Source organism: Lactuca serriola, chromosome 7 (assembly GCF_051521515.1).
Source record: "Lactuca serriola cultivar US96UC23 chromosome 7, Lser_US96UC23_V15, whole genome shotgun sequence".
In the NCBI taxonomy this organism is placed as follows: domain Eukaryota; kingdom Viridiplantae; phylum Streptophyta; class Magnoliopsida; order Asterales; family Asteraceae; genus Lactuca; species Lactuca serriola.
Genome location: NC_136414.1, coordinates 8,939,519 through 9,011,607, shown reverse-complemented (window position 1 = coordinate 9,011,607; position 72,089 = coordinate 8,939,519). Strand labels below are relative to the sequence as shown.

Below are 72,089 nucleotides of genomic sequence, written 5' to 3'. Positions count from 1 at the left end.
ATAATTTATATAATAAGTATTCACATATGAATACAATGAGAATAACAACACGATTGACCAGGGGAGCCCCCCAAAAAAGAGTTAGATGAGACACGATTCATCAACACACTGAAGAGATATGTATAGATCTATATGAGATTGATACTCCTACATGTGGTTGATAGATACAACTTGACGACAATTCAAAGCAAGCATAGCTTTCTAAACACATTTGCAACGTCCGATGAAATGTCGTGGTTTTCGGGATCAACAATCATAGCTTGATTATAGGAAATCATCTTAACTTTGTTAAACTAAAACTAGCTATCATAAGTAGCGATAGTACACTCAGACTTGAGGAAACGAGTCAATTTTACCTATATTAAATTTATCCTCAACTCTTTAAGAAACATCTCTAAGAGAGACATAATAAACACAACACGATAAAGGAATACTAGGATAATGTTACCCTAGTACCAATAATGGATTTTTAGAGATATTATCAAGAATAAAGAAGTAATATAATACACCTTCCTATCCAAAAAGCCGTGATCAAATCTAGTTACTAAACTATCTGAAACCCACTACTAGAATATTAAGTAATAGTTTGATACATACTAACATAGACTAAGAACACAAAAAGAGCTGACTTAATAAACTCGACAAAGTATTTTCAAGTATACAAAACATGTGGACTCACCAACATTATTTTGACCTTTCAAAACTCACATGTATTCCTAGCTCACCAATGGAGATAGATGACCTTTCAGCAAAAGGTCATGAACAACTCATAGTCTACCGAAGAGTATGGTGGTCAAAGACAAAACTCAATGTGAGAACCATACCTATGACCCAACATCCTAACGTCGTGGTGCTCGGTGTTTCTGCCACCAGGCCGAGGGTGTGACAGATTGGTATTAGAGCATAAATGTTATAATGAATTAGTATTTCTTTAGGAAACACAACTATAACCTAGGGGCATATACTCTATAAAGATTTATCCTCAGATCTACAACTAAAAGTATTATAAAATTAGACTACCGATAAACTACTTACAGGAGAGGTGACTAGTTTGAACTATTACTTGTGTTGTTGGATTTCAGAACGACTATAGGGTAAATTGGTACTGCCGGTTGATCCTTATTTGATATTCGTGAAGTACAAAACCAAAAATTATAAAACACACATTGATATTTTCTTGAATTCAAGATTTTATATCATATACCTTAAATAAGTTTTATAGTACATTGGTCAAGCCAAGACTACACATAGAACTTATTAGCTATGTTTTAATTTGGATAGGTCTAATGCACTACTAAACCTAAATATGGTAATTAATAGGCTAAAAGCCTTAGAATTATAGAAAGCATAAAACAGATACAAGGGTAAGTGAAACCAACCAAGAAATAATATCTATAAGTGGCCAATATTTACAGTATTAAAAGTAATCTATCATAAGGTAGACTGCAAAAGGGGTATCTACTCCCATACAACATAGCTAACATATAGAAAAGATAAAGAATATCAAAAGTAATCTACATGCCTAAGAGTAACAACAAAGAAAAAAAACTAAATATCCCTACCATAGTACTCCTCATCATTGTCATCATCATCACCATTACCATCACTATCTTCATCGTCATCATCATAACATGGACACATCCCAAATATGCTCGGTCCATCCCTTGGGTGAGGATGAGGAAGATAAACTATCTCCCACTCTGCAAGTAACTCCCCCATAACACTCGTCATCCATAAATGATCTCGGCGAACCTCCGACCTGAAATCATAAAACTCTCTATGCAGCTCACCCATACATCTAGAGAGATCGGATATGCCCATATTAGGTTGCAGACCCTATTGAGAAACTGGGGGAGCACGTTGAACCCGCTGCTGAAGACGATCCTGCTCAAACTCATGCTCTACCCTACACTCTAGATCTACCTGACGAATAACGACGACAACATCATTAGGAGGGATCCTCAAAATCTAATCTCACACGTAACCACTTGTATCCTCCTTAGAGCCATCTCGCTTAGGTCCTGGAGGGGATAATGAGTCATCACATGAGTGTCAACCCCACAGGAGCAAGCCAAGCGACTAATAAAATGGCCACCAAAAATCTTCCTATGTGGCTGAGGCGCCCAAAGCTAGATTGGAGGAAACGAAGGAGGCAATGGTGTAAGGAATATATAGGTGGATATCGGTGAGAAGCAGGCACCAGATAGGAAAAAGATCACGTAGGAACGTAATCATGCTCCTCACAATAATGAATCGTTGACGCGATCAGACGATGTATAAACCTATCCAAAGGAGATCCGAAGCTACTCTCTTTTGCCGACCTCGATACATACTCCCCATTGGCCAAGGCCTGGGCATCCAGGTGGTTGTACTCCTTCGGCTCGGAGAGAATAAAATTGTCTAGATATGACTCCAGAAAAGGATGATCGACATCCTCAGCGGGATAGATGCCTAATCGCTACCCCAACTTTATCAGACTGCACGAATGAGAAATCCCTCCCATCATGAAAGAATAGGCTGAACCGTATGACCAAATCCTGGACTCTCGATTGAAACAGATAGTAGAAAGAAATTCTATGTAGAGCTCCCTAAAAATGACCTCCTGAAAGCCCAAAACATGACACCATGCTTGACTAAAAAAAGTCATGAGACCCACCTCATCATAAAATAACCGCATGAGGAATGGCTTTAACAACACAGTCAACCTACATTTCACGCTACCTACCAATCCAAACACTGTGGAATGGTAATCTGCTAGGTCAATAGCCCCAAACCCCTCCTAATGTAAGACGACTGGTCATGAAGGGTAGCCGGAAACGACAAGAATGGATGTGTCGTCCAATCATGAGGAAACAGACCGGCCGCGTGCATCTTCATATGAGTTGCGTGTGCCAAGAACATGTTGGCAACAGATCGATCATTAGGCCCGAATCCATTCAAATTTCAACCTAAGAAGCATTAGGGTTCAATATTCGGTACATTTATAGGCCTCTTACATCACCAATTTGGTTTAAAACACAACAGAAAATGTGGGTTTGAACAAAACACTAAAATTTTCCCCATAATCTTAAATACATCAATTAGGGGTAAGTTAAAAAAATATAGCAACCATCAACTATAAGACTATGATAATCGGTCAATATACTAGTTGTTTAACCAATCAATTTCACTTTTCCAACCAAAAATCATAAAATCCCAAAATCCCCAAAAACCTAAAAATGGGTAATTAAGATCCATTATCAGGGGAAATATGTTAAGGATTAGGACACATGTACATGTGTAACATCCCAAATTTCGAGGCCAAAAATTTCATTTTATAATTTAACATGTAATAAAGCGTGTTACTAAAACATTGTCAAGTTACATTAATTATAAAACATAAGGTTATGTCTCAAAACAATATCTTCGGAAACAAGAAAATCAGAGTATGATCCCAGAAAAATCCAGTGCGGAAATCATGTGTGTGATGCGCCGCTACGCCGCCGGCTCTTTCCCCTTTGACGAAGAGGTACCTGAAACCACAACTAAAACTGTAAGCACGAAGCTTAGTGAGTTCCCCCATCATACCACATAACATATAATACCATCAGTATCTTTAAACTGGTAACAACCATCGGTGTCTTTCAACCGGTAACAACCATCGGTATCTTTCAACCGGTACTCATCATCGGTATCTTTCAACCGGTAGGCCTCATCGGTATCTTTCAACCGGTACTGGGGTTTATCTCACCCCCTATCACTAGCATACAATAACGAGATGTGAACATACAGTCAGGCATAACTGGGTACTGACCTACCCTACGGTCTTAGAGACCGATGTCTGAGAAAACTAACTCCTACTACACACAGCATATTATACAGGCATATATCGTGACCAAAGCACATAACCAAGCCAAGATAATTATCACAAAGACAGCATATCATATAGGCATATCTCGTAACCAAAGCACATAACCAAGCCAAGATAATTATCACGAAGACAGTCATCTACTAAATACTCCTTTTTGGTGGGCCGGCATTGTGGCCTTAGACCCACCCCTACTGGAAGGTAACTCACCTCGAAAGGCTGGCTGCTGAAAAGCTGATTCGCAAATGTTTGACTGCTGCTCCGGTGATCCCCCAACTATATTTCCATAAAACACTTAATCAGACATTGATACTATTCCCAGGGTAAAATGACTATTTTACCCCTGGCCGATTCCAAACCAAAATCAAGTCAAAGTCAAAGTCAACTTCCAGTTGACCCGGCTCGCCGAGATGGCTTGCCAACTCGTCGAGTCCATATCCAGTCGATCGTCCTTACTACCGTTTCTACTCGTCGAGTTAGGCATTGACTTGTCGAGTTCTCTTTCTAACTGATACTCAATGGTCCTTCATTCGACTCGCCGAGTTGTATGAACAACTCGTCGAGTTGATCTTCATCTGAAGAACACTCTAGGCTATGACTCGTCGAGTTGTATGAACAACTTGTCGAGTCTGTTCTTGAGGCAAAAAGATTGCCTTGGACCCACCGAGTCAGGGCATTGACTCGCCGAGTCCCTCCATTGTTGAGTCTGGCTTCCGACTCACTGAGTCCACATATGGCTCACTGCTCTACTCACATACTCGAAAAGGGGAAAAATCGGGACTCGCGACTCGACTCGCCGAGTCCGAAGAACAACTCGCCGAGTCGCATACATGCAATCTCTATACACTCGATTCTTCTTGAATCTAATGCATTCCATTCATAGATCTGGGTTCCTAGGGCTTGATTAACACATAATGTTTCCAACTTTACGTGTATATAATCATCCATGGGGATTTTAACGCTCAAAACACACTAAAAGGGGTAGATCTAGGGATTTCATGCAATATGGCCCTATAAAGGTATTAGATCTAGGCTTCTGGAACTCGAACATAGCCAGATCTAGTAGCTATCAAGCTTGGAAATGGTTCAAAGATAGCTTTAATGGTGTTCTAATAGGGATTTGATCATAGAAACAGAGTAGATCCGAATTGTACCTCAATGAACTCTGGATTAGGTCCTAGATCCTTGCTCTTCACCTTCTCTTTTGCTCTTTCCTTCCTTCTCTTCTTCAATCTTCAAGGAACAAGCACAAAAACACTTCCAACCAAAAGGTGAGGGTTAGGGTTCGGTATAGGATGCTCTGAGGGTGAAGGAGACTAACTGAGAGGCGTATAAAGGGGTTTAAATAGGGTACAAACCCCTAAAATTAGGGTTTCTTCCAGACTGGTGGACTCGCCGAGTCGCCAACTTAAACGTGCTCAAAATCCTGTCCCTACTCGGCGAGTCAGGCCTACGACTCACCGAGTCCAAGGCTAAAATGTGAAATACTTAGATAAATCATACATACCAGGAACCAGGTGCTACAACATGGGAAGAAGAGAGATCGAATGGAAGATAATGACAAAATCCGGAAAGCACGACATGCAAGTCATACGTAGGGCCTAGAAATCGCGAAAAATAGAAGTAAAACGGGAGTACACGTTGACAGGGGGACCAATGCAAGCCTTTGGAATTCCATGTGGAGGATAAGGTTAGGTTAAAGGTCTCCCTTTTGAAGGGTATGATCCGGTTTGGAAAGAGGGTTAAATTAATTCCACGATTAATAAGCCCTTTGAAATTCTTGACAAATTGGTCCATTTCGGGTTGCATATCACCATGACAATTTGGTAGGATGGATATTAGAGTAAGAGATTATTTATGATTTATTAATATATTATAAGTATAATATATTAATTGAGGTAATCTGCTAACTTAGTTTTGTGATTTATATGTCAATTTGTATGCTAGTTGTAGACTTAATGCTTTGGAAAATTTGTTGCATGTATAACTAGATAAAACTTAGATCCAAAGCTATTAGGATTGTATGTGCACCATAGGAGTGTTATAATATATAAAACCCAACAGTGGTATCAGTGACATGGGTGTTGCTTGGTTAATTGTTCAAAGCTGAAAATAATTGAAAAACTGTTGTCTGAACAGGGAACTCGACGAGTCAAGCAAAAATCAAGCTAGCTCGACGAGTTAGATAGGTTGTTTGCAGTTTTTCTGTTTTTTTGGCCTAAATTGGACTAGGATCACTACCACAATCTATTTTATATCATAAAATCTGTTTTTTTATATGGTAGTAATTATCCTCACCCAATTAAAAGATAATTGTCAAAATTTAAGATATTTGTTAGTTTAATGATAAGCTAAATACTTGTAAATTGTTGACTTGATATTATCTTGCCTTATGAGTTTAGTTAGATCAATGATATATTATATGATAATTTTGCTAGTTAAAATTGATCTAAATGTTTTTTTGAAGAGTTCCATAACTTGTCCTAAAGTTATGGAACATGAAAAGTCTCATTCATAAAATTAACATTTTAACTCATAAGTTATGGAAACCAAAAGTTTTCAAGAGTTACAAAACTTTCCCTCAAGTTTTGATATTTGAAAAGTCTCAAATTATGAATCATTTAATTCTAAAACTCTTGTAATTAAAAGGTGCAACTCTTAGGTTCATAACTTAAAAATTAATTAAATAGTTTTAATTTTGAATTTTTTACATTTAGAACCTTGATGTCTTTTTGAAGATTTCAAATTGCCTCTTATGGATTGTATTAAATTAATTAAAGTGTTTAAATTAAAGAGAAGATTAATAAATCCATAATAATAACATGGTTTAAATTTAATTAAATTAAGAGTATAATTTATTAATTAAACCATTAAGTATTTGAAAAGTGTAATATACACCCTTATACTATATAAAATTAAAAGCTAAATATATTATATATGTATAAGTAAAAGGTCAGTCTTACTGTTAGTAGGCCTAATTCACGAAGCCGATCTATAAGGGGGTATAAGAATACTGCCTATAAAATGGTGGTTTAATGGGTGTTCACTCTCACCCACCGCTTCCTTGATTGGTGGAGGGTCGTTAGCCGAACGGGTGGGATATGACACAAACTCTCATTAAAAGTATAATGAAAATACCAAGTAACTAAATGTTTTATAAATTCCTAATCTTGGGTACTTAAGAAAAATGTGAATTTGATGCTAACCCATGAAATTGTAAACTACACCTTATTGGTCAGTTAGTATAGCGTGTGTGGTTAACCGGCACCCTAATATGGAGTAATGAAGGATGGAAATGGGTAGCTTGTAGTTTGTCATAGATCAATGGAGTGTGTGTGGTTAACCGGCACATTGATTAGGTGATAAATGACTTCGAGTGTACCAAGCTAATTTGCATGGTTATTCACACCTTGTTTTTGATCCTTGGTATCCCAGTCACAAACATGAAGGGCATAATTAAGATTAAACATGCCATTGAAAAGTTCAATGAATCTCAAAAGATCTAGGAGTTTCATTTAAAACTTAATTCATTTAAAATTTTGTTTTCGTGGTGGAATTGGTAAATCATCATTTACCTACCGACAAATAGTTAACAATTGGATTACGACATCCCTCTTCCGAATTGTAAACTATTGTTTGGGTCCTAGCCTTCATATTTCATTTGGGTGTTATATTAAGGACTTAAATCAACTAAACTTGAATTTCTCCCTTGTAGATGTCTAGTTCAGACAACTATGGTCTTTCCGAAACTTTTGGAAAAAGCGTTCCTCATGAAGATGATGTCCCACGATTGGATCGTAGAAATGGAAATCATACTTCACTTCCTCCACCTCTTCCAATAGTTCTCCCTGACCCACATGTTTGAAGTCTTGAAAAGTTCAAGGTCACTCAAGCCCTATTGGCAAGAAAACATGAAGATGGAAAGTCTGTATGTGCTCACGTCTTGGACATGAAGCTGCATATTGACAGCCCGAGAATGTTGGGTGTCGTGTTCCCAAGGAAGCTTGCTGTTGACTTGGTTCTTCATTCACTTCCTAAGTCATATAGTGAGTTTGTTAAAGACTACTATGTGACGGATCACGACGTGACCCTTATCGATCTTACCTATTTTCTTATTGTTGCTGAATCAACAATGATTTGGCACATTGGTAAAGCAAACCTGATTGGAAGATCTATTTCCCAAGCTACCATGGACATAGGCAGTGACATGGATATTCCAGAACTGATTCCTTCTACTAAAGGAAAGGAATTAGCCATGGTAAGAAGTTTTGATCATAAGAGAAAAGCGAGTTCTGAGATATTTCCATGTGCAAATGCCAAAGAGTCCACTTGTTTCTACTGCCATTTGAAGGGACATTGGAAACGAAGCTGTCCTGACTACCTGAGAGATCTAAGAGAGGGTCAAATCAAATTGTATGGTTCTACTTCAGGTAAGCCCACTATCTAACTCTATTAAGTTCCTATTTGGAGATTCTTAATACATGATGTAATGTAATTACATTTTGATGTTTTGTAGGATCAAAGAAAAGAAAGGAAGCTTAAGGAAGAGTAAGCCGAATCTGATCGTGAAGAGATGGATTTCGATCACATGTTTGATGATCAGATTTTTGAGCTGTTGCTTATGAGTTATGACAGATTGCTTAGAAAATGTAGTAACACAGTTTTCATTTGTAATTTCATTGTAAGGATTTTTTTTTGATTTTATCTTATTTTATATTTCCTTGCAACGACATTTGTGAAAATTGATGTTTGTGTGTTTCTATTTTTAGCAAATAGATTTGATTCTTTCGTTTATAGTAGTGTCAAAATTTACCAATAAGGAAAGATTCTCATCACCCAAGTTTCAATTGGACAAAAACTTGGAATCATGCAACTTGTATTGTATGATGAATGAGAACTTTCATCTTTGGGAAATTAAGACTAATTCCTTGTTCACATGTATATGTGAGTCAAGTGAAGGACTAAAGGATCTAGTACACATTGTTGTGCACTGGTCAGGTCCACCACAAAGAACGATAAGACTATTCATCATGATTTACTAAAGTTAGTAAACATGGTTATATTTACAAGATTAAGTGTAATTCTGAATCATTGAAAAAGTTTCAATGTGTAGCAGAGCGAATAAGAAGAATAAAATTAGGTAGAAAGATAAAAGTTTCTCCAATCTGAAAGGAAAGGAGAGTACTTTAGTATCATGTTTTATGATTATCTTAATGATTATGATAACCATATCACAACTGATCCTCTAAGGACACCTTAGTGCATTTGTATGACTAAGAAGAGGAATCAGTAATTGTTGAAATGGTTAAATCAATTAAGGCGAGTCATACTTTGTTCCAAAATCGAGTCTTAGAGTTATTCTCCAACACTCGCGACCACTTTTCCCTTCTACGCTAGGCGTACCCTAGCTTACATTGGGCGTACTCTTATGATGGCCTTCTTGCATGCATGGTCCTTTCTTGCCATCTTTCTTCATTAAGGACCAATATTGCCAATAACTTCAAAATGCTATAATTCCTTCATTCTAAGTCTGTTTCTGACGAACTTTATATGCACGAAAAGGTGGCGAGAATCCCTACGCTCCTAAAGACCAAATTGTTTATACCCTGGGCCTCCAAAACCACAACTGATTACTTTTCAAAACGGGGTGTTACATCATGTTGTAGCAACATGCTTTTGTCTTCTTCACTTCGTTTACTGTTTTGCCCTTCTTCACTTCATTTACTGTTTTGCCCGCTTTCACTTCATTTACAAAAATGGTCCCTTTAATTGTTACATATATATTGATTGTTTTTTTTTGTATCTAATTTTTAAAGGAGTTCAAAAGAAGGTTAGGCTTCATACCGTAAAACTTGCGACATGCCGACCCGGAAGATGAATAGTGATTCAAAAATAGTAGTGACATTTAATAAGTTTGGGAACGCAGTTGGAGAAGAAGGAAATGGACCAACACAATTTCTTGGGGGCACTTGTAACGATGGCTAACCTTGTTTGAATACAATATGAAGACTGGAGAAAGCTTTCTATGCTCATAATTTAGAAATATTAAGCGTTTTTAAGACGGTTGTGTTATAAACATATTGAGAATATTGTTTTTAGACAAGTTTAAATTGATGTAATGATATTTTGTTTTCGTTTATTATCTTAATTGTCCTATTATTATTTTTATATTCCATTTAAAAAAATCAGACCTAATTTATTAATATTTTTTTGTAATAAAAAGGTGGCACTGAAAGTATGAAAATAATACTTATTTTTGTGGTTAAATAGTGTCATCAAAATAGTGCCACTAAAACCTACAAGTGCTTTAGTGGCATAATGAAAAAGTGTCACTAAAACCCAATTAAGCTGCAATGGCACAACAAAAAAGTGCAACTAAAGCTCTTTAGTGACAGCTCTTTTAGTGTCCTTTTTTTGTGCCACTGATTGCCTGAGACGTTTTTAATGGCACTTTTTCGGTTTTTAGTGACACTTTTTTGTGCCACTAAATGTCATTTTATTTGTAGTGGAACCAGAATCGGTTGGAACCAAATAGTGGTATTCGGTCCGGTTTTTGGTTATTAGTTTGACAAAATGATTCCATATATTGATTGTATAAAGTCTTGTTTAAAAATAAAATTATACGTTACATATATTCACATATGATTTAATACATGGGAAAATATATTAAATAGAAAACCTGAAAGCTAATCTTTTCTATATAAATCATATATGATCGGACACATATAATCACATATGACTAACTACATGAGCACAATTATTAAATCAAGAAAGAAAAATTGAATCTTGTCCACAAAACTCATACGTAATTAGATACAAAAAATCATATGTGATTATATGGATTTTTTTCACATATTTATATGGACAATCTTCATTTTTGCATTTTCAATTCAGTAGTTTGTCTTGTTTATTTAATCATATGTGATTATATGTATACAATCACATGTAATTTATATGGAAAGTATTTGTTTTCACGTTCGTGATTCAATTGTTGTTTTCATATAAATAGTCACATGTTATTATATGTATTTAATCAACATATAATTAAGATGGAAAATATTTTTTTCATTTTTATTCAATACTTATTTTGATGTATTTAGTCAAATTTGATTGTATGTATTTAATAATATGTGATCAAATACATACAATCACATGTGATCAAATACATGAGAAAAGTGGATGAATGGAGAATGCAAAAACAAACTTAGTCTACATAAATCATATGTGATTATATACACATAATCATATGTGATTAGTAACACACATAGAGAAAATAAGGAAATATGTACATAAGTTTTATAAGAGTAATACAACAAAGCACAAGCTAAATAATGTTATAATTGTTGTGTGGATACTTGGAAAGGAAAGGATCCATCTAGCTCACGATAGTTAATTTTCACGTTCAAGGAGGTGAGTTACACTAACTCTCTTATTATGTAGGCATTACTTATGTTATTGTTCACGAATACCCTAATCTGGTAGATTGAACAAGGAAAAGAAAAATGTAGTTTGTTCTCTAGTGAGACAAGCCGACAATATTCATTTTCCACGTTCTCGGTTTTTTAGTTGTTCTCATGTATTAAATCATGTGTGATTATATGATTTAATCACATATAACCAATATGCACAAGATTCGTTTTGTATTTTCGATTCAATAGTTTTTTGTTTTTCCACATTAATCATATGTGATTAAATATATACAATCATATATGAGTAAATACATGTGAAAAAAATATCAAAAATGTGAAAACGTAGATGATTAATATAAATCATATGTGATTTGACACATATAATCATATGTGATTAAATACATGAGCACAACTACTGAATCAAGAGAAAAATAATGAATCTTGTCCAAATAAATCATATGTGATTAGGTACGTATAATCACATGGGATTATATGTATTTAATCACATATCATTTATATGAAACGATTTGTTTTCATGTTCTTGATTCAATAGGTGTTCTTGTGTATATAGTCACATATGATTAATACGGATAAGATTCGTTTTCGTGTTTTTTGTTCAATAGTCACTCTCATATAGTGAATCACATGTGATTATATGTATTTAACCACATATGATTATTGCACACAAGATTCATTTACTTGCCTATATAAATCATATGTTATTACATACATATAAGAACATGGTGGATTGTAGGTGGTGACGGGTTATAGGGTTGGGGTAGGTGGGTGGTGGTGGTGGTAGGTTGTGGTGGAAAAAGAAAAACTATTGACTTTATCTAATCACATATGATTTATCTGGATAAAATTCATTTTCGTTTTCTCGAATCAACAATTATTCTCGTATATGTAATCACATATGATTATATGTATCTAATCACATGTGATTATATGCATGTAATCACATATGAGTTATATGTACAATAATGATTTTTTTCCATATAAATCATATGTGATGGTGTGTGTGTGTGTATATATATATATATATATATATATATATATAATCACATGTAATTATATACACGAGAACAACTATTGAATCAAGAACATTAAAACAAATATGTGTCCACATTAATTATATGTGATTAAATACCTATAATTACATATGATTAAATATATGTGAAATTTTATTGAAACGAAAAGTCAAAATGTATATTGTTCATATAAATCATATGTGATTGGATACATATAATCACATGTGGTTATATGTATCAAATCACATATGATTAAAGTTGACAAACAAGAAAAACAATTATTGAATCTAGAACACGATAATGAAATATGTAATTAAATATATCTAATCACATATGATTTATATGGACAAAAAATATTATCCTTATAAATTATATGTGACTAGATACACATAATCACATGTGATTATATACACATAACCAAGGGTGGTGGTGGTATGTAGTGATGTGTGGTGGTGGTAGGTGGTAGTGGTGGTGAAGGGTGGTGGGGGTAACATGTGGAGTTGATGTGTGTAAAACAACTTAGTTTTAAACCTACTTTTTGACTATAAAATGAACACACAAAGGCAGTGGACCTATCAATTGTGGTAAAGCTAAATAAGTAGGGTATCGAACACAGGGAACAGTAAATTAAAACTAAAGACTAATTTTATCTAAACTAATTAATAAGTTGGGGTTTTCTCTAGTTTTACAAGACTAGAAAACTTACTAACTATCACTTAAACTAAAAACTAGAAAAGCAAAGATTTAACTGAATTCAATAATGGGAAGGACTTCTGTTTAGTTCAACTCAATTGATCCTATGGTTGATATTATGGTAATAGTGCAATGGATTAATTCTTCTATTGGTTACCGATTCAAGTGATTAGATTCACATTCGCTGCACTACTCCTTAGAGAACAAACTAACTCAAACAGTGATCAGTTGTCTAATTTAATTCAATTCACTAGATTATTTATTCGGGTTAATTTAGACTTGTAATAGCTAACTAATTTGGTCTTTTAGTTAACTTCTTGTTGATGGTCATCACACAAGCTCATACATGAATTTACCTATTTTTCTTATCAATTCTAGTTTCATGTTTATTAATCCTAGACATATGACAAAGTGGTCACATAAACATATGAGGTTGACAATTAAAAGATGTTCATACTATTTAATTATCTTCCTATTAACAGAAAAATAGTTATTATTCACACACAAGGTTCTTTAACAAGCTAAAATCAACAAAATCAACAACATTGAATTAATCCTACCATAAATCAAACCATAGTATCAATATTGTATCCCCAAACAGAAGTTTAAGGGTTTTAGCTCATGATTGAGGTAATTAACAGCAAATAAACGGATTTTGATTGTCTAGCCATAATGGAAAACAAAAGATTAAGTAGAATGATGAGAATTTGCCTCAAATATCCTTCGGAATTGGATTCTAGGTTGTATCTTCGTTCTCTAGGGTTCTTCTGGCTCTTCAATCGCATCTATTCTCTCCAGAAGGGTTCCAGAATGTCGAATGTCGATCTGAGAAGTTATCTTTATAGATGCAAAATGACTCGTCGAGTCCATTGCCGACTCGCCGAGTCCATCTCTTAATTCCCGTACACGATAAGTCTCTGAGTCTTTATCTGTGACACCCAATTTTTTTTGCAAAAATTTTAAACTTTTAAAGCCCATCTTAAATTAAATTAAAACAACTGAAATAGTCATAACATAATCCATCAACTTAATAATCATATAAAATAAGTGCGGAAGTAATAATAATAATAAGGTCCCAACAAAATAACTAGTAGCAATGTCCCGATGCTCCATGTCAAGCCTTAGCCTCTTTAATCTTGGCACCTGAAAAGTTATAAGGGAAAAACGTAAGCACGAAGCTTAGTGAATTCAAACACAGACATTGTACTAACATTCATATTTACTAGCCCTAATCCATTTTCCAATTATAATGATAAAGGCAAAGAACGAATCAATGTCTATATTACGAGAAGGACTTGTAGGTTTGAACCGCACCGGGAAGATCCCGTATCATTTGGCCCTAATCACCGCACCTCACGAAGAGTATTACGTTGGTGATCTTACCTACCCACCGCACCGGTAAATCCGTATCCTTTGGTGGTGTCCCCATATCCATAATTAGTTACATACAGTGCACATGTACGAATTAAAACAATACTTATATAGCATGCTTTTATAATAAATTCAAATAATCACACACGAGCTAACTAGCAAACACAATCATCAATACAACGGTGTGAGAGAACTCACCTTGAGTGAGTATTAAGGATGGCTAACAATCAAATAATGCTACCAAGCTTGAGCAAACTTCAAAACCTCACCTAAGAAGGACTAAAGGTTAGAAAGGAGAAGTAACGAAGCTTTGAGTTGAGAAAAGAGTAATCACAGCAAGGTCTCTAAAACAGACCTGCTGTTCAAAACGGATTTACTCCAAAATCTAAAACAAAAACATAGCTTTAACTAAATTTTATAGGAAACTATGATTGCTCTGGATTCCACAACTATAAAGAACTCATTCTAACTCCAAAAGATGAATTAAATATGAATTTTACAAAATGGTGTATCACTTCTGTCTCCAACAATACAGTCAAGTGATGTTGGCCAATTCTACCCAACTTGTGAGTAGAATTAGTCCGAAAGAAAATTAAGAGAAGTAAAGGACATAAAAGTGAAAGTCTCAGAGTTGGAATTGAATGAAAAACATCTCTCAAACTCCAGATATAAAATTCACATTGTGGACAATCACAGCACTAGCAAAAGCTGGTGACTGCCCACTGACCTGGAGTGTGGATCCATTATAACCAATTTATAATTGGAAATAACACCCCATATTCTCCAGATCTTAAATTCATAATATAAGGAACATATAGAAACTTGGAATCACTCTGGATCCTTTTCCAAGCCTTAGAAATGATGAAAACAAAATGACATATCAGAACAGACCCGGATCAGACCTAACAGCAAAGATGTCATTCTTTAACATAGATAAAGCCCTTATCAGTGAGGTTGGCCTTCTTAAGAAAGTTAGACAACTCAATTTGTGAGATTTTGGAACTGGTTTGGGGTCCGTTTGAGTTCTAGATCTCCAGATATGATTTTTAAAAAATGACTACAGATCTGATGGAAAACAGAATCGTAGCCACTCGTGATTCCTTTTTGGCTTATCCATCCTTCTCCTTTTGAAACACATTTTAAGATGTGTTCATCATCCCAATTCAGTCCCCATGATAATGGTGGTACTAAAAAGGGTTAGGGATCATTAGGATTTCATTTAGCCACAAGGATGTAATAATAATCAACATGACAATAAACATAAGCACATAAAATCATCATTCTCCCTTTTAGGGTTTCCATGATCTTTTGCCACATGTAATCCCCTAGATCCATCATCCACCATATATGGGGTGAAGATAGGATCTTGAGATGATGTATAACATACAATTACAATAAAATAAGAAGGAGAAGAGGTGAAGATGAAATCATAAAACTAGAACAAGGTTATGAATCAAGTCGTAAGAAAGGATAAGGAGGTTCATACCAATACGAATCAAGGCTGGAAATGAACAAGAATTAAGCTCCAAACAGCCCCTTGGCTGCTCTTGATCCCAAAGAGAGAGAGAGAGAGGGACGATTTTTGAGAGAGAGGGAGGGTTTAGAGTGTTTTCCTTGTGTGTGTTCCAAATGATTCAATTTACACATTAAGTACTATTAACTAGATGGACTTTGCAAATAGGCCCATAGCCCATGGACTTCAATAAAAGGAGTTTACAAGATGATCAAAAGATTCCAATAACATAAGAAATTAGACATTGGTTAAATAAATTAACCCAAGGTTACAAGGATAATTAAATTAAAATAACCAAACGTACCGAGAAAACCCGGGGCGTTACATTATCTTCTCGAATCTTCGATCGGACTCGCCGAGTAGTCGACCCTACTCGCCGAGTAGGTGTTGTTTTTGGTTGTTTTCTTCCTTGTTCAATTCCCAAGCTTCCAACCGCTTCCCCCGTCTCCTTTTGCTTCCGAGCTTCACTTTTGGACTGAAAACACAATTCAAGCATCATTAAGTACCTTTTGTCCATGATATGCGATAAATTAGCTTATAAATGATAAAAATCTATACTTATTATGAGGCTAAATATGCAAATATCAAAATACCCCACACTTGACTTTTGCTTGCCCCCAAGCAAAACTGAATTTTAGCATATTAGAATTACATATGACAACTCCAATCTAACCCAACCATTAAAAATTCATTCCACCCCACACTTAGTCCATACACACTCTCAAGCAGTCATGTCTGATGATTTAGAAGACGATAATAAAATCCTAAAAACGAAAATCAAACCAAAACAAGAAAGATAAAAGAAAGCAAACTCTAATAACGGGTTGCCTCCCGCCAAGCGCTTCTTTTTAATGAGTCGTTAGCTGGACTCCTTCCCCTCTACGTTTCTTCATTTTCCTACATCAAGAATGCACGCCTAATCTTTTGCGGTTTATACTTTGTCTTGTAAGCGTGTATCTTCTTCTTGTAAGCCCGTCTTAATTCTCCTATCTTTTTCCTTATAGCATCATCCTCAGCTGCATGAATTTCCCTTCTCCTCATCTTCCTCTTCTTTACTCCATTCTTTTGCACCTTCTCTTGCACTCCTCCTTCTTTAAACTTCATTACTTCATATTTGGTGAAGGCTCGGGCTCGAGGCTTGGTAATGAATGGGTGATCAACATCATCTCTCCTAACCCTTGCATTTCCTCCTCTCCATAGCTTTCCTCCTCTTCAAGTGGATTGTCTTCATCATCTTGCATTATTGTATCGAGGCATGCTACATGAACATGTTGAAGATCACCATCCATTCCTCCTTCTGCTGCTTGATCTTCTAAAGAATTAGGAAAAATCTTCATGTCCAGAACATGCAGGGAGCTGGTAACAAGCAGATCAAAATTGTCCAAGTTGCTGAGATTTTCAAATGGACATGTCGAGTCCATGAAAGCGACTCGGCGAGTTGGATCGTTTTCCTCACATCCCACTGTGTTTTTTGAATTGATTCCCTTCAGTAGCATCTCTATCTCCTCCAAGTCTTTGTCAACATCATCAATTACTCCAGAAGAAAGCAAAAACTTAGTTGGATCTTCTTCTTGCAAGAGTGCAAGTTCTTTTTGTAGTATCTCATCATCCAAATTAATGAATGAGACTTCTTCTTTTCTTCCTTCTTCTTGCTTAATCTCTGGTAGAGCTTTAAACACCGCTGACTCATCTCCTACCCTCAATGTTAGTGTGGAATCGCATACATCTATCAATGCGCATGCGGTATTCAAAAATGATCTCCCCAAAATAATTGGAATTTCGGGGTCTTCTTCCATATCAAGTACCACAAAGTCCACGGGGAATATAAATTTATCGACCTTAATGAGGAGATCTTCACAAACACCTCTTGGACGAATAGTCGTCTTATCCGCCAAATGGATCTTCATATTTACATGCCTTGGCTCCGGTAACTTCAGCTTTTTGAAGAAAGAAAAAGGCATTAAGTTAATACTTGCACCCGAATCGGTCAACGCTTGAGTAGCAAGTACATTTCCAAATTGGCAAGGAATTATGATGCTTCCTGGATCGCCCTTCTTTTCTGGTAGCTCACTCAATACTATCTCCGCGACTTCAGCTAAATCTTTTCTAGCAGCAAAGAGACCCTTTAGCAAGTTAAAATACTTGGGAGTTTGAAGCATTGTTTCTACAAATGGAACGTTTACTTGAAGGGCTCTAACATGCTCCATGAAAGCTCTGTATGCTTTAACCTTTTCAGCAGGTATGGTTCTAATTGGGAATGGCAAAGGAGGGTTGTAAGGCCTTAAGGAAACAATAGATTTGTCATCAGGGCATGGACTCGTCGAGTCCATTAGAGGGACTCGGCGAGTCTGGTCGGGTTTAGCTGGACCTGACTCTTCTGCCTTTTCTGTATGCAACTTGGAGATCTTCTGTGTAGGTGTGAAAATTTCTTCATAGATGGAAGTCACAACGTTCACATTCTCCATTCTCGGATTATTCTCGGTTTTACTTGGAAGTTAACCCGGTCTTCTCTCGTTCACTTGATGTGCAAGTTGTCCTACCTGTTTCTCAATGTTGAGAATAGAAACTTGCTGATTCCTTAGCATATTTCTGGTCTCTTGTATTGCAGCATCATGATCATTGTGTCTTTTTTCGGACGTGGCTATAAATCTAGTGAACATTTCTTCTAAATCGGATTTCTTTTCCATAACCGGTTCTTCCTTTTGATAAAATCCCCTCTTTTTCTGCTTGTATTTCTCCTCCTTCGCCTTCTTGTATTCTTCATAAGGGAGCCATTCCTTCTTCGGTTTTTGCCAATTCTCGTCGTATCGATCGCCGCTTGAGTAGATGTAACGCCCACAAATCCGGGCTAGTCAATTTAGAGGCAATAAGGGTCGAAAACGACTTTTCGACAAAAGATTATTTAGAATAAATAATCTTAACCAAGTTGTAGTATATGTCACGAGGTTTCCGTACATATAAAGAACGCCGAAATCCGAGTTATAACGAAGAAGTTATGGCCCGTCGAAGTTTTACGGCAAAACCGACACGACACCGGGAAGCGTAAATAGTGAATTTACGATAGAGCAAGATTTAGCCTTAGCAATCTAAACAAAAGTCGTAGAATATGTTAAACTAAGAACATCGATAAAAAGAACGCCCAAATCTGACTTCGTATGAAGAAGTTATGATTTTTCGAAGTTTCGGACTAGCAGTGTACAGCCCGAAATTCGAATATTTGATCGAGCGGTTTTTAGCCGACACGACCTAAACGAGAATCGAAGATCTCGTTGAGAGTAGCGTAACGAGAAAAAGATGGGCGAAAACGGATGTCGGATGAAGAAGTTATGAGGATTTAACGGACCAATCGTGTCCCGGCCCGTTGATAATATAAAATTTGAAATCGAGCCAAAATTAGCCGACGAAGTCTAAACGAAAGTTGTAGAGTACGTTCCCACCTTCGCGTGGATATAAAGAACGTCGAAAACGGAGGTCGTACGCGAAAGTTATGAATTTTTAAAGATGAGCATGCAATTTGCGAAATCTGATGCGAGACTGGTGACGTGGCGCGTTGTGGGCCGTCCGATGAAGTCTCAGATCTCGCTTCGGATCATGCCACGAAGCCTCGCCTTACGCCCCGCGTCCGAGTTTGGTACGCCCAGCGTACCCTTCGGTCTTATCCGGGTCCGTCCGAGTGCGAGCCAGCTAGAACGCGCCTGTCTATCTTATCCGATGACTACGCCCCGCGTAGGTCCGAGGTACGCCCAGCGTACCGAGGCCTCGCAGGGCTATAAAAAGGGGCCGATTTTCCTTCATTTTTCACACCTTTCTTCACTCTCTCTCTAACTTCTTTCTCTCTCTAAGTGTTCTAAACATCCCTACACCCTAGTTAAGCCCCTTAGCACCCTAGGGAAGCCCCGAGGCTCCCGGAGTCCCGAGAAAAATGAGTTTTTCGGTTTCGAAACGCTGCTCCAATTAAGTTCCGGTTTTCGATAAAATTCGCTGTAAGTGTGCTACGCTTACGCAATTTTTAATATAGCTTTCAAATAATTATAGGAATGTTATTAGGTCCTTAAAATAATTATTTGGACTATTATTATGAGTTATATTGAGTATTATTAACACTTAATAATACTCGGACTAATTAATTTGTCGCGGTTATCGTTAAACTAAACCCTAGTGGTATCGATACTAGGTTTCATCGAAGGAATATCGTTTTGAGAGTATCGAAGCGCTGTCCGAGTGCTGAGTCACCACCTAACCAGGTGAGTGCATGGTCCCTTTCATCTTACACATAGATATGAAGTATTTTAATATAAATCACGTGCTATGTGTGCATATTGTTTGAATACTTGTTATCTATGCTGGATGAATGATTTATACATGTTTTAAATGATTTAAACTGTAATCCCCGGATTAGTATTGTCTATGCAATGTGGGCGATGATCCTTAGGTAAAGTTCGTAGGAACACTCAAATAAGGAAATACGATGTAAGGAGATGAGAAGTAAATATGATATAGGAGATGACCCTTGAGATAATATCTTTAGGGAAGACTAAAAGAAGATAATGGGGATGGGTAATTGGGTTGATTGTTTGATTGTTTAAACATAATAACTATATTATTGTGGGTTGAAAACCCTATGTACTCACCAGGTTCCCCAACCTGACCCACTCAGTTTATTTACATCACAGGTGACGATATGAAGTGACATTACACTGAGAGATTTAAAGAGATGTAGATCACTAGTGTAAATAATTGTAAGTTCTGTTTATGCTTATGTTTCTGTATTAACAATGACATCCCAAACGTTTTAAAATGAAATAAATACGTTTCTTCAAAAATGTTTCAATAACGTATTTATCGTGTTTTTCTGGGAACAAATTCCGCAACATTTTTATAAAATGAAGTACTCTGATTTTTATAAAGCATAAACAAAATCGGTCTTTTCTGGCCGTGAAAATGGGGATGTCACAGTTGGTATCAGAGCATTAGTTTAAGCGAACTAGGAATATGGATTTATTTCTAGACTTAAACTTAGAATGCTAAGCGATGATTGTGAGGTGTGAGCACTAGCTTATTTTAGGAATGATGCCTAAAATGCTTTTATGTGCTAAATACTTGTGCCTGATATGCTGTTAGTTGTTCGGATCTATGGTCTGTTGCCGACCGGATCTGGAAACCTTATGTGTTTAGGATTCTAAACGTACGAATACGATATTAGAACTAGCATGTAAACGTTTCGGAGTGATAAGGATGATTTAAACGTCAATCTTAAGTAAAGGTCTAGATTCACCTCATTAGGTGTATAGATCAAGATGGTAAGAACACGTAGCGGAAACGTGAATGCAAATGGGAACCGAGATCAGCCCCCAGTGATTGAGCAAATACCGGTGATGGAAGCCACTGCTGAGCTAGTCACAATGGCCGGAGTGCAAGCGATGATCCAAGCGATGTTGGATCGTCAAATAGAGGAAACCAGGCGTTTGCTCCAGCAAAATCGAGAGGAAGCGACCATTCAGATCGAACGGCCCGAGTTGAACGAGGGGCAGACTGAGGAGGGAAACTACAGTGGGACTGTTGGTCAAGCCAACCCACCAATAGTTAGGCAAAACCACCAGGATGGAGGAAATGATGGACGTGGATGCAAATACAAGGATTTCATGGCATCCAAACCACCGAGTCTATCTGGAAGCCCGACACCGGTGGAAGTCATAAACTGGATCTGCGAGATGGAGACGATGTTTGAGAGTTGTGAGTGTAGCAACAGGAAAAAGACCGCTCTCGCGGTTCCTCTGTTGAAATCTGGAGTACTAAGCTGATGGAAGCTACTAGCTGATTCGATGCCCAAAGGAGAAGCGAGCAAGATGTCATGGGAGGATTTTCTGGTGCAGCTAAAAATGCAGTACTGCTCTGAACAGGATCTTCTGGAAATCAACAACGAGTTTCAGAATCTAAAGAAGGGAAAGATGAGTGTCATCGAGTATGCTGCAAGTTTTACGGAGAAAATGAAGCTTGTTCCTTATCTAGTTCCAACTGAACTCTCCAAGGTCAATAAGTTTGCCCATGGATTACCAGCAGACTTTGGTCCAATGGTCAAACAAGCAACCACTTTGAAAGCCGCCATCTGGGCAGCCAAGAATGTTGAGACCCAAATAAGGGAAAAGGGTCTGGAGAAAGTTGAAGTTGGTGAGAAGAGGAAGTCGGAAGGATCCTCAAGACCTGATAATAAGGGAAAGTTCTCGAAGTCTAACCTGGACGACCGAAGGAATGAAGCCAAGTGGTGTGAAAAGTGCAAGAAGAAGCACTTCGGAAGATGCGATGGTGAAGTGACGTGCTATAAGTGTGGTAGGACCGGTCACTATTCCAGAGATTGTGCATTCAACAACAAGAAGTGCTACGAATGTGGAAATGATGGGCATATTTCAAAGAACTGTCCAAAGAAAAACGAAGCTGCAAGACCAAATGCACCGCCGAAACCAAGGGCATTTCACATGATCCTTGACGAAGCAGAGAACCATGCGAGGAATCAAGGATGAGGACTTCATATCCGAAGATCAAGTTATGCAGTAGCCATAGTATTGTATGATGTGGCCTATTAGAGGCATAGTCTAGGGTGAACTTGAACACCTATGTAATAGTTTCAAGGAGTAATAAAACCTTCGTTTTGATATTTGATGTGTTAAGCTACTATGTGATCTTCTTGTGTGGTGACTTGGAAAACTGCGGGACAGTACTTGGGATGAGTATGAGTAGGTGTGAATGGTAGTAGAGGCCTATACTACCGGAAGCACAAGACTCACACTTGGATCAGGGAAAGTCACAAGGTTACCAAGAAGCTAGTAATTGATTTCGTTTTATTCAAGTGTGTTGTTACCATCGTTTCGGTAATGACTAAGAAGATTGTTGATATTCCGACCCTTGTGGTCATATCAAATCGAGTCCGACTACGATGAGTATGTTGTGTGGTTCAGAGAAACAAGTTTGATGTAGCGTCCGACATTAAACCAAACGGTTGAAATTAAAGCGATCAATAGAAGTATCGCACTCGTTGTTAAAGAAGTTGGTGGTTAGAAATGCCTAATGTTAAAGTGTGATTATATCACATTAGAACATGAAGGAAGGCATAGTCTGTTTTAGAATTTAACTCTAAGAGACCTAAGTCTAAGTGTTGCAACATACGATGATAGGTCATTTGAATATGACACATCGATCCATAGTAGTAATAAAAGAAGTCATCTCAAGTTCGTATCCAGTAAGGATCGATATTTTGACTTGAAGATCATAATTTGGAGTCTAGCCTGAGGTAGAGAGCGGGTGCACGATCGAGTACAGCATACAGTCAATAAGTCTGAGAGATAGACTTGAAGAAACGTAGAAGTTATAATTATTACCTAGGATGAAGAGATGACGTATGGAGTCATTATACGACCATGTTTCGTTGATGATTCCGGGACGTAATCATCCTAAGGGGGAGATAATTGTAACGCCCACAAATCCGGGCTAGTCAATTTAGAGGCAATAAGGGTCGAAAACGACTTTTCGACAAAAGATTATTTAGAATAAATAATCTTAACCAAGTTGTAGTATATGTCACGAGGTTTCCGTACATATAAAGAACGCCGAAATCCGAGTTATAACGAAGAAGTTATGGCCCGTCGAAGTTTTACGGCAAAACCGACACGACACCGGGAAGCGTAAATAGTGAATTTACGATAGAGCGAGATTTAGCCTTAGCAATCTAAACAAAAGTCGTAGAATATGTTAAACTAAGAACATCGATAAAAAGAACGCCCAAATCTGACTTCGTATGAAGAAGTTATGATTTTTCGAAGTTTCGGACTAGCAGTGTACAGCCCGAAATTCGAATATTTGATCGAGCGGTTTTTAGCCGACACGACCTAAACGAGAATCGAAGATCTCGTTGAGAGTAGCGTAACGAGAAAAAGATGGGCGAAAACAGATGTCGGATGAAGAAGTTATGAGGATTTAACGGACCAATCGTGTCCCGGCCCGTTGATAATATAAAATTTGAAATCGAGCCAAAATTAGCCGACGAAGTCTAAACGAAAGTTGTAGAGTACGTTCCCACCTTCGCGTGGATATAAAGAACGTCGAAAACGGAGGTCGTACGCGAAAGTTATGAATTTTTAAAGATGAGCATGCAATTTGCGAAATCTGATGCGAGACTGGTGACGTGGCGCGTTGTGGGCCGTCCGATGAAGTCTCAGATCTCGCTTCGGATCATGCCACGAAGCCTCGCCTTACGCCCCGCGTCCGAGTTTGGTACGCCCAGCGTACCCTTCGGTCTTATCCGGGTCCGTCCGAGTGCGAGCCAGCTAGAACGCGCCTGTCTATCTTATCCGATGACTACGCCCCGCGTAGGTCCGAGGTACGCCCAGCGTACCGAGGCCTCGCAGGGCTATAAAAAGGGGCCGATTTTCCTTCATTTTTCACACCTTTCTTCACTCTCTCTCTAACTTCTTTCTCTCTCTAAGTGTTCTAAACATCCCTACACCCTAGTTAAGCCCCTTAGCACCCTAGGGAAGCCCCGAGGCTCCCGGAGTCCCGAGAAAAATGAGTTTTTCGGTTTCGAAACGCTGCTCCAATTAAGTTCCGGTTTTCGATAAAATTCGCTGTAAGTGTGCTACGCTTACGCAATTTTTAATATAGCTTTCAAATAATTATAGGAATGTTATTAGGTCCTTAAAATAATTATTTGGACTATTATTATGAGTTATATTGAGTATTATTAACACTTAATAATACTCGGACTAATTAATTTGTCGCGGTTATCGTTAAACTAAACCCTAGTGGTATCGATACTAGGTTTCATCGAAGGAATATCGTTTTGAGAGTATCGAAGCGCTGTCCGAGTGCTGAGTCACCACCTAACCAGGTGAGTGCATGGTCCCTTTCATCTTACACATAGATATGAAGTATTTTAATATAAATTACGTGCTATGTGTGCATATTGTTTGAATACTTGTTATCTATGCTGGATGAATGATTTATACATGTTTTAAATGATTTAAACTGTATATTTATTTTATATCTACGAATATGTTGGGATAAAACATGGGTAAATGAAATAGTTGGTGAGTGATGAAATAAAATAATGAGAGATAGGTGATGATAGGAATATGATGATAATTAGGTGAGGATAGATAGGTGATTATGAATCGGTGATGTAGGATACTACAACCTTGTCCGACAATTTGGAGATGTAGTCATCTACTAGACTATAGATGGCGACCACGGACTATTATAGACAACCCCGTGGAAACACCAGCAGGCTAGTAACCTGTAGGTGATGAATTACGAGTTCAGGCGATGTTGAAACTACGTATTCATGCGATGATAGTCTAACCCTTATTATGAAGTACGAGTCCAGGCGATGTTGTGGCTACATATTCATGCGATGATAGACTAACCCTTATCATGATTTACAAGTCCAGGTGATGTTGTGGCTGCGTAATCATGCGATGATACCTTAACTCTTGCTAGACACATATTGAGGGAGTAATCCCCGGATTAGTATTGTCTATGCAATGTGGGCGATGATCCTTAGGTAAAGTTCGTAGGAACACTCAAATAAGGAAATACGATGTAAGGAGATGAGAAGTAAATATGATATAAGAGATGACCCTTGAGATAATATCTTTAGGGAAGACTAAAAGAAGATAATGGGGATGGGTAATTGGGTTGATTGTTTGATTGTTTAAACATAATAACTATATTATTGTGGGTTGAAAACCCTATGTACTCACCAGGTTCCCCAACCTGACCCACTCAGTTTATTTACATCACAGGTGACGATATGAAGTGACATTACACTGAGAGATTTAAAGAGATGTAGATCACTAGTGTAAATAATTGTAAGTTCTGTTTATGCTTATGTTTCTGTATTAACAATGACATCCCAAACGTTTTAAAATGAAATAAATACGTTTCTTCAAAAATGTTTCAATAACGTATTTATCGTGTTTTTCTGGGAACAAATTCCGCAACATTTTTATAAAATGAAGTACTCTGATTTTTATAAAGCATAAACAAAATCGGTCTTTTCTGGCCGTGAAAATGGGGATGTCACAGTAGAACACTTGAGCTTTCTTGTTTCCATTTTCATCCAAGTCACAATCCTTCGTGAGATGAGGCCCTCTACAGTTCTCGCATCCAACTCGAATAGCATGGATTGTTTGATCCATTTTTGTCATTGGCCGAGTTCACTACCCCCCCCCCCCGACTTACTTCATTTCTCGGGTTGTGGTATTCTCTAGAATGCTTAGAGAATTCTTCAATTAATTCCTTGATTACTGGGGGTGCCTTCTTTGTGAGTGGGCCTTGCGAGTCGAGCAATTGCCTTGTGGTGACATTGACTCCATCATAGAAGATGGAGACCTCTTGTTGGCTATTAAGGTCATGGTGTGGGCAATTTCTAAGAAGACCTTTGTACCTTTCCCAAGCCTCATAAAGAGACTCTCCGGGTTGTTGCTCGAAGTTGGCAATGGATTTCTTCAACTTGGCTATTTTGGAAGGCGGGCAAAAGTAGCCTATGAACTCTTCTTTCATCTTAGCCCATGTGGTGACCGACCCGGGAGGAAGTGACTTGAGCCAATCCTTTGTAGCACCCTTGAATGTGACTGGAAACATGCGAAGTAGCTGGGTCTCGCGTGGCACATTTGGTACATTGAAGTAGTCAGCCACATCATTTACTTCATCCAAGTGCTTGTAGGCGTCTTTGTGGTCTTTTCCATAGAAGGGAATCTCCTTGAGTTGAGCGAGGATATGAACCTTAAGCTCAAAAGTAGCAGTTGCGGGAATTGCGGGCTGCACAAGTCCCAGGCCAGTGTCATCGCGCATCCTCTTCTTCTATTCCCCCATGGGGACTTCATTGATATTAGCCATAGTGATAGCTAAATCGTCCTCAAAATCGGATTCATGCTCGTATGTAGGTTCTTCTTCTTCCTCGGTCTCGTACTCGGTCTCTTCTTTAATCGGGTCTTCAATTGTCAAAGAGGCACTGGATGCTCCTGATTTGCTGCTCTTCTTCTTGCTGAAAACGGACTTGAGGTTCTTTAGTGGCGAATTCTTTGAAGAAACGGATTCTCCAACGGCTTTTCCTTTGCTCCTCCTTAATGCGGATTCCGGGTCTTCGAGAAAAGGGACCAGAGGTGTATCAGATCCCCGGGTCATGAAACAACTGTAACCAAAACAAGAAAAACGCGTAAAAAGAACAAAAATAAAATAAAAATTAAAACTGTAAACAACGATGGACTCCCAGGCAACGGCGCCAACAACTTGATGTGTTTAAACCAACTTAGTTTTAAACCTACTTTTTGACTATAAAATGAACACACAAAGGCAGTGGACCTATCAATTGTGGTAAAGCTAAATAAGTAGGGTATCGAACACATGGAACGGTAAATTAAAACTAAAGACTAATTTTATCTAAACTAATTAATAAGTAGGGGTTTTCTCTAATTTTACAAGACTAGAAAACTTAGTAACTATCACTTAAACTAAAAACTAGAAAAGCAAAGATTTAACTGAATTCAATAATGGGAAGGACTTCTGTTTAGTTCAACTCAATTGATCCTATGGTTGGTATTATGGTAATAGTGCAATGGATTAATTCTTCTATTGGTTACCGATTCAAGTGATTAGATTCACATTCGCTGCACTAATCCTTAGAGAACAAACTAACTAAAACAGTGATTAGTTGTCTAATTTAATTTAATTCACTAGATTATTTGTTCGGGTTAATTTAGACTTGTAATAGCTAACTAATTTGGTCCTTTAGTTAACTTCTTGTTGATGGTCATCACACAAGCTCATACATGAATTTACCTATTTTTCTTATTAATTCTAGTTTCATGTTCATTAATCCTAGACATATGATAAAGTGGTCACACAAACATATGAGATTGACAATAAAAAGATGTTCATACAATTTAATTATCTTCCTATTAACAGAAAAATAGTTATTATTCGCACACAAGGTTCTTTAACAAGCTAAAATCAACAAAATCACCAACATTGAATTATTCCTACCATAAATCAAACCATAGTATCAATATTGTATCCCCAAACAGAAGTTTAAGAGTTTTAGCTAATGATTGAGGTAATTAACAGCAAATAAACGAATTTTGATTGTCTAGCCATAATGGAAAACAAAAGATTAAGTAGAATGATGAGAATTTGCCTCAAATATCCTTCGGAATTGCATTCTAGGTTGTATCTTCGTTCTCTAGGGTTCTTCTGGCTCTTCAATCGCAGCTATTCTCTCCAGAAGGGTTCCAAAATGTCGAATGTCGATCTGAGAAGTTATCTTTATAGATGCAAAACAAGTCGTCGAGTCCAGTGCAGACTCGTCGAGTCCATCTCTTAATTCTTGTACACGATAAGTCTCTGAGTCTTTATCTTCTCGAATCTTCGATCGGACTCGCCGAGTAGTCGACCCTACTCGCCGAATAGGTGTTGTTTTTGGTTGTTTTCTTCCTTGTTCAATTCCCGAGCTCCCAACCGCTTCCCCCAGCTCCTTTTGCTTCCGAACTTCACTTTTGGACTGAAAACACAATTCAAGCACCATTAAGTACCTTTTGTCCATGATATGCGATAAATTAGCTAATAAATGACAAAAATCTATACTTATTATGAGGCTAAATATGCAAATGTCAGGGGTCGTGGTAGGGGTGGTAATTATAGTAGGTGATGGGTAACGGTGACGAGTGATGGAGACAGGTGGTGGGTGGGTGGGTGGTGGTAGGGGTGGTGATGGTGTATGGTGTTTTTGGTAGGTGATAGGTGGGGTAGTGATGGCAGGAGGTGGGTGATGGTGATGGGTGGTGATGTTGGGTGGTGACAGTGGGTCGGTGGGGGAGGTGGTAGTGCGTCGTGGAAGTGGAAGTGGGTGGTGGTGATGGGTGTTGGTTGGTGGTTGTGACGGGTGGTGGTCATAATGATGGGTGGTAGTGATGGGTAGTGGAGGTAGGTGGGTAGTGGTTGAGGTGGGTGATGAGGGTGGTGGTGGGTTTGGTTGGTGGTAGGTGAGGGTGGTGGTGATGGGCAGTGGCGGTCAGTGGTGATGGGTGGTGGTGGTGGGTTGTGGGTGATGGTGATGGGTAGTGGTGGTTAGTGGTGATGGGTGGTGGTGGTGGGTTGTGGGTGGTGGTGGTGGGTAGTGGATGTGGGTGGTGGTGGTGGTTGTGGTGGGTGGTGGTAGCGGGTGGTGGTGATGATGATGGATGGGGTTGGTGGTAGCGGGTAATGGTGGTGGGTGGTGATGGTGGATGGTTTCCATAGTTGGCAGTGTCGGGTGGTGATGACGGGTGGGTGGGGTGGTGGCGGTAGGTGGTGACAATTAGTGGTGGTTGGTGTTAGTTGCAGGTGGTGGTGGTTGGGACGGGTGGTAGGGTTGATGGTAACAGGCGGTGGTGGTGGATAGTGTTGGTCAATGGTGATAGTTGGTGGTGGTGGATAGTGTTGGTCAATGGTGATAGTTGGTGGTGGTGGGTGGTGGTTGGTGGAGGCAGGTTGTAGTGGCTGGTGGTGGTTGTTGGTAGTGGTATGTGGTGGTCTTAATGGTGGGTGGTAGTAATGGGTGGTGGAGATGGGCATGTGGTGGTTGTAGTGGGTGGCGGTGGCAAATGGTGGTGGTTTTCGTAGGTGGTGGGTGGTGGGTGGGGGTGGTGGAAGTGGGTGGCTGTGATGGGTAATGATGTTGGCGGTATCCATGGTTGGCGTTGGCGAGTGATGGTTTTCGTAGGTGGTGGGTGGGGGTGGTGGAAGTGGGTGGCTGTGATGGGTAATGGTGTTGTTTGGGTGGTGAGAGGTGTTGGTTAGTGGAGTCTTTTTTTTTTTTTTTTACTTATTTTTTGATTTATATTAAAATTATTTGATGATTTTAATTTAAAAAAAATTATGTTATCCAAATTTTTTTGCAAATGTTTTCGCAATAAGAAACTTTCTCGATTTGAATGCTCCATATATATATATATATATATATATATATATATATATATATATATATATATATATATATATATATATATATATATATATATAATTTACAGTTTCCGGAGAACCCGAGAACTAAAAATGAAGCGTTAGATCAAAACTAATTTACTAAGTGCATGATTGTAATATTACCAATCTCATTTAATGTTTAATTTTTTTTTTGTTATTGAAAATATTAATTGAAATGTCTAAAAATTTACATAATAAATCAAAATTTTGGATTTTTTCAAAAATAGTATTTTTCAGCTTTTTTTTAAGTGCAAATTTTTTAATTTTTTTTTATAGAAAACATGAATTTTTGAAAAAAATTGAAAAAAAATATTTTTTAAAAAAACGCAATTTTTTTAAAGTATTTAAAAATCAATAAAATAAAAAAAATAAAACTGGAATATTTAAAAAATACTATAATTTTTTAATAAAAAAATCAACATTTTAGGTACACATGTGCATATTTTTACAAATGCATATATGCATATTTTATATACTATAATATTTGTATGAAAATCATAAGAAAACTCATTTTATTTACTAATTTATAAACACAATAGAATAAATATTTTATTCGATACAAAATAAAATATAAAAAACAAAAACATGCTATAAATTTTCAAAGCGTTTTCATGTCTTTGTGTCAATATTTTCATATTTTCTTCAAGTTATCATTTTTCACGTCTTCAATATTAACCACAATTTCTTCCATATTTACAAGAAAATTAAAAAAAAACTGATTGATGCATAAACACTCACAAAAATACATATGTGATTTACATGTGATTAATATATGAATCACAATACATATGAATTACATGTGATGCATATGTGAATTATATGTAAATTCCATGTAATTTATATGTGAATAACATGTGATTCATATGTGAATCACATGTGATTTATATGTGATTTACATGTGAATCAAATGTAAATCATATGTGAATTACATGTGAATCACATGTAATTCATATGTGATTTACATGTGAATTACATGTAAATCACATGTAATTCATATGTGATTTACATGTGAATCACATGTAATTCATATGTGAATTACATGTGATTTACATGTGAATCATATATAATTCACATATGAATTACATGTGATTCACATGTAAATCACATATGAATTACATGTGAATTAAATGTAATTCATATGTGAATTACATGTGATTTACATGTGAATCAAATGTAATTTATATGTGAATTACATGTGATTTACTTGTCATTCTTATGTGAATTATATGTGATTTACATGTGAATCACATGATTGAAACTAGGTAATTTTGTGAACTTATATTGAAACTAGGGAAAAGCCTACTTTACAGGCATGATTTGTTGTATCCAGTTTTTATGTTCATGATTTGCAATGTTCATGCTCAAATTCATTCCATCTATTGGTAATACACCCATTCCAGGTGAATCTTCCATCATTGCCCTTGCAAACACATCAGATAAAAACACTTATTATTTCGAGTTATTCAGATTCAATCTAACAAGAGTTAGTAGTTTAACAGATGTAAGGTCTTCACAATATCTCATAGAATTCAGAACCAGATCAATTAATCATATCAACTAATTAACTAGATCATACAAATAAAAAAGAAGATATCGTTCACTATGAGAATCAAAACAGATTAACAGAACGATTTTGATTGTACTTCAAGAGAAAACTCAACATGGATTGGTAATGAATGCCAACAGACTCATATTGGAATTTAAAACGATATAACCATTTGATAACTGTCAGTGGTTGAATATATATATATATATATATATATATATATATATATACACACACACACACACACACACAAAGACAACGAGAGAGATACCGACGGATGAGCAGAGGCAGCAATGGATTCCAGGCGGACTCCTTTCGATCTTCAACACATCAAGTCATAATTTGACTATGATTTGAATCTAAGGAAGAACAATAGAGACGAGGGTTATGAATTGAATATTAGGAACCGAGCAAAAACTAAAATTTCAATCGATTAGAAGAAATTTACCTTCATAATAATCCACAGGTAGATTCGATTTAGGATACCTTCAATGATTTAAGCCCTAAGTGCTTGATATCATGACTTGAAAATCGGTAACAAAGTTCTATTGACAATCGATTTCGAAGAACGGATTTTGCAGAAATCGATTCTCAGGCATGAATTTGAGATCCATGAGTTGAATCACTTTTTTTTCCGATTAATGATGAACAATCAATTGTTGATGGAGAAGGGAGGGAGGCTAGAGGATAGCTCTCGCTCTTTTGTCGATGCCAGGCGAAGGCGCCACGAGAGAGAGAGAGAGAGAGAGAGAGAGAGAGAGAGAGAGAGAGAGAGAGAAAGAGAGAGAGAGAGAAGGTAAGAGTCGATGTTTATTAGGGAACTAGTTTATAACCCATGGAAACCATGGTTACAAAATTAATTGAATTTTTATAATAAATACTCAAAATTATTAATCAATTATTTTAAATAAATTATTAATTACGAGATTTTTTAATTATATATAATTATAATCATTGATTTAAATAAATATGTGAAATTATATCACTTTATAATTTGTATTAATTTTATTTTAATTTTTATTCTAATGTTACTATTTTAATACAATTAAAGTGGGAAATTTAAATTTTGAAATTTGAAATGAAGAATCAATAGGTTGACAAGTGACATGCATTAATTAGAAGACATAATAGGGTGATACATGACAAAAAGAGAATAACATATGCATTAATTATAAGGCCTAATAGAATGACACATGTCAAAAGAAGAATAAAATTATTCTTTTATTAGAATAGGGATTATATTTTTTTTTTGTCTAATATACCTCTTTGATTTTATTATAAAAGTCTAAGTTACCATTAAAGTTGTTCTTAATTATAAATATGTCATCTTTGATTTAGGCCATTAAAATTTTTGATCTAACATTCCTCTTTTAGTTCTTGAATTTTCGGAAAACTGTAGGTTATCAAATAATCATTCATATATATATATATATATATATATATATATATATATATATATATATATATATATATATATATATATATATATATCTTCTAGTTCCTCACATCAAGAATATGAATAAGCCAAGTTCTTTATATATATATATATATATATATATATATATATATATATATATATACTAATAAAAGAGTAGTCTTTTTGTCAAGTGTCATAATATTAGAACTCCTAATTAATATGATGCCACTTGTCATTCTATTAATTCTCTATTTTAAATTCATTAAACCTCCTAATTAATGTGATGTTATTTGTCAATCTATTTATTCTTTATTTTAAATTTTAAATTTTATATTATTGTTTTCATTAGTCCACAAATAAAAAGAGTCTAATATATATGATAAATTAATTCCACATATTTATTTGGATCAATAATTATAATTTTACATAACTAATAAAAAAATCTCTTAATTAATAATGTATTTAAAATTTTATATAAAATAATTGATTAATAATTTTAAATTTTTTACTATGAATATTTAATTAATTTTGTAACCGTAGTTTCCACGGGTTATAAACTAGTATATATATATATATATATATATATATATATATATATATATATATATATATATATATATATATATATATATATATTTCATACGTTGCAACTTATGTTTCTTTATATCAATCACAGTGGATACTAAATCAATCACAGTGGATACTAAAAACTAATTACTGATTAATATTATACTAATAACCAATTCTATAAAATGGAAGGCTTTTCTGAGGCTTCAAGAGAGAAAGACCTTGAGAGTTTTCGTTGGCGTGCCTATCTTTGTGGGCTGCCAAGGGTCATCATAGGACCGAAAAAGCTTGTGTTCCACCGTTTGAGAATACTATGACCCCTTTTAGTGAGAATATTTTAAGGGAAAACTGCAATAAAGTCCCTACATATTGGCCTCATAATCGATTTAGTCCCTATATATTTTTTTATTCAATTAAGTCCCGAATACCGGTAATTGTATTCAATTTAACCCCTTGACCCGGTCAACAGGTCATCCAACTTTCAAAAATTACATTTTTGGCCCAGATTTCAAAATTTATTACAAATGTGGTCCAAAAATTACACTTATGGCCCATATTTTAAAATTTTGTTACAAATTTGGTCTAAACTTTATCCTTTTTGCCCAAAATTTAGAATTTTATTATGAATTCATCATAACTTTAGTTTTTTTACAACTTTTTTTTTCTCAAACAATTGTTTCTAATATGTTTTTTTATAAAATCATATTTATACAAAAAAACGTAGTCACATAAAATTCTTATATTTTTTATATAAAAACTTTTTTTTAAGTTTTTTGTATATGAAATATCTAATTATAAAAATAGGTATTTATTAAGTATATAAATATATACAAATCCGTTTTTATAAAAAATATATACAAAAACATATTTTACAAAAAAAATGTGTACAAACACCTATTTTATCTATATTTTTTTTTATAAAATCATGTTTGTTTACATTTTTTTTATAAAAACGTGTTTGAACGATTTTTTATATAATACGTGTTCGTATACATTTTATAAAATGTATACAAACACCATTTTATAAAATATATAGAAACATGTATTATATAAAAAATTATCCAGACACGTTTTTATAAAATATATACAAATGTGATTTTATAAAACATATACAAACACGTATTATATAAAAAATTATTCTAACATGTTTTTATAAAAAAAAAATATAAACAAACATGATTTAAAAAAAATATAGATACATACCTATTTGTGTGCATATATATATATATATATATATATATATATATATATATATATATATATATATATATATATGATAGGTGTTTGTATACATTTTTTTTTGTAAAATACGTTTTTGTATACATTTTTTTATAATAACGGATTTATATATATATTTATAAACTTAATAAATAAATATTTTTATAACTAGATATTTCATATACAAAACACTTTTAAAAGAGTTTTTATATAGAAAATATAAGATTTTTATTTGAAAATACATATATTTTTTTGTAGAAATATGATTTTATAAAGAAAAAACATATTAGAAACAATATTTTGAGAAAAAAAAGTTGTAAAAAAACTAAAGTTACGATGAATTCATAATAAAATTCTAAAATTTGGGAAAAAAGGGTAAAGTTAATTTGGATCAAATTTGTAACAAAATTTAAAATCTAGGCCGAAAGTGTAAATTCTGGACCAAATTTGTTATAAATTTTAAAATCTGGGCTAAAAATGTAATTTTTGAAAGTTGGATGACCTGTTGACCGGGTCAAAGGGTTAAATTGAATACGATTACCGGTATTTGGGACTTAATTGAATAAAAAAAATATACAAGGACTAAATCGATTATGAGGCCAATATGTAGGGACTTTATTGTAGTTTTCCCATATTTTAAAAGTATCTTGAAACCGGATACTTTGTATTGAAACCCGTACCAACCGATTCTCGGATCGGTTCCGAAATCTAAAGAATCGGTTGTAGGCAGTTTTGGTTCCGTTTCTATTATTTTAGGAACTGATCGGTTCTGGTTCCAAGCAATTTGGTCGAGTACCCGCCTTTCCTCACCCTTATTTGTGACTATGTAAGATATTTTGGAATTATGTAATCATAATGATTAATTTATGTTTTTTGTATTGTTCATGTATGCTTTAGCTTTGATATTTATTGACATCAAGACTTTCGGCGTTTCTGCCGCCGATTGAGGGTGTGACACACGAGCTCCTTCACGACCACGAACCATCCATTCGGCCATTCATTCGTTTTCTCTAATACCAAATAATGGCCAGACGACGGGAATGAATGCATAGTAACAAAAATAACTCCAAAACTGGACTCTTTATTAATAATCGAAAAACCGTCTAACTAGCAATGAAAATGATTTACTTATTGGGAGGAGAAGATAAGCCTCATTCATTAATCCTTGGAGATCATAAGTCATTAGGAAAAACTCCAATCAATTATCTAAATCAAAACTCAAAATAAAAAGTTGCAGCAAATAAAAAAACAGAAAAAACATGTTTTGAGTCCCTAAACGATTCCGAATAGCTAAAAAACACCACCTGTCATGGCAAAACGACAAGTTTTCTTAATCGACCCATTTTACATGTCGTATGTGCATTTCGTCCAATTCCGAGGTATTGGATCACTTTGGCATATTTGGCGCTGATGTTATATATCTTATTTTCATTCCTACCCCGAACCACAATGAATGCCAATGATTAATATGATAATGCATTCTTAGAATGCAAGAAATTAAAATGAAGAACAATGGAACGACAGATATAAAGTGGATACTCGAAATCTAAAAAAAAAACACTTAAAATGACACTCTTATTAAAAAGTTACATGTCTGATAATCTTCCATGTCGATAATCTTCCCCGAGGACACAGAGGAGAGAAATAAGATGTAACAGAATAATTAAAACATAATATCCAAATGATTGTAATCGGTCTTTTAATGATACTCTAAAACCCTTATAAATAAGAAATGTTCCTACATATGTGTTAGTGTAATATTAATAGATGTTATATTCGGAACCTATATATAACAAAAATAAAATAAATGAGGTTCGAACATCTTTAACATTATCTTTAATGGAACTTTGGTTGTTCGAAAAAAAAAAAACGATACCAAATTATAATGGTTTGACATTTTTTGAACCTTGATGTAAATGATGTTTTTTTTTCCTAAAACCTCTAACTTAGTAACTCACATATACACTGCCGGATTTCTAAACCAAACATTTTCTTCCCAAGCGCAACTTGAACCATTAATCTTTCGTATTTTTGTCGAATTCTTGATGCTGCAGGCCACATGCCCTTTGGTTTAATGTAAACAATGTTACCTTATTAAAAATTTTCTATAGATCAAACACTTTGTTTATAATAATGACATCAATGAAATGATCAAATATATTATAGGAACATTTTATTATTTGAACATATAATCCTGGAAACATTACTGATGCGTACAATAGCTTCGTTTGAAATCTAAAATCAAGTAAAAGAGAGTTTAAATATTAAAGCTAAGAACTTTAATTACAACATTTATCCTTCCAATAGCAAGATGATGGATAACACATTCAAAATTTGATCGGAATGGCCATGAGTGGTACCTTTTTCGACAACGAGATTCCAAACTTGTCTCCCATATCCATATCTCGTGCTCTTATATTTCCTTCTAGCTTCCAGTCAAACTTCTGAATCAAAGAGCCTAAGACTATGTGTAACATTCTATGAGCAGAATTCAATCCCGGACAAATCCTCCTCCCTGCACCAAATGGAATAAGCATGAAATCATGTCCTTTATAGTCGATCTTGACTTTGAAAAACCTCTCAGGTATGAACGTCTCTGGGTCTGACCAAATACTCGGGTCTCGGCCCATCGCCCAAACATTACAAAGGATTTGTGCATTTTTAGGTACAATGAAACCTTGGATTTCTAGGTCAAGCATGGCTCGGTGAGGGAGAAGAAGTGGGGCCGGAGGATGTAGCCGGAGAGTTTCTTTTATAATAGCTTGTAGATAAGGGAGTTTAGATATATCATGTTCGTGTATATTTTTGTTGTTGTTTTGCATGAATTTAGTGAGCTCTGATCGAGCCTTTTCCATTTTATGTGGGTTACGAATCAGCTCAGCCATCGCCCATTCCAACGTGGTTGAGGTTGTATCGGTTCCGGCAACAAATAAATCCTACACTTATTTATGAAATGATTAGTGGTACTGGGTCAATATTTCTAAACTATGATACTTGTACTAATGCTTCAATCACTAGTTGTTGGTCAATATCAAGCGCAAATTCTTTTTCTTTGATTTTTTTGAACTATCTGCCATTTTTTTGAATGGCTTATGATGTTCCCCATAACAATTAAAAATCATTTTTAACTTATTTATAGGTTCCCAATCTTAATTTGTATAACTTTAAGAGATAATAAAATCAAAGAAAGAAAAAATAATTTTTTTATTTATTTTGGATAAGTTGCTTTTAACCGCACAAGTCAACTGATTTGAAAAAGCTCTCAAAGTCTATCTTCATTAAACTGACAAACAAATATAGGATGAGATTCAACCACATTGAAAATAGTTTCTGGGTCTATTTTCGATTATAATGATAAAGAGTGCATTAATAATTTAATATCTTTTGAACTATCGAGAAATAGGAAAAGAGTCCATGTCTTAGTACTCTGTTCTGTTTTTTTTATGCGACAAAAATTTAAATTTTTTCTCATACTTCACTGAAAGTCAAGTCTCATGTAAACCAAAAGCAATAAAAGATCATCCCAGTTGTCATGCCGTGCATAATTAAGAAGCTAAGACTAAACTTATTTACTTACCAAGAACAAGTGTCTCATATCATTAGGACTAATTTCAGATTCATCTTTCATGCTAAGATCCAGCAGCAAGTCCAACAAATCGCGGCTTTTCGATGAATGATCACCATCATACGATGAACTGGATCTTTCTTGGATTCGTTCATCGATGATCATATCAAATATAGACAATAACTTCTTACCATAAACATTTGATCGTCGTAGAAACCCTTGTAGATCGAATGGTTTAAGTATGGGAAAAAAGTCCGATATATTTGGGTTCCCAGAAAGTTCCATCAAACCACATACAGCATCCTTGAATCCTTGGGAGGACACTGAATCGTATTGAGATAAATCTCTTGAGAAAATGGCGTTTGATAGAATGTTAAGAGTTGTAGTAAACGCAGCTGCACCTATGTTTAGGGCCTTTTTATTTGAACAATATTGACTAACATGTTCAAGAAGTTCGTGTACCTTCAAGTATAATCATACATCAAACAATCAGATAGTTGTCCAATATTTGAATATATTAAAACCCTACTTGTACGAGTCGTACCTTCTCCTGGCGTACGATCTCGCTAGCATCTAGGCGTTGCATGGTGAACATAGATTCTCTGGTAATTCTTTTTAGCCTTCGCCACTGATCTCCGGCCGGCAGCCACACCATGGAATATTTATGGTGGTCAACCAGTCTGGCTGCATCCGGGATGACTCTGCTAGAGGAGGATTGGTCATATGTTTGAAAGACTTCTTTGGCGATATGAGGTGATGAAACTACCATGGTTGTTATGCTTCCAAGTTTAAGAGACATTAACGGGCCATAATATTTAGAGAGCGTTGCGAGGGAGTAGTGGGGTTTGTCGCCAAGTTCTAAAAGGTTTCCGATTATCGGATAAGGGTAGGGTCCCGGTGGAAGCCGCGACTTGCGGCGACAAGAGATGATGAAGGCACAGATGAATGTTAAAAAGAAAGAAAGTACGAGAAAAATGGTTAGATAATCCATCGGTTTGTGTGGTTTTCTATTGAGTACCCCTTTATATAAGAAATCTCCTTTATTTTTCCAAATATAAATAAAAACAATATTAATTTACAATAAAAAAAATATTTCACAAATATAAATAAATCAAATATGTCCTTAAAACATAAATTTAAAAGTTATATAACAATATTATACCTAACAATAACTAAAAGTTCAAAATTTTAATTTTTTTTCCTAATTTTGGTTTTTATAGGCAAAGTCGTTTGGAGGCCCTCCTCCTAGCTATATAGATGCTTAGTGCTATTTGTTTTTCTGAAGCCAAAATGTCTGCAGTCTGCGGACAAAATCTGCAAGCCTCTGCAGCAGAAGAGGTGGACCAAACGTCTGCAGTCTGCAATAAGAAGACTATTTGTTTTTTAACGTCTGCAGGCTGCTGAAATAAACTGAATTTTAAATAAAATTATTTTACAAACTTAAAATGATTTTTCAACACCAAAATTTTAATAATAATAGTTTTATAACATTGAAAATAAAATTTATGCAACTAAATTAGTTATACAATAAAAAATTTTGTTTTACAATACCAATTTCATTTAAAACAATTCAATATATATTGTGTATCAACTGATCAGCAATTTCAGCCCGTAACTGAGTCATATATTCACGATCTGCTGCAGTACCATGTGTTGGAATCCCGTCTTCATCATCATCAATGGCCACATTGTTATTTCGAAACGGGACATTGGGTTCATCGTATCGTGCGAAATACTCATCACTCAATCCTTTTTTCCTTATATAATTATGAAGCGCGAAACATGACATGACAATGTTTCTTTGTGTCACAAACGAGAATGGTGTCATCCTCTCAATATAGGGAAGCGTGCTTTCAAAACACCAAAAGCACGCTTAATGACATTCCGAAGTTTTGCATGTCCATGGTTAAATTTTTCTTTATTGGTCAATGCACGTCTTTGACGAAAATCTCCAAGCCAATACCTCACATTACGATAAGGGGCCATAAATCCTTGAGTGTGTGCATACGCGACATCACAAAGATAATATTTGTCTAAAAAAAATGCAAAACACTAATCAATTTTCAAATTAAGATAAAAATATTTAAAAAAACAAAAACTTACCTGGTGGTGGAAACGGGAATGATGCTTGTGGATTGGCTACTGCTTCTGATAATATTCTAGAGTCATGCGCTACCCCTTTCCACCCGGTCACAACAAATGTAAAAATCATATTGAAGTCACAAATTGCCAATACGTTTTGGTAGCAATCTCCCTTTCCCCTACTTCTATATAAGTCTTGTTTCTTAGCAGGGACAACAACATGTATTAAAGTGCCATCAAGTGCACCAACTGCTCCTTTGAAAACCCTTCGTAGCCTTCTATTATGTCCTGGAATGTTTGGATTCGGATTAAAAGATGTTGGTACTATAACATCATGTGCGAAAAGCATCATTTTTTCCAACACTTCATAAAAAAATTTATGAATTGTTTGCTTCGAGTGTTGAAATCTCCGCTTGATAATCACGTAACGTTGATTATGGTCGATCATCATAAAAAACATAGCCATCTTTTCCTCAACCGATACATGTTTGCTGTCCTTTATGAGTAATTTGCTCTAAAATGAGCACATAGGCGTATAAAAGATTCACGGGATATGCGTAATACTTCAACACATTGTAAACGATTACGGTGTAATAACTCCAATGTGTATTCATGTCCCGTCATTTCCGAATCATTATCCCGCAATCGTTTCACACCACTCTTCTAAAAATAACGGATGTATAGGTACATAAGAATTACGAGAAGTAACTTTTGATCGTGATTCATATGAACCTAAAATCAACAAAGTAGAACTTTAAAAAACATTACACAAATCATATTTCAAGTAGCAAAAAAACATTACATAAACCATATTTCAAGTAGCAAAAAAACATTACATAAACCATATTTCAAGTATCAAATAAACATTCCATTAATTATATTTCAAGTACCAAAATAACATTATATAAACCATATTCCAAGTAGCAAAATAACAAAAAATAGTTCCAACAAGGGCAAAAAGACCTAACAAAATAGTTCCAACAAAGGCAAAAACATTTAACAAAGTAGTTCCAACAAAGCAAAAAGACATAACAAATCGTTTCAACACTAGAAAATTATCGGACAATCTTTCCATCCTTCAAAACTCCTAAACTGGTACCCGCCATCTCAAGCCACCCTCGTAATATCTCGGGAACATCAGACAAATGCATCCACATCTCTCTCATGTTCATGGTTCCTCCAAAAATATGATATGCGACAAAGCATAAAGGATCTGTAGGGCCTAACTGAAGGACCTCTAACTTCTCTAAACACTGAGGAATTGTATACCCTTTAGTCAAACTTTGTAGAGCTTTCTTCATTTCAAATGCTAAATCGTCAGTAGTAATAAAAGTTCCATCAGGTGAAGAAGCAGACAGTGAGGCACTAGGAGCTACAGGAGTTGAGGGTTTAGCCCTTTTGTTGGGGTTACCGGATGGTGTAGCAGTATATGGTGAAGCAGTAGAAGGTGAACCAGCAGAAGGTGAAGCTGCAGAAGGTGGTGGCTCATGATGAGAAGTGTCAACACCATCATCATCTATTGCATCAAAAGGGGTAGCGGTGATCTGAAGTGGTGGAACACGACAGGAGGATGAGCCAGCTACTGATGATGATTGGGTTGAGTAACTCCTAAAATTACCAGTGACACTATTTCCATCAAAAAGACGTGCACAAAGATTTGGAAAAGGCAGTGGAATTGTTCTCAAAGAAGCAGCTTTCAAATGCCCCTAAACCCAAATGTAACAAGAAATAGTATAAAATATTTGGCAACTTCAAACGTAAATGTTATATATATATATATTATTGTATATTAATGTATATGTACCTTCTTAAAATCATCCCACTCATCAGCTGTTAAATTAAAAGTGTTTGTTTGAGAATTGTATATATTACCAGTTTTGTTTTTTAAATATACCTATCCAGTGTATTTGGCTTTCAGATTGTCATATGCGTTTCTCATTTGTTTTTGAGTCAACTCAACCCCAAATTTCTCCTTAGGAACTCTTCCAAGCCTTATCCATGAATCTTTCCGCAAACTCAATCCTTTTCTACCAACAATCTCTACTTTTTCAATACAAGTATCCAATAAGAATTTTAAATGCTCATTGGTCCATTGTTGTTTTTCTCCCATTTCTAATAACCAATATAACATAGGCAAATATGATTTCATAAGGTATTACATATCATACACATTCTAACAAAAAAAAATAACGATTTGAGACAATAAAAAATATTTACAAAACCAAATAACAATAAACAATCAACAAGTAACATCATTATTTCACATCATTATTTCAAGAAAAAACTTGATTTCAGCACATTCTAGGCAAATTATATCATCCACAAATCGAAAAGGGCTACCTATTTAGGGAATTGAAAGGGTAAGTTTGTAATTTTGTTTTATTTTCAATCATAATAATGTGTAATTTTGTTTTATTTTCACAGCATTATTTCAATAAATTTTGTTTTAGTAAACTTTTTATTTTCACGTCAAATTTGTAATCTTGTTTTATTTTCAATCATAATAATGTAAAACTTTTTATTCAATTATAAATAACCTCAATTAGAGTGTTTTAATTCAAAGTTTTCTAAAAAACTTTATAAATCAAAATCATTAGTACCAACACACATCCAAACAGCTCGTGAGTTTTCCATTTTACTTTTATCAAATAAACAAAACTTATGACTCGTTTTGATGCTTTCTATCATATACATATACACTATCATATACATATACACAATCAATAATCATATACATATACACAATCAAAAATCATATACACATAAACAATTACAATCAACAATCATATACATATACACTATCATATACATATACACAATCAATAATCATATACATATACACAATAAAAAATCATATACACATAAATAATCACAATCAACAAGAGAATATGTTATCTTTTGCTTGACAGTTATGTATATTGGCTTCCAATCAAAGAAAAATATAAATCCAATTTGTTTACAAATCCAATTTGTTTACAGGTAAGATTTTCAATTTGCTGGGAATTTGGCTTTCAATTTTAGCAAGAATATATGATAGATTATACACCTCCAAGATTTTCTGTGAAACAAGGATGTGCATCAAATAAGAAATTGAACAAGGATGTGAATCAAACAAGTTGAATTGAAATTGAAATCGACAGAGAAAGGAGGTGACGACAAACCTGATTGCTCGTTGATTTCTCGCTTTTCCCTTGCTATTCTCTCGCGGACGGTGGTTCTTCGTTCGATGGTCGCTGCAATCGGAGGACACCGGATCGGAGAGGAGGGCTGCGACCGGTGGTTTTGATTGGAGGGCTGCGATCGGTGGTTTTGATTGGAGGTGACGAGCCGAGATGAAGGTTGCTGGAAGATGGAGTCGTCGAGGGTTTTTTTCTGGGAGGTTGGGAGGTTAGACGACGAATGGAGGCGGAAACCAAAAAAAAGAAACGCGTTTTTTTTAGGTTAAAGGCATTGTAGACTTTAGAAGAGGCTATCTCATATCTGTGTGGTGAAGACCTCGCACAGACGTTTTTATGTATGCGTACTTCAGAAAAACAAACGGACTGCAAACCATTATGTCTGCACATGGTCTGCGCCTCTCAGACAGAAGAGGTCACGCAGACCTGCAGAGAAAAAACAAACACCCTCTAGTGTTTTGTAACATCATGAGCAGACCCAGAAACTTATGTAAGGGGTAGCACCAAAAACATCTCAATAAAATATAATAATATAAAAAACATTGAATATTAAGATTTCATTTGATAAAATAAACTTATATATATATATATATATATATATATATATATATATATATATATATATATATATGATTTTAAATTGATCTCTTATTTTACTCGATGATATCTTTTAGTCCAAATATTAAAGTCTCCCGTCACAAATAAATCTTTCTCCCTTGTTGACCCATATGTCTCAAAAAAAACAACAACATAAAGAATAAGTTTTATTTTATTTTATTTTATTTTATGCTATACTCGAACCAACTAAATTTATCAACACAATTAAACCTTTGGTTTGGATGATATGTAATTCTTAGTCTATCCGAAGGAAAATTATTAATATTAAAACTTATTGAAGTAGGCTGTTGTTGATGTTTTTTTCCTACACCACTTTCATCATTATTACCAATTAATATCGAATATTTATTTAAAAGATTTCCAGTAAAACCCTACATACATGATTAAAGATTTATAATTCACAATTGAAGATCTAAACTTAATTTCACCAACAACATAACAAATGAACAACTAATTGGTTAATTCGGTTTTCAATTTGAGCAACTAACTAAATGAAACTAAAGGATAAAACATTAAAGTTGAAAAAGTAAATATTACTTGTTTCTATTCTAGCTAGTAGGATGATGATTTCGTGAGTGAGTTTGCCAAAACAAAGTTGTCTTCAAGGAGGGAAGAGGCACGCTGACGAACTCTGAAAAAAAAGATGCTATTTTTTTTCCTTCGCAAGTTATTTGTTCAATTGTTTGTGGTGACAAAACAAAGACCGTCGAAACCCTCTTCATTTACATTAGTTGGGCTATTCACATTACTTGGGCTAAGGTATTTACCAATTATATATGGGCTCATTAAGCTAAGTTGCATCATCACATTTATTTATATGCACGTTATCTAAAAAGACAGTACTTCTATTAAATAGTTCACGGGTAGCACGTGATACCCCTGCCAACCAGGTAAGTCCGCCACTGACAACAATTTCATATCTTTGGCCATTTGCTTTTCGTTCACGTGCTAACTTTTTCTATTTCAAAGTCAATATGCACATTAAAATTGAATTTTTTTTCCGAAACATAATTTTTCCATTAAATAAATTTAATTATCATTGTACAACAACTGAGATGGCAAACGGACAACAAGCTGTGCCGTTATGCCTTTTTGTATAGCAAAACTCAATCTTTTAAAGACTACATTCATAGAATTAGGGGATATACCATTGCAATGCATGATCCGTTGTACTCTATTAAGAAGCTCTACTGCATCCGGTGCGAGGAAATCAAACGTATCAAACGCAAATGATATGAACACATGTTGATTTTCCATGCACGATTTCTCATGTTTGTTGACTTTGCCTGTAACAGCTTTTAAAGCAGCCAGTCCTGCCGTGAAATCCCCTGCCCTCAAGCCCACGAGAGAGGATACCCCTGTAAGGTCCACACATGCATGTTTCCCTCCGACCCATCCAAAAATCAAAATGTCAGCCGGTCTAAGGGTTGACCTTCCTTCTGTCGGGTCAGTCAAGAAATTCATAGGTGCCTCTTTCTTAGTAGAAACTCCTGCATGCTTAAATATATCGAACAAAACATCTCTGACCATATCGTGCCTGTATTTGAACCCCGGGAGTTCTTTACAGTGAACTACATGCTCTCCAAAGGAGTCCAAACATGCCTTGCGACACACCGGACATATCTCGTCAGCTGGGAATATTGGAATCATGAGTCGATATTTGAGGATAGTACGATACTCCACAGGAGACATATGTTAGCCAATCCCATCTATAGGGATAGCAAGAAGAAAATCTTGGGCATGTGGTGCACGTAAGCACTGGAAAACCGCTTTTTGACGGGCCGTCATGTCGAGATGAACTTCCATATCTTGGACAATTTTACGAAAAAGGGCACTCGCCAATGTACTCTGGGATTTAGGGGGGCGGTGCCTTTAGTAGTAAAACTGCTAAGGTCAGAATCTGGAAGCTTGTTACGAAGAGAAGCCAAAGCACCATCATAATCAGAATCCATACCATATATGATGCTATCCCATAAGATGTGGTCTTGCAATACCCAAGTTTGGGCCCTTGAGGCAACAAAAGCATATGAAGTAGCCTCTACTGCCGAGTATAAACCTAAACCACCAAACCTGATGGGTAAGGAAGCAATGCGCCATTGTAGGTCACCAAAGAAAGGGCCACCACAAACCACAATGTCCTCAATGGCCCCGCGCAACCCATTGTCAAAGAATATTGCCGCCTCCTCCATGTGAACGAGTTGGCACGTCCTCAGCCCAAAGAAAAGCTTAGCAATACCCATACAAGACCGAAGCAGAAGGAGCTCACTCTGAGGGTCAGACAATTAAGGAAGAAGGCACATCAAATTCACAGCGTTTTCGGCTCTCTTTATGGCTAAGCTGCTAATGAACCTAGCATCTCTACTAACAGCTCCCCCAAGAAGTTTCACCCCCAAATGTGGCCTCCCGATGTTAGTCGGGAATAGCCCCTCATGTAGCTTCCTACCGTCGCACGAGGGCCAAAAGAGCTCGGTTTTCTTGATATTCAGTTGAAGGCCCAATTTTGGGCTAATCACCGTAATGTTGTCCAACGCTTTGGCCACCTCCTCCAAATCTCCAATAAGTGTGCCATCATCAAGGTACCATGCATGGAGGAGAAGCTTGCAATTGTTGCTAATATTATGCAAGAGTGAGTGTAACACAAGAGCAAAGAGAAGTGGTCCTAAGGGGTCTCCTTGCTGAACCCCAGTAGGGGACCAAATATGCGTGTTGTCAAGATACAACCTTGTTGTTTGTCCATAGAGGAATTCTACCCACAAGGATATAGAAGGACATCTCAAACTAAAATTAGAAACATCAAACGACATAGCCATTTTTTTGTTATCATCATGGTTTAGTTCGATACCGATATGAACATCTGTCGAAGTCTTTGACCGCCCTTTCAATTGTTTTGCAAATTGTTATATGATTCGTTAAATTTGATGACTACTGTTACATGTTCATTTTATATAATGAGAGTTTTACATGTTTCAAAGGGGATTATATCTTAGTTTTAATATATGGTTGGAGGTGTGTAGTACACACTTGTATTTATCTAGATTGATCCCGGTGCAACCAAAAGAGCGGGGGCCTCGGGGGTCAAGGTGGTCGCACCCCCTTGCGGGGTTCCAAGGTGTCCTATCCATATTCTCTATAATTTTGTATGTTTATCCAACCTTTAACCGCCTTATTAGAAGGACCTTAATAGTAATTGTTGAATTTTCGAGGGTTTCATTGTAAATTTGTGTGTTTATCTAACCCTTAAATGCCTTATATATATCCAAATGCATTTGTTTTTGAATTCTGAAAGATATTATAATTTTCTTACGTTTTTTAAACATACGAAACAAACACACAACATATTCTCTCTCGTTTTGATCATGTTTTATGTGCCTAGAATCTTGATTGTTCAATTTGAAGATTATCCCATATCAAATTTGTCGTAACCCAAACATAAAGGAGAAATATTGATTCGACAAGTGAACCAACACGATCTTTGAAGAATCCAGTGATGATATTCTATTTTCTACCCTATGTCTCTAACAAGCGAATGGATATTTTCTGTTGGTGATCATGGCGGATTCTGTGAAGACATGACTTCGAAATTTAACAAACTGGACAAGTTTGAAGGGAATGATTTCAGATGCTTGCAGAAAAAAAAGATGCATTTTCTGTTGACAACATTAAAAGTGGTGTACATGCTGTGTATTACGATGCCCTAAAGAAGTGGAAGATGAGATGAAGGAACAGACTCGGAAGCGTGGTAAGTTGGAGAATAATGATTATATCTGTAGAGGATACATTCTAAATGGTATGTCTGATTCTTGTTTGATATCTACCAAAATATTAAAAGTGCGAAGGCATTATGGAATTCTATTGAATCAAAATACATTATTGAAGATGCATCTAGTAAGAAGTTCTTTGTGAGTGATTTCAATAACTATAAGATGGGTGATTCAAGGCCCGTAATGGAACAATACAATGAAATCCTTTGTATATTGGGTTAATTCACTTTACACAATATAAATATGAATGAATCCATTGCAGTTTTGAGTGTGATTGATAAACTTCCCTCTCCGTGGATGGATTTCAAACATACTTAGAAACATCAAAAAGAGGAATTGTCTCTTGGTTTAATTGGTCAGTCACTTACGCATAGAAGAACCTCTTCGGGTGCAAGAGAATGCCAAAAATAAGGTAAAGGTTGAATCTGGACAACCCTCTGTTCATATGGTGGAACATAGGATAACAAATTCTAATTAAAAAGGAAAAAGCAAGAAACACAAGTTCGATGGACATGACAAATCCAACAACAAAAAGTCCATTGAATTGGTATATTGTAGATGTCATCAAGTGGGTCATAGGAAGCGTGATTGTTGTCTAAAACTAACTAATGGTGCTGGTGGAAGTGGGAACGGATATGGAAATGAAAACATGGGTCGAAAGACTAAAGTCTACCATAAGGAGGTCATATTTTGACTAACTTTGATAATTCTATTAAGAATTATATCACACATTATGTTTCTCACATTCCTAAATGTTGTTGTGTAAAATATGATGATTGTGCATGGTGGCGAGTCAGGAGAAACAACTAGTGTTTGCATGGACCTACGGTGGTTCAAGAAATTGACACTGGTGGCTGATGGTTCCGTGTTACATATGGGAAACGAGTCGAGTGCACTAATTTGTGTAGTTGAAGTTGTTAATTTGAAATTCACTTCGAGAAAGTTTGTTAAACTATATTGTAACACCTTTTGTCAGGTATTTTCATTTCCAGTCCTTTATGTTTTTAAACGTTTGCAAAAGAGGTCCTTACGTTGGGCGTACAAAGCCGTGCACCGAGCATAAGTCAACATATTGTGACGTGTCAAGATTTGAGTACACTGGGAATACAAGTGTGTACGCCGAGCGTACTCGTGTATTCCCTAAAGCATGATATTTTGGGTTGTAACCCCTATTTAAGCATCATAATCCCTCTTGGACCTTCTTATGACCAACTTGCATATCCTCCAAACCCTAAAATCTAACCCTAGATTTTGTGATTGAGATTTGAAGCTAGAAAGTGATTCTTGAGTGTTCATGATAGAGAAGGAAGATCATTCAAGAGGTGGTGTGTGACATCCCCAAAATCTCGGCCAGAAAAGACCGATTTTCATTTATGCTTTTAAATATTTTCAGAGTAAATCCTTTTGATTTGAAAGAGTTGCGGAATTTGTTCCCAAAAACAAAACATGATAAAACATTGTTTACCGAAGCATTTCATAAAAGAAATGTATTTTCATTATAATCAAAACTCGGGGTGTCATGTTCCGATACAGACCAATAAGCATAAACGAATACATTACAAGTCATATAACAAATATAAACATATGCAGACTTGCAAACAAAACAACTTGATGGTTCATCCATCTCATGCCCTTCCGCCACTACCTGTAATACAATTTAAAACTGAGTGGGTCAGGCTTGGGAGCCTGGTGAGCATATAGGGTTTTCAACCCACAATAAATATCATATTTAATTTTCACCAACCAACAATAACCCAATTACCCATTCCCGTTATTCTCACTTTAATGTCCCTAAAACAACTAACATAAGGGACCTAGTCTAAGAATATTTCATCGGGGCGACAACACATGCTTCGGGGGTACCTCAGCAATATAAGTCAAATAAGGCAACCATGAGGGGGATGGAGTACAGCGAATGAACACCCAAGTTCATTAACACCTACAGGTGGCAAACCTGCTAATGTTTCCACAAGACTGTCTAGAATAGCCAGTGGTCGTCATCTAAACTCCGCTAGATGACTCAATCAAACAACAACGAGGCCTCTCATCTGTTTATTACACACCAACTGTCTACCCATATTCTATCCAACATATTAGTAGATAAAAATATACATTTGTATACATAGTTTAAAGAAAACCTGTATAGCATGCTTTAATCAACACATATATCACATAACAGATGAGGCACACACACACATAACACATATCTCATAAAGAAATAAGCAGATCTACAAATAGAAGAGAGTGAATACTCATTCACACATAACACAACCAAATATATACACATAGCACGTATTTTATATATAATACTTCGTATTATTGTATTTGGAAGAAGATAACTACACACTCACTTGATCAGAAGATGATCGGACAGCACTACGGCTTATAGAAGTAGTAATCCACAGCAGATCTGGAAGATCTTCACAAAAATCGAACTTCTCGCGGGCAGAGCTTCGACTCGGAAACCGCACTTCTCGGGATCTTCGGGATCTCGGGACTTGCCTCGGGGCTAGTGTATGATACCGGGGCTTCGGGGTATTTCTGGCACGCAAAACGATGCAAAAGACTAGAGAGAAGAGAAGAAATGAACAAAACTCTCGGCTGCCTTCGGATCCCTTTTATAGAGGCTGGAGCCTCGGAGTACGCGGGGCGTACTGCAGTACGCAGCGCGTACTGCTTCCGAAATCGTCATTGCATGCGTCATCCGTAGTGTCGACACTATGCTGAGTACGCGGTAGCGTACTCTCGTACGCGGGGCGTACTCCGGATCACACCGGTGACTCGCCTTCGGATAATACCTCCGAATTTTGATTTAAATTTAATTACCAAATGATTAATAAACTTCGGAAATTCATAACTTCTTCATACGAACTCCGTTTTCGACGTTCTTTATATCCACGGAAAGGTGAGACCACGCTCTATGACTTTCGTTTAGACTCCGTCGGCTAATTTTGACTTTATTTTTATTAATTATTTTTAATAGGCCGGGACAGAAACTTTCGTTATAAATTCATAACTTCTTCGTTTGACGTCCGTTCTCGCCTAACTTTTTATCGCTTCGATACCAACAATGAGATCTTCGATTCTCATTTAGATTGCTTCGGCTAACAACCGCTCGATCTCAAATCGAGTAAAACAGGCTGTATACCGCTAAGCCGGAACTTCGATAAATCATAACTTCCTCATACGAAGTCAGATTTGGGCGTTCTATATATATTCGGAAACCTCGTTTCAATTACTACAACATTAACCAAATATATTAAGTTTATTTTACACTTAAATTTTGATGCTTGTTTTTACTCTTAATTAATCAAACCACATAATTAAGCAATTAAGCACAAAACACATAATACTCAAATAATAAAATCTCATTATTTCAAAACGGGTTACAAAGGTTAACCTAGACCATTACATTGCTAAAAGTGGCAAGCCCGGAAACACAGGCGTTACATGGTGGTGCATCCTAGCTTCTAGATCTAGAATCTTCATCTCATTGTGCACCTCTTAAAGGTATAAGGTTCAAACCTTAGAGCTTATTTTGATAGATATTGTTTAGTCTATGATATGAGCTTATTTTGTCCCAAAAACATCGATATTTATGTGTATGGAATACTCCAGAGCTTACAAGCTCTCCTTTTAGATGTTTTAAGGTGTTTAGAGTCATAAATATGTTCTCTTGGCCCATTCCTTTCTCCATGCAAGAGTTATGGAGTCTTTAGTGAAGTGAAATGTTAGGGTTTTGGGTTTAACTTTATGTAGCCATGAAAAGGATTAAAGTCATAGACTTTATGGATTAAGATGTCTCTTTATGGTTAGATCCGAAGTTTGAATAAGTGTATTAATGGTTAAGACCTTAAAAAATGTAATGTTGAAATATGCTGTGTACGTCGAGCGTACTTCTGGCTATGCTCAACGTAACCAGTTGCAAACCCGTCTCTGCCTGCCCAATGCTCTACGCCCAACGTAGAGAAGTGTACCTCGTATGTACGGTCGCCGTTGACTTTCATTGACTTTTGACCAAGTATGCCCTTTTGACAAGTTGTGAGGGTTTGGATATTGTGAGGGGAAAGTGGTTTTTTGCCCAAACTATGTATTAGACTTGGCTTGGGATTAGTGAAGTATGAAAGTTACCTTAATTATTCATTAGGGTTAATTGGTATAATTGATTGGCGGAGTCTAGTTCCGGAAGTTTGGGCGTGAGTTTCTATTAGTTAGTTGTACAAGGTGAGTCTTTTCACTTATTCGTACATGTGTGTTAGTATAGATTTATTTATGTGATGACCAACTGGGTCTATGTGCTATTACTTTGATATGTGTTACCTTATGTGTGCCAAGACTTTGAGTAGTATCCAGGGTTGCTAATAAACCACATGGCGTGTTGTTTGCCCACTGAGACTTCGAGTAGTCTCCAGGGTTGCTGATAACCCATAGCTATTATACGTGTTGTGTTTTATGTGGTATGTTGGGGGAGTTCACTAACCTTCATGCTTATCGTTGTTGACTAAATGTGTTTCAGGTACTTATGAGAATTACAGGAAAGCAAAAGGACTGATTGTACACATTCGCCTGCAGTTTTTGATGCCAAATATTTTTTGGACACTTTGATATTTTTGTTGATGATTTGTATTTGACACAGTGATTTTCTTTGGTTGGTTACTACGAAAAATGTTTTTATCTAAATTTAAAATGAAAATTTTGGTTTCAAATTTTAGCTGTTACATATATGATGTAATATTAGTTCATAATATGTGTAAGAATCTTGTTAGTGGTACTTCTTTTAATTGTCTAGGATATAAACAAGTTTATGAATCACATAGATATACTCTATCTTGATGTGTTGTGTTTATCAGATGTGGATATCTATGTAATCATATGTTTTGTTTGAATGTAATTAATAAAATAAGTATTATTAATTCTACATTTATTTCATCTTCTTCATCTTATAAAATTGATTACTCTATGCTTTGGCATAATAGATCGGGTCATGTTAATTTTAGAAGGATGCATGAAGTGTAAAAGATGGATTATTAACATAGAAAAGTGTAAAACTTGCATGCTTACTAAAGTAACAAAACAACCATTTCCAAATGTTAAAAGAAATTCGAGTGTTTTGGAACTAGTTCATAGTGACTTGTGTTATTTCCACTTTACTTCATCTTTAGGAAATAAGAAGTATGTTATGACATTCATTGATGATTGTACTCAGGTTTAAGTGAGGGATTTTGGGGAGATTCTATGTTAACAGTGAATTGTGTTTTGAATAGAGTTCCAAATAAAAGAAACAAAAAAACCCCATATGAACTTTGGTTCAAGAAAACTCCAAATCTTAGGTATTTTTAAATTTGGTGTTTTAGAGTTGTTGTCAAGTTTACTGAACCTATAAGAAAGAATTTGGGTGAACGTGGAATTCTTTACATCTTTATTGGATATGCTGAGGATTCCAAGGCTTATAGGTTCTATGTAATGGAACCTAATGCTTATGTGTAGGTTCACACTGTGATTGAATCGTGTTAGATTTTCATCAATGTTTAGGCCTAAAGAGCTGATTTCTATCACTAATGAAGTGCCAAATTCAGAAAATTGGTTGATGTTGTTGAACTTGAAAAATAAGAGATTGGGAGAAGCAAAAGAGGCCGAATTGCCAAAGATTTTTTTTCTGACTTTCAAGTATATTTAGTGGAAGGATTGAGAGATGAAATTGGCTATAAGTATGCTTATTGTTATAGCATAGAAGATGATCCTAAGACATTTAAAGAGGCTATGGAGTCTCAAGATGTTGCTTTTTGGGAGGAAGCAATTGATGATGAAATATCATTATTTCTAGAGAATAACACTTGTGTGTTATCAAATTTGCCTCCAGGTTCTAAACCACTTGGATTCAAATGGATCTTCAAAAAGAAAATGAAATTTGATGGAAACATTGATAAGTTTAAAGATTGATTAGTCATTCAAGGGTTTAAGCAAAAACCTGATATTGACTATTTTGACACTTATGATCCAGTGGCACAAATTTCTACCATTAGACTATTGGCTTCCTTGGTGGCTATACACAATCTGATTATTCATAACATGGATGTGAAAACATCCTTTTTAAATGGTGAACTTGATGAAAAAGTTTAGATGTGTGACAATTGGGAAATTCCCATCAGCGGCCAGCATTAGAGATTTGCATCGACAGATGATGATAATTGAGTCTTTCATATTTTAGGAAAATATGATCAGTTATACTATGATAAAAAAATATAGGATTAGAAATAAGTGACAAAAAAGTTACACCACTTTTTATAATGGTTAGTGTACTTGGAAAGTACATAACAAATGCTCCCAAGGATATAAACCTTCTAAAAATCTGACTCCGATTGGAGGAGTTATGATTTTATAAAAAAAATAAAAATCAAATGTGTTATTAACTCTATTAATGTCAAAATGGTATAAAAACCGGTTGAGTTTTGGATAACATCACTAAAAGTAAAATCGTAGTACTCTGAGAGATAAGAACTTTAAAAGGAAAAAGGTCAAAAACGGAGTTCGTAGAAGATACGATTTTTAGAAAAATATAAAATATAGGTTAAAAATAAAAGTTAAAATTTGTCAACATAATCTTAGGGAAAGTTATAGCACTAGTAGAGAACTACCCAAATATATATAAAAGGAGTAAGAAACAAGATTCATATAAGGAAGATATGAATTTTGATAAAAGATTTAGAGTTGTACGCCAAGTGCACGCCATGCTCGACGTACACGTCTGAAACCTAGATTCACCGAGATTGGAGAGACGTGGACCATCAGAAGTGTGGCACATGGCAAACCCTGGATGCAGCCACGAGTCATGCGCACCTCGTGCGTGAAGTGCGTCGCACACATAAGCACTAAAAATAAAGGTGCTCACTTTTCTGATTTCCTCATACCCAAAACTACCTCTCTCTCTCTCTCTCGCTCTCTCTATCTCTATCTCTCTCTCTCTCTCTCTCTCTCTCGCTCGCTCGCTCTCTCTATCTATCTCTTGAGCTATTCAGAATACCTCCCAATGACGCGAAGCTTCGTGTGTAGTAGCAAGGATGCTTTAGATCATGCTACTAAGGTGAGTTCATGGACCCATTTTACTATTTTAAAGGTTTTAGGGGGGTAGGGGAATACATGCTTATTAAATGGCTTTATATATATATATATATATATATATATATATATATATATTTCAATAATTACATAAAGCATGAAACCTCAGGATACTATAGCTATAGATAATATACCTAGTTGTAAGCTATGATACTATGCGTAAGAGTTATGATGTCTGATACTCTAGAAAGAGATATTACCTAGATGTTATAATGGCGAATTTCCTAAGATAGCATAGTACCTAGAGGTAATGCTGGTAAAATACAGGGATATGCATTGTACCTTATCGTTACCCTACACAAATACCATGTTTTTCATATTAACCATAATTTGGGTATATATTTATGGCAAATAATATATATATATATATATATATATATATATATATATACACACACACACACACACAAACACACACACTAGATACTTATGAGATCTAAAATGGTATAATTATCAAATATAAAAATGAAAGATTTATATTGTGACAGTTGTATGTAATCACTAAGTAAGAAAGATACAATACCTAAGGTTAATGCGTTAGTGAGCTATTATTATTCATCCTTATCTGGATTAAATTCGATAACTCAGAACTTGTAATCGTTAATCTTGCTGTAACACCCAGAATCTAGAAGGCCGATTAAGGAAATATTCAATTAGAAAGCCAACTCGTCGAGTCCATGGGGGGAGAACTTGACGTGTTGGAAATCAAGGTCGTTTGTTTTTGAAAGACCAACTCAACGAGTTGGACTGGGTTTGAGAAACCCTAATTCCGGGATTTTGCACCCTATTTAAAGGACTTAACTCCTAGGGCTGGCCTCCTTACCAACCTACCTTTCCCAGAAGAAACCCTAGATCGTTCTGCCACTTGTTCTTTGATTTTTGTGAGTTTTAGAGTGATTGTTGGAGATATTTGAAGGAAGTCTTGAAGAGAGAAGTATCAAGCTTGGAGGGGTGATCTCAGATTCAGAAACTTTAAATCAAAGGCTACATCTTTGAGGTATAAAGTCATAACCTTGACATGTAGCTTATTAGATCTCATCTCTTGTAGTTTTGGCTTGGTTTTGGGACTTTGACTTGAGTTGTCCAAACAAAAGAGGTTTGCAGGGGTTGGGGGTGTATATCTAACCCCTACATGATCTTTAAAGGATTAAAGTTGCAAACTTTAATAGCCTCCATGACCCATTCATGCAATGTGCACATTACGAAGCCAAAAATGACCATTAGAGAGTGTTTCTAGCATGCATGGAGGTAAAGTTTGAAACTTTATGTGATTAACCCACCTTAGGACCTCAAATCTATAATTTAGGACATTGTAGTAAGGGTTAGAGGCTTAATGGGTCAAGACCCTCTTTAAAGGAGCTAGGGTTTGGGTTTAGAGATTATTTGATGATCCTTGGGGGTAAAGCTGGAAATTTTACCCTTCTAGACATCTCTATGGATGGGGATATGAAGTTTGGTGTAATGCCTGGTTCCTGGTATGTATTTAATTATAAATTATTTATTTTAATAGAGCAATTCGAAGAGTTGAAAGCCCCAAACTCTTCGAGTAGAAGTTAGAAGGGATGCAGATTTTTAAGAAGCCTACTCGACGAGTTGAGAGCCCTCAACTCAATTAGTAGGCTGGCAGGGGTGAAAACCCTAAATTTAGGGTTTTGCACCCTATTTAAGCATCTTAATCCCCACCTATCAGCCTTATTTCTAGCGTCCAAGTCCCAAACCCTAATCCATGAAACCCCAATGCTTTATATGAGCTTGTGAGTTGTTTTTGAGTGAATATTGTTTGTTTTGAAGCTTGTTGAAGAAAGAGGAGCTTAGGGATTCAAGAAAGGGATAGTAGATCCAGATGCTTAACTCCATTTGTAACATTTTCTGGTAAGCAAGTCTCAAACTTGCTTAATGGTTACTTCGATCTCCTTATTACCTTTCTAGTGGGTTTTTGGGTCCAAGAAGCTTGACCCTTGGGACATGGACGTCCCAAGTATGTATATTTCCAGATCTGGAACCATAAAGGGCTTTCATGGCATATAGTTGCAAAATTTATGGCCATTGAAGCCCCATGCAAGTTATATGATGTTATTTTGGCCTTTTAAGCTCCAAAAGGCCATGCATGGAAGGAAAGTTAGGAGCTTTACGTGTTTTTGAAGCGTCTAGGGTCTAGATCTCAGTGTATATGCCTTAGTTTGGGTAATTTGGCTTGTGGACAAAAATCTAGGTCCTAAAGAGTTAGGGTCCAAGTTAAATCCATTATATAAGGGCATTGGCTGGTAAAGTTGCAATCTTTGTCCTTAAAAGGGCATTTTCGGTGTACATGTGACGTTTGGAGCTTAGATCTGGAGAATAGGGGCTCAAACCATTAAGATGTAGCATCAGACAGATGAACTCGATGAGTTAGTTCAGTTTGTCCAAATTATGTGAAGAACAGAACTCGATGAGTTTGTAGGAGGACTCGTTGAGTTGACTCATTTTATAATGACAACAAGTAGCATGGAAACTCAGTGAGCCGGGGAGTGACTAGATGAGTTGAAGCAACTTAGGGTTGAATTTGAATTTGATTGGACTTTGACTTTGACCATGACTTTGACTTTGATGAAGGTTGACCCATGAAGGGGTTTTGAGTATGGAATGGTATCTAAGAATATTGTTATATATAGGGTGTGACTAGAGTTGGTGGCGAAGCAGAGACACTTTCGCTATTCACACGATATCAAGGTGAGTTTTTCACTAGTAGGACGGGTCAAAGGCACGAAGGCTGGCCCGTATATGTATGATTAGTAGCCAAGTACGGGCGCGGCCCGTATCTCCTAGTTAGCTCAGTATGGGCAGGGCCCATATCTCATAGCATTATTTAAGTATGGATATATGATTGATTGATAGATTTAGTTATAGTTGTTTTCTGTGTGATACTTGTATGTATGTTTAGTAGCTGAGTGTGGGCGGGGCCCGTATCTTATAGTTAGCAGAGTGTGGGCGGGGCCCGTATCTTCTAGTTAGCTGAATGTGGGTGGGGCCCGTATCTTCTATTTAGCTGAGTGTGCGTGGGGCCTGTACCTCCGTGATTGTGGGCGGGGCCTGCATCTCCTAGTTTCATGTTATGTGTATGGTATGTGGTATTTTGGGGAGACTCACTAAGCTTCATGCTTATAGTTTTCAGTTTTGGTTTCAGGTACTTCCAGTAGAAAGGGGAAGAGCTCAGGATGATTGCAGTGCACACGTCATGTTGTTAGCCTGGGATTGTTACTCTGATATTTTGATATGTTTTGAGATGGATATACTATTTTGATATTTTGAGATATTATGATTTATGTTTTGAAAAATTATTTTCAGTAATTATGGTTTAATTAATGTTTTTAAAATGAAAATTTTGGACTGTATTTTTGGGGTGTTTCAAGTTGGTATCAGAGCCTTGGTTTCAGGGATTCGGGCACTCTCGGGTGTGTCAGTACTCAAACTGAGGACTTGGTGTGAAAATTTAAAAAATAAAATCATTTTTACAAAAGATTTTTAAAAAGAGAAAAAGGGTGTGGTGCATGCAATCAACTGAGCTCAACTAATTACTCCCAAATTACTTATACAAGTTTATGTTATGATATGTTTATGAGATCTGCAAGCTAGATTAGGGCTAAGGATCTAGGAGGATGCCTTATGTGCCTGTTATATGTGTATGAGCTTTATGAACTGCATGCTAGTACTGATTAGTCAGTGATATGATAGCCTGAGTAGAATATGCTTGATTATGTTTACTCAATGCTCGAATGCTTCTTGCTTTGTGCTTTTAAGAGTTCTAGTTATCTTTTACCAACTAGTAAACGAATACGCTAAGTTACATATTGCAAGGACTAAATAATTTCAGAAGGTGAGGTTTCACCTTATTTTGCAACTCTCATTTGAGTCAAACCGTTGTTGGGTAGGACCTCTCATTCGAAGAATTATCTGGTCTTAGTGATATGTAATGGTATTCGTGAGCTAGTTATGGGGAGATAACATGGAATTCTTATGCAACAGATGGCAGAGAGTGGATTGGTGATTACCCTAGGGCAAGCCTAGGATGAGATTAGCGTGTGAAGCAGTAGTAGTAGAAAAGCAGTTCTTGAGGAAAGTACGAATAGATATGGAAGGTCGTATGGGCCCGTACTACTGAAAGCAAAGGATTTGTACTCAAATCAAGGAGGGCTAAGATGAATCAAGGAAACTTGTAGTGTGTGTGATCCCTCGAGTATGATGAGTTTTCTGATGATTTTTATGATGTATTTTTCAGTATGGTGACACTACGCACTATACCAGTTAGTTGTTCAGGAGCTGGTGAGGGATCGGGCTCGGGCTCTAGAGCCGGACAACTAGATGAGTAGATGAGAGAGTTCAATTCATACAAGGTCTTGCGCAATATTATCGATCCGACTCATGTGATCTTTGGTACGATCAAGGAGGGTATCCTGGAGCTTTTGGATGAGATATTAAGTGCATTCCACACTAAGGTGGCGGCCATGATGGGGTCGCGCACGCTGAATTTCAGGGAGTTCAGAGCTTGTGAGGCTCCCTACTACCATGGGGATAGAGACCCCATTGCTAGCAGTAAGTGGTTGGTAGATGTCGCCAATGCTTTTCGCACCAGTAGATGTTCCAAGGGGGACAAGGTCCAACTTGCTTTCTGCCTCATAAGGACAGGACGTGAGATTAGTGGGGGGAGGTTGGACGAGCCATTAGGGATGATATAGTTTCAGATGCAATGATTTGGAGTGACTTCTCGGCCAGGTTCAGGGTCGATTTTTCACCTGTGATTTAGGTGTAACAGCGTGCTAGGGATTTCCAGGATCTCCAATAGACGACTGAGACAATGGCGAAGATCACCACCAATTTCAGGGAGAGGGCCCTTCTCATTCCGCAGTATGTGGCAAACGAGGAAATGAAAAAGGCCCAGTATCATGAGATGTTGAGGAGCGTGTTAAATCAAAAAAGTGACCCTCTTGAACTTCAGCTACTGCAGCCTCCAAGCAATCGCAGTCAAGCCACTTCATCAACAATCAACAACCATAGTCTCTATCTTCCGCAGTCTCTATCTAGATTATGTTACTTTGTCTTTTTTGAAATACACTCTATTGTCCAGTATGCCTTGCATGGATACTCTTAGAGTTGTAATCTAGCAATCTTTATGAGTCTCTATAAATAGAGCTCATTCTCATGTAATCAAAAAGAGAGTAAGAAGTGTATTGCATCTAATTCTAATACATATCTCTGAAGTTATCTTTCTATCTTACTTATTCACTTTTCTTACTCTCATAATCAATCACAATCTCTCTTCGGAGCAAGTCCTTTGTGACTTAATCACTATGTTTGATCTCACTTATTAACTTGGCTTGAATGCATTCCTCGTTATGAATCAGCTTAAGTGTATACTTGATATAACAATTTGTCATTTACATTTCTTTACTTTTCCGCAACTAACTCTCTAACATCTAACTCTAAATATTATTGTTGAGCTTTTAGATCCTTCAAGATTAACAATTCCGCAATATACTTGGTCTAAAGTTTGTTCAAGCGTATCTCAAAGTTTTTCTCTCAACAATTGGTATCAGAGCCATAGTGGTTGCTTTTTGAAAATTAGAACTCTGATTTTTCAAAGAGCCTTCTATACCACTGAAGCTCATTTCTAAAACAAAAAAAAAAAAACAAAAAAAAACTTCAAAACATGGCACAATCGTTATCTCTGAATGTTTCCAACAGTATTGGTGGTTCTAGTCGATCCCCAATACTGGTTGCAAACGAATATCATCATTGGTCACAAAGAATGGAAAGATACTGAAGAAGACTTGGTAGAGATGTATAGCGATCCGTAGAAGAAGGACCACATGTTCCAGTCCTTACACCAGTTCAAAATGACGGAGCTACAACAAGACTAGGAGGAGGTCAACCAGCTATGAGTCGTCCCACCAAGGATGATCTTGATAAAATGGAAAATGATGTTGTTGCTTTTTATGAAATATCCTGTGGAGTTGCTCCTGACAACTTCGATATTATCATAAACTGGAAATCAGCAAAAGAGATATGGGATGTTCTCAAGAATCTGTACGAAGGCTCAGAGCAAGCTCAAGACAAGAAGCTCACAACTGCACTCAATGAGTTCAACAACTTCAAAGCTCACACCGGTGAAAGTTTGGAAGACTCCTTCAAAAGATTCAACCTGATTGTCACCAAGTTATCCAATGCGGGCACCATCCGCAGTAACCATGAAAAAAATATTCAGTTCCTTATTGGCTTGGGAAGACATTGGACTACGACCAAAATAATAGTCCAAGGTGATAGAAAGATTCATTCCTTGTCGCTCTACAAACTCTATGGGGAACTTCAAGCACAGGAATCCACCGTACTCAAAGACTGTGTTGACTTCGAAGGACCTCTTGCTCTCATAGCACAAACTCCACAAAACCAATCTTACACTCACTCATATGATATTTCACCGCAGTCATACGAAGCCGATTCAGAGTATGACGATGAAGAAGAATTTCAAAAGGCAATCGCTCTCGTCAGCAAACAATTCAATCGACTACCACCTCACTCCTTTCGCAAAAATCAACAATTCAACAAACCACCCTTCAATCGTAACTTCAAACGCACAAACAAATCACTCACATTATCCTAAAAATTCTCATCCACCACCGCAATCTCACAATACGCAACCTAAGGAAGCACCGCAGCCTACTCAAACCACTGACTCCGATACTCCCTCAGAAGACAAGACTGATGTTGTAGTTTGTCACAAATGCAACAAAGAGAATCCCTTTGCAAGAGATTGTAAGGCCAATGTAGTTAAAGAGAAAGCATTCTACCTTAGAATGGCTCAAGATCTGGAAGAAAAGGAGAAATCAAGGGCATACGTAGCCCATGTCAAAAGAGATCACCAAGTCTGGTCATCCGGAGATGAAGATGAAGCCATCAACAATGTTAATGGCAAAGGGAAAATCTGCATGTTGGCTACTGCGGATGATGATGGGTCTATAAAAATGAACAAAAACTACTGGTACATGGCAAAGGATGGAACTCTAAGCATCGTTGAACAGGTAAAAATCATGATCCAAACTCTAAATTATAGCATGCATGATTCTCAACCTTACATAGATAATCTTAATGACACATGTACTGCCGTCCTTACAGACTATAACAAAGCATTAGATGAGAAGAACATTGCGTCCCAGGAGATGTTCCATGTGAGAGGACGACTAGATAACAAAAGACTCAAAGTGGCTATGTTAGAAAGAGATTTAGAGTTAGAAAAAGTTGCAAGAATGTTGAGTGAAACTCAATTAGAGATAGCTTTGAACCAGAGAGATTTAGCTCATAGTGAAAATGTACGTTTAAATCTTTTAATCGAAAAATTGTTCAATGAAAGTGAAGCTATTGAAAATTTGGTAAATAATGGAACCGTGGACAATACATATAATTGGGGTTGGTCGAATGGATATCCTACCGCAATGGATTCCTCACCCCGGTTCAACAAAGATAGACTATATGTCCCTCCAGACCGAGAATTTCATTTCCCAGTCAATGACAAGACTTTTCCCGAAGATATCAAAACTCACTTCGGTAGACTGCACAATCTAAGCAACAATTGTGTCATTAAGGAAATTGTGCCTGAGGTTTCGGGTCACACATGTGATCAAACTCCTATCAGTGGCACTACTTTCCCAAGTTCTCACAACTCATCCGTAGTCGATGAAGAAATTGTCATTGAGGACACCGAAGTCTCTAGAGACTTTCCATCTCTGTCCTCAGATAGCAGTGTCCTTTACTGTAGTCAAAAGTCTCACATGGGTCCCACTGAAGTCCCAACTAAGACATACTCTGCGGTAGTAAAGTCATCCTTACCGCAGTCTTCAAACAAAAGTTATGCCACTCTTCAAACGATTTATGATGAATTACCCATAGAAAATTTTGAAGTGGGTCAATGTTCCCAAATCCTAGAATCCTCAAGTTTTGATAAATCAAGCCCACATTTTCACAAAATTTCAAACGATTCTAGGAAACCGCAGTTGAATAATAGAGACTGCGGTTCGCCAAAATCCTTAGCTAAAAAGGCTTTCAAAGAAGAAATTCGCTCCCGAGGCACAAATAGACAAATGTTTTCAAAAAACAAAAGGCATATTAGATCTCAAAAATCCAAAAGTCCAGAAAAATTTGTTTTCTCTCACTATTTCTCAAAAGACCCTACCACCAAGAAAACATCCAAAAGGGAATGTACAGTTTCAACAGTCATTCGTAAGTCATCTGGCATGACTCAAAAGAGTTCAAAGTCTTTTCAAAATGGTGTTTTTCAAATCTATTTCTCAGATGATCCAAAATGGAAAGGTGTTTTACCCACTCCAACACATTAAAAGTCACGTCAAAATTTTCACAAATGGAAGGGTATTTTACCAAATCCAACAAAAAAAGACACAAATATCTACACGTGCTAAACCTATTTCAAAAAAAAACTTTTCAGAAAAATGACAACACTCATGTCAGATCTTTTCAACCTCGGTCTAGTCAAAAGCGAAACAACTCTTCCTTTAGATCGCTGACCAAACATGGTGTCAGAACAAATGACAAAATCTCAACCTGTGCGTGTTGGTGTAGTTGCAAAAATCAGAAACCTCGTAGTTTTACAAAAACACACAACACTCCAAAATTTCACAAACACCCAGGACTAGGTTTAAAAGTTAACACGAAACCAGTCCCTGCAACCTCGGTCCATGCATCATTCAGAAACTCACCTGTTGTTCCAGGCTCCAAACTAGTTTGGATGCCTAAACTAACTGTATAATTCTTAGGCTTTGTGCAAGGAGGAACAAGAAGATGAATGGTTAATTGACAGTTCCTGCTCCTTGCACATGACCGGAAGGTTAGAATACCTTCGAGATTTCAGGCCTATATGCAATGGTGGAAATGTTATATTCGGCAACAATACGAATAGAATCATCCGAGGTACGGTGTACTCACTACGGGGAACTTCTCAATTCAGAAGGTTGCTTATGTAGAAAGCATTAAACACAATCTCATCAGTGTTGGCCAACTATGTAAGGCATGCCATCGAGTTGAGTTTGATGATCAATTCTGTTACGTTATGACAAGTAATAGGAGCACCTGCTTGATCAAGTCATGATCCGAGGGTACCATGTATCCTATGGATGTCTCTCTCATCATTGGAAAACCGCAGCTGTGCTTCCTCTCCAAAGCTGTATCCGAAGTCAGCTAGTTATGGCACCGCAAGCTCGCTCATCTCAACTTCCGATACATCAACACTTTGGTTACTGGAGAGTTGGTCAGAGGACTACCTATTCTCAAGTTCAGCAATGACACTCTATGTCCTACTTGTGAATGTGGTAAGCAGTCCAAAGCAAGTCACCCCATGGTGCTTGACTCTTCAATATCTCAACCACTTGAGCTTCTGCACATTGATCTTTGCGGTCCATCAACCGTAGCTAGATCAAATCCGAAACACCGCATATTCTCATCAACTTCATCAAAGAGATAGAACTCCAGATCAAGCTGCCTGTAAGACGCATCCGTAGAGATAATGGAACCGAATTCACTAACCATCCACTCAATAGCTTCTTGGTGTCCAAAGGTATCAATCACAACTTTTCAGCTCCTTATACACCCCAACAAAATGGTGTAGTAGAGAGAAGGAACCGTACACTAGTCGAAGCAGCCAGATCCATGCTCAACTTCGCACACCTTCCTCTTTACTTTTGGGCTGAAGCTGTAGCAACCACATGCTTTGTTCAAAACTGAAAAATTATGTGCAAACGCCTCAATAAAGCACCATATGAGGGTCTTAACAACCGTAAACCAAATGTTCGTTTTTTTTTCATATCTTTGGGTGTAGATGTTTTGTGATCAACAACAGAGATCAGCTTAACAAATTTGCACCGAAGTCTGATGAAGGCATTTTTCTTGGCTACTCTACGAAAAAGGTTGCTTACCGGGTTCTCATCAGACATACGAGGCTAATCAATGAAAGCTTCGATCTGAAATTTGATGATTCTTACATCCGCAACGCCCCTCCATCCACTGAAACTACCGCCATCATGGAAAGTGACATTCCTTCTTCTTCAGGTCCTTTAAATCTAGTTGAAGTCAATTATGACGATCTCTTTGACCCTGTTGAAACGGTGAAACTATCCGAAGTTCTTGTGTCACCGACCACTCAACAACAACACACTGATGTAGCATCTCTCCATACTTTTACCTCTCTGATTGAGGGGAAAAGCTCTACTCCGGATCAAGCAACAACCATCGAGGTTCCAATACTTGATGATGATCACGCTCCTCTCCTCAGAAAATCATTACCATCAAACGTATCTTCAGATTCGGATGATGAAATCATAGAGAACATTGACACTCGAACCAATTCAAGGATCATTACTCTTCCACCAGCAGTCCAGGGGGAACCTTCTTAGGTTCCAGAGGAACTCCCATCACCAATCCATGGGGAACCTCTCCAAACTGCTCAAGAAAAGTTCATTCTTGCTCCAATAAGCCAAAATGACTCTGCAGGATGTTCTCAAATCCAGGGGGAACTGCCATCACCAACCACAGAAACTTATGATATTGAAGACATTCCTTCTACCGCAGCCGCTGATCATCTGATGCCTCGTCTACACGTATGGACGAAGGACCACCCACCAGGTCAAATTATTGGCAATCCATCCGCAGGTATCCAGACTAGTTCGGCCAAGGACTTATCTGATCATTGTCACTACGCAACATTTATGTCCACAGTCGAGCCACGATCGATCAAAGAAGCATTATTGGAACCTGATTGGAATTCTGCAATGCAAGAAGAATTGGAAGAATTCAAAAGAAACAATGTGTGGCAACTCGTTCCCATACCGCAAGGTCATATTATTATTGGAACAAGATGGGTGTTCAAGAACAAGCTAGATGAATCTGGTGCGGTTATCAGAAATAAGGTAAGACTGGTTGCAAAGGGGTACAGTCAACTGGAAGGTGTTGAATACGATGAAACATATGCTCCGGTGGCAAGAATGGAAGCCATCCGAATCTTTTTAGCATATGCTGCCCACAAAAACTTCAAGGTACACCAAATGGACGTTAAGAGTGCTTTTCTTAATGGGGAATTGAAAAAAGAGGTTTATCTTCAGCAACCTCCTGGCTTTGAAAGTATTGAATTCCCTGACCACTGCTACAAGCTTCAAAAGGCAGTCTACGGTCTGAAGCAAGACCCTAGAGCTTGGTATGAGACTCTTTCTGAATTCTTAGTGTCTTCAGGCTAAAACAGAGGAATGATTGATCCCACGCTATTTAGAAAAAGCAAATGGTGACCACCATATGCTTGTACAAATATACGTGGATGATATCATCTTCGGATCGACTGATTAAGAAATGGTGGATGAATTTGCTAAGCTCATGACAAACAAATTTCAAATGAGCATGAATAGAGAAATTAATTTCTTTCTAGGTCTTCAAATCAAACAAATTCAGCAAAGGATATTCATTCATCAAGAGAAATACACCACTGAACTATTGAAGAAATACTCTATGGATAACTGCTCCTCGGCTAAGGTCCCTATGGCCTTCGGATATAAGATCTCTGCTGATCCTAATGGCAAATCTGTGGATCACAAGACTTATAGAGGCATCATTGGCTCTCTAATGTACCTCACCGTAAGCCGACCAGACATTGTCTTTGCTATTGGTGTATGTGCAAGGTACCAGGCTGACCCAAAAGTATCACATATGACCGCAGCTAAACAAATTCTCCGGGACCTGAAAGGAAGAAAATCTCTTGGTCTATGGTACCCCGCATGCAATGATTTCAGTCTGCAAGCATTTACCGATGCGGATCATGCCGGATGCAATCTTTATCGAAAAAGTACATCTGTTGGTTGTCAATTTTTGGGAGGTAGACTCGTCAGCTGGTCCTCAAGAAAACAAAGTTGTGTTTCATTGTCTACCGTAGAAACTAAATATGTGGCCGCAGCCAGCTGTTGTTCTTAAGTTCTATGGATGAAGACACAACTGTTAGACTACGGATACAGAATGATGCGGATACCAATCTACTGTGATTCTGAAAGTGCCATAGCAATATCTCATAATCCTATTCAACACTCCAAGACGAAACACATTGAACTACGGTATCACTTCATCAAAGACCACATTCTGAAAGGTAACATCGAAATCATCTTTGTTCCTACTCATGAAGAGATTGCTGATGTATTTACAAAAGCACTTGACTCTACCAAACTCAATGCCTTCTTACAAATGTTAGGAATGATGAATCCGGACCCTCAATTCTTCTTGAATTAATAGGTACCGCAGACCATTCTTGGTCTCCATTGCGGTCCTAACTGAAAGTCATTTATCATAGATGGTTTTGGTATATCTTGTGTACCGCAGTCTATGTACCGCAACCATATATTATATCTACCTTTCACGGGTCATTCTTTCTTGTTATTACTAACTTCTTGTACAAGTGCTCTTCTCAGTTTCTCCCAATACAGTCATCCGCAATGACAAAGAAGCCATCTGCAATGATGTGTCCATCCGCAGTCACATAAATTGATTTTCAGACTGTTCATTCTTTTTCAAAAAACAAAAAAAAATAGTGTTCTATTGAATGATCATTCATTAAAGAAAACATTAAATAGAAACATTCATTTGAGATACCGTCTCATTATTTTTCTCTAAACCTCGTGTCAGACCTATTTTAGGTATGATCACAAAATAAAGATTTTCCAAATCAAATCCTTTTAATCTGTCTTTTCATATTACCCCTAAACCATCACATCCGTTACAACTTCCCCTTTATCCAACGGATTAATCTCTCCCCCACCACATGTTCTCAAGACGTGATACAAAATCTGACATTTCATTAAATGCAGAGTCCCTTTTCTGATTAATCCCAAATTCATTTTTTATCCCTCATTTGTCAATATGTGGCTAAGATTAAAGATGCTAATTCAAAGGATAAACCCAAACTTTTTACCCAATTTCACCCAATTTCTTTTAGGTCAAAAGAAGAAAAAAACATTTCCCGCTCCATTAAGCCACTATAAAACCCTTTTGTTCTCCACAAAGAAACATTTACGCTCTCAAAACCTTTAATCCTTTCCTGCATTGTTCGAAGCTCTCTCAAACTCAACAATGGTGAAATTCGGTGTGTCAAAGAAACAATCCAAAGCTTCTAGATCAGTGAACCCAACTGGTTCAGACTCTCCTACAATTGCTTCAAGCAATATCAGAGCTATCTTCGAAGAACAACCTTATTACAATGCTCCCACCAAACTCATAATCAAGTTCTTGAAAAACCATCCCCTGTTTGGTCCATTTGATTCTTTCACAGACGTTGTTCCCATTTCAACCCTCTACAAATGTGCCTTTTCCGTCTATCGCCCAATCGATAACCCCCAAGAAGTCCATCTAAACCTAATAAATGATTCTTTGGTCATTCTGTCCAATGAAAATTCCTCAACGCCATTAACCTTCTTGTTCATCCCTCCATTAAATTTTTCACTCCATCAATGGCGGACATCACTTCGGCACTCTATCAGATGGGTTCTCAGAAAAAGATCAAAGGCATTGGTGAATTCAAGAAGAACCAATTGCTTGCAGTCTGGCAGTTTGTGTGCCACTTTATCATCCACAGTCTATCCGACAGAACTGGAGGCACTGACAACATGGGTCTTAAACTACTGGAACTGGTTTGGAGCATCTTCACAGGCCACGACATAAACTACGGATAGATCCTTTGGGATGACTTTCTACAATACATTCCCACAGAGAGCCCAAGGCAGAACCCAACTGAACTTACCTTTGCTAGGTTCTGGTCTCTCTGCATTTCTTACTTACATGCGGATGCAGGGATAGACATGGGTGGTGACATCAATTTCTTCGTCACCAAGGATCTAAAAAGGTACAATTCTTCTTCCGATCAAACAATCTTTGGTCCAATCCGCAAACTCCCTACCCATATTCTTTCTACTCTTGGTCTTGAGACTGCTGATGTCTCAGACCACATTGAGGCTACAGAAGGTATTGAACCATACCTTCCTACCCCTCCTCTTCCATCCGCAATCATAAACCCTGAAGGTACCGCAGTCCCTTCCTCTATAACTCTCTCCAATGTCTCTCATTCCCAAAGACGTAAACATAAAGTTTCAACTCTTCATGGCCCCCGCAACACAAAGAAATCTGGAACTCCTAAACAGGATGCTTCCAAACCCTCCAAACCTTCAAAGAAAAGAAAAACACCACCCGCAATCATCACTGTGGAACCAAGTCATCATGACTCCATCAGTGATTCTGAAGAGGACAACCAACCCATATCAATCCTCAAGAAACGTAAAACTGATCCCTCTAGCCAAATGCATGAACGGACTGATACCTCAGCCTCTCTACAGGCTCCGGTAGTCCTTGGGATGCCTGCACATCCATTCAAAACCACTATCTTTTTCCTTTTAGACTCAGAAAGTGAGTCTGATTCGCAGCAAAGAGGAGACTCCCCCCCGGTACATTCCCAAAGGGATAATACTGGTTCTTGCCGTAAAGTCTCCAAGGCTTCCCGACTGCATATCTTTTCACCTGAGGAGTTGAAATCCATCCTATTGAATGTCACCCAAACACATCAAACACATTCCCAACCACAGGGCACTTCTTCCGCCCATGCTAGAACTGAGCCGAGGCCAAACTTGACCACAGGTCAAGGAGACCAAGGAAGCTCAGGAAATCCTACTCTGCTTTCATTAGAAACAGGTGGTTTAGGCACGGTGAGCACAAATGTGCAAGGATCCGTGAACCCAAGGGACACCTTGGTGCATTTACAAGGAATTGACGGTGAAAACTCTAGTGATTCTTGGAGCAAGTATCAACCCTCAAATGAGGCCAAAGCAAAGAAGTATGCCGCTTTTCATAGGGAATTCCAAGCTCGTAAGGATCAGCAAATCAAACAACAACAGCTGAAGGAACAAGAGATACAAGCTGTGGCTAAGTATTGGGCAGATGTCATTAATAATGCCAATACCGTAGCCACCATCCTTAAAGTTCATGATTGGATGACACAAATGGTTGAAACATTCAACAAAACTCAGGAAGCCACTGCTGACCAACATGTCTCCAAAACTCCCCCCACTCCCACTGCTGAAGGTTCACAAGATGAAGGACCAGATATCGAAGTGAGTTCTGATCCCATCTTTGGTTTTGATGATGCTGAACTTCAAGAGGTAAACAAACCCTCTCCTTCTGATGACGACCTAATGATGTTTGATGAAGACGAAGAATCCAGTGGTTCTCATCACTCAACTTCTAAGCCCAAGGAGAAGAAGAAGTAGAAGAAGAATGCAGTAACCAGGAAGGAATTCTTAAGTCTTCAGGCCAAGGTCGATTAAATCCTGGCTACGGTCAAGCCAACTCAACCGCAACCAGAAGATATCCCTGGACCACAGTCCTTGATGGAAAGGATTGAACGCCTGGAAACGCATGAGAGAATGGATACGGAGCGTATCTTTCTAAAGGTCGAAATGGGGATCCGGTCTCTTGACAATAATCGTCAAGCTGACCACAAAGAATTTATGGCTGCTGCGGAACGCCTCATCTATGAGGTTACCGCAATCAAGACAGATCTCCAAGCAACCATTGCGGATCAAGCCTCCCATTCTGAAAAGTTGATTGCTGAGACTCACACTGCTTATGAGTCCGCAATCTCTGTTCTTCAAACTACAATCAACCGACTGCAGCGATCTTTGTCTGCCAACTTCCATGGTCCTGAAATCCTTCACCTCACCAAGGAGATCCATAGGCTAATCTTCAACCCCTCCACCCCAAATAATCAACAACTAGCTGAAGCCCTCAAAGCTCAATTCCAAGAGGTGTTTGCCAAGGTTGATGTCCTTCATCAATGGCTTGAGGAGGCTCCGGGTCTGAACTCATCAAGAGGGGGAAGTGAAGAAGAAGTACATCATTCCAACCAATCCATTTCACAACATCAAACTCTCCCTATCACTACTGAAAAAATTCCCACACCACAACCTTCACCGTAACCATCTCATCACACTACACCTCACAACTCTCCACTTCAAGTAGAAAACACTCTAGAAAAACCAGAGACTCCCCCTCACTTCAAAAACCTTGCGGAGTATATGTCTTCTCCGAGTTCAAATGACTCACCTGCCACTGCCCAAAGGAAAAGATATTGGAAGGTAGCCAAACTCGCTGAAGAAGTATGGAGATTATGCGGATTTGACATTATCATGGATGAGTCCTTGATGAATTCTTAGGTCAATCCCCATCGAAGACTGCTTGATGATGACTACATTCCACACCTCACCTATGCGGACCCCCTTTAGATGGATACTGGGATGTTCCAATCGCTCCCAATGCCAGATACTTCACTGTATTTGAGCAGTTCGACCACAGCCTTCCAGACGCCAAAAGACTGCCAATGGAATTTGAGAGACTTAGTTAATTCTATGCTAAGCATGTCTCTCCCGTTGAAAACATATAGTCTAATGATAGACCATCCGCAATCAAGAACTACAAAATCCGGAAGTTTATGAAGGCTGAATTCATCCAGTACACTCTGACCAGAAGGGAACACGATTACATCCGCACCCAGGCTGATTTTCCTTGTATGAACCCTGAAGAAATCTTTCCCATCGCTAAGGTGTTTCAACACAAGTATGAGAAGCACCCGAAGATGAAGATTTCACTAGAAAGGGCTAATACCTTTCTGAAGGAAACAGTTTGTGATTTTGCCAAGATCGACATAGATATTCACCCCACCATTCCCAAGATAGTCGATCTGCCACCACTTGACCCCGCACCGATGCCTACTGAAGGCTATGAAGAAAGATCCTTAGGTGCAACCAACTATCCTGAACATGGAGTCATTTTCAAGAGGAAGACTGATAATGTCAAATACTTCATTCCTGTGACTTCCATGCATCATCTCACCAGGAAGCAACTTGACATATGCCGAAACGCAGTTGAAAAATCCAAGCACACCACTGTAGAGGTCAAGTTCGAGATCCTTAGAAGAATCAACTGGTTGGAGAACACCAGGAAGTTTTGGTGGATCCTGATCAAGTTCCTTAAACTTGATAGCTGATCAAAAGTTAAAGATGATGGGTTTTGAGCATTCTAACACTTCCTAAGTGTACATGCA

The 72,089-nt window shown here is 36.9% G+C and overlaps 2 protein-coding genes and 1 non-coding gene across 3 annotated transcripts; 1 reads left to right on the top strand and 2 right to left on the bottom strand.

Annotated features, from left to right (window-relative positions):
- The first annotated feature begins 26,260 nt into the window (after positions 1–26,260).
- Positions 26,261–26,367, top strand: LOC145065216 (small nucleolar RNA R71). The gene has a single exon (XR_013688362.1). It is a non-coding gene; the product is annotated as a small nucleolar RNA R71 (small nucleolar RNA).
- A 10,400-nt stretch (positions 26,368–36,767) lies between these two features.
- On the bottom strand, positions 36,768–39,179 carry LOC145062947 (cytochrome P450 76T24-like). The gene is made up of 3 exons (XM_079010538.1): positions 38,729–39,179; positions 38,197–38,646; positions 36,768–37,555 (listed from the first exon to the last, which is right to left on the bottom strand). Exons 1-3 carry the CDS (start codon positions 39,173–39,175, stop codon positions 36,947–36,949), a joined length of 1,506 nt encoding a protein of 501 aa, XP_078866664.1. The 5' UTR covers positions 39,176–39,179; the 3' UTR covers positions 36,768–36,946.
- An 829-nt stretch (positions 39,180–40,008) lies between these two features.
- LOC145063722 (uncharacterized) lies at positions 40,009–40,732 on the bottom strand. The gene is made up of 2 exons (XM_079011310.1): positions 40,288–40,732; positions 40,009–40,217 (listed from the first exon to the last, which is right to left on the bottom strand). The coding sequence occupies exons 1-2, from the start codon at positions 40,730–40,732 to the stop codon at positions 40,009–40,011; spliced, it is 654 nt and encodes a 217-aa protein (XP_078867436.1).
- Positions 40,733–72,089: the final 31,357 nt, after the last annotated feature.

Coding starts and splice junctions, on each gene's coding strand:
- LOC145063722 (XM_079011310.1), bottom strand. CDS start 40,732: ATGGCTATGTTTTTTATGATGATCGACCATAATCAACGTTACGTGATT. Junction 40,218..40,287: donor ATTCCCGTTTCCACCACCAG/GTAAGTTTTTGT, acceptor CATTTTTTTTAG/ACAAATATTATCTTTGTGAT.
- LOC145062947 (XM_079010538.1), bottom strand. CDS start 39,175: ATGGATTATCTAACCATTTTTCTCGTACTTTCTTTCTTTTTAACATTC. Junction 38,647..38,728: donor AGATCGTACGCCAGGAGAAG/GTACGACTCGTA, acceptor TTATACTTGAAG/GTACACGAACTTCTTGAACA. Junction 37,556..38,196: donor ATATGAGACACTTGTTCTTG/GTAAGTAAATAA, acceptor AAATAAGTGTAG/GATTTATTTGTTGCCGGAAC.